This window comes from Colossoma macropomum, unplaced genomic scaffold (assembly GCF_904425465.1).
Source record: "Colossoma macropomum unplaced genomic scaffold, Colossoma_macropomum, whole genome shotgun sequence".
Classification (NCBI taxonomy): Eukaryota; Metazoa; Chordata; class Actinopteri; order Characiformes; family Serrasalmidae; genus Colossoma; species Colossoma macropomum.
In genome coordinates this window covers 43,242,796-43,301,991 of record NW_023494785.1, presented here as the reverse complement: position 1 = coordinate 43,301,991, position 59,196 = coordinate 43,242,796, and the positions used below count along the sequence as shown (strand labels likewise).

At 39.5% G+C, this 59,196-nt stretch overlaps 3 protein-coding genes across 3 annotated transcripts; 1 reads left to right on the top strand and 2 right to left on the bottom strand.

Moving 5' to 3' along the window:
• The first annotated feature begins 9,579 nt into the window (after window positions 1-9,579).
• On the top strand, window positions 9,580-19,303 carry cdc42ep5 (CDC42 effector protein (Rho GTPase binding) 5). Its single transcript, XM_036595892.1, has 2 exons — window positions 9,580-9,764; window positions 14,926-19,303. The coding sequence occupies exon 2, from the start codon at window positions 14,931-14,933 to the stop codon at window positions 15,813-15,815; it is 885 nt and encodes a 294-aa protein (XP_036451785.1). The 5' UTR covers window positions 9,580-9,764; window positions 14,926-14,930; the 3' UTR covers window positions 15,816-19,303.
• Window positions 19,304-26,111: 6,808 nt separating this feature from the next.
• Window positions 26,112-32,369, bottom strand: grwd1 (glutamate-rich WD repeat containing 1). Its single transcript, XM_036595881.1, has 7 exons — window positions 32,116-32,369; window positions 31,173-31,290; window positions 30,885-31,047; window positions 29,486-29,696; window positions 28,269-28,414; window positions 27,649-27,840; window positions 26,112-26,676 (listed from the first exon to the last, which is right to left on the bottom strand). The coding sequence occupies exons 1-7, from the start codon at window positions 32,333-32,335 to the stop codon at window positions 26,368-26,370; spliced, it is 1,359 nt and encodes a 452-aa protein (XP_036451774.1). The 5' UTR covers window positions 32,336-32,369; the 3' UTR covers window positions 26,112-26,367.
• A 12,048-nt stretch (window positions 32,370-44,417) lies between these two features.
• On the bottom strand, window positions 44,418-56,223 carry zgc:174888 (uncharacterized protein LOC558116 homolog). Its single transcript, XM_036595869.1, has 5 exons — window positions 55,848-56,223; window positions 55,440-55,552; window positions 54,287-54,364; window positions 51,736-51,873; window positions 44,418-50,435 (listed from the first exon to the last, which is right to left on the bottom strand). The coding sequence occupies exons 1-5, from the start codon at window positions 55,858-55,860 to the stop codon at window positions 50,022-50,024; spliced, it is 756 nt and encodes a 251-aa protein (XP_036451762.1). The 5' UTR covers window positions 55,861-56,223; the 3' UTR covers window positions 44,418-50,021.
• Between the last annotated feature and the right edge of the window lie 2,973 nt (window positions 56,224-59,196).

Genomic DNA, 59,196 nt, shown 5'->3' with positions numbered 1-59,196 from the left:
ATGTAAACAGGACGGGTGAGTTGACGATATGTTGTTGTTATCATGAAAAGTGATGTCATAATGCTCTTTACTGAGTACAACCCCATTTCCAAAAAAGTTGGGACGCTGTGCAGGATGTAAATAAAAATAGGATGCAATGATGTGCAAATCATTTAAACCATTAAAGGAAAATACTACAAAGACAACATATCAAATGTTGAAACTGAGAAATTTTATTACTCTTTTAATATAGAGCCATGCTGCTGTAATACATGCAAAATGTGGTTTTACATACACCCTGAAAAAGACGTTGTCTGGATGGCAGCATATGTTGCCACAACAAGTATATATCATTCAGCATTAATGGTGCCTTCACAGATGTGCACATCACCCATGCCATGTGCACTAATGCCCCCCTATACCATCATGAATACTGGCTTTTGAGCTGTGCACTGATAACAAGCTGAGTGGTCTTTAGCCCGGGGGACACAGTGTCCATGATTTCCAAAATAAATTTCAAATGTTGATTCATCCACAGGACACTTTTCCACTTCCCCTCAGTCCATTTTAAATGAGCTCGGGCCGAGAGAAGGTGTCAGCGTTTCTGGATCGTGTTGATATACGGTTTCTTCATTGCATTTTAGAGTTTTAACTTGCATTTGTGGATGCAACGACAAACTGTTTTCACAGACAGTGGTTTTCAGAAGTGTTTCTGAGCCCATGCAGTGATTTCCACTACAGAATCATGTCTGTTTTTAATACAGTGCTGCCTGAGGGCCCAAAGATCACGGCCAGCAAATACTGGTTTTCAGCCTTGACCCTTACATACAGAGATTTCTCCAGATTCTCTGAATCTTTTAATGTTATTTTGTACTGTAGATGATCAAAAGCAAAATTTCTTTGTTATTTCATTTTGAGAAACGTTATTCTTGAATTGTTGCACTATTTGATGGTGCAGTCTTTCACAGAGTGGTGAACCCCTCCTCATCTTTACTTCTGAAAGACTCCGCCTCTCTGAGATGCTCTTTTATACCCAATCCTGACCTGTTGCTAATCAACCACAAGGTGTTTTTTTGCATTACACAACTTTACCAGCCTTTTGTTGCCTCCATCCAAACGTTTTTTGGAACGTGTTGTTGGCATCAAATTCAAAATGGGCAAATATTTTTCAAAAAACAATACAATTTCTCAGTTTCAACATTTGATATGTTGTCTTGGTACTATTTTCAATTAAATATAGTTTTTATTTACATTTTGCACAGTGTCCAAACTTTTTCTTGTACTTGGTGGGTGTGGTCAGTACTTCTAGAACACTGAACAACGGCATGGATCAAAAAAATATGCAGATTGAGATCAATATCTGCTCATTATGACATCAGCCCACTATGACATCAGCCCATTATGATGACAGCCCATTATGACATCAAGCCATTATGACATCAGCCCATTATGACAGCAGCTCATTACGACAGTCCTTTGTGACATCAGCTTCGCATGACATAATGTTATTTTATTAATTTATTATTGCTAATTAGTTCATTTTTCCTCTTGTAACTTGTTACACTGACTAAAATAAGTAAAAAACTTTTGTACTTCAAACGTAGTTTTTCATTTTTTTGCTTTGGTGCGTTTCATCCAATTCGAAAGATGAAATATTGTGATACATATTGCATATTGTGAAAATTTCTTTAGGTATTGCAGTGTAACATACAGTTTAGAACGTATGTTCCAAAACACACAGTGTCTTCTTTCCTTAGTTAAGGTGTTATAGCCAAAATATAACATCACGAAACTTGAAAACATTGTCACGATATATGTTACGTATCAAATATTTATTATTTGTGATATTTGTAAACACATTGGAACAGACAAAATCCACCAATAAAGTAGCAGCATTTATAAGAAGTGTATATGCTGTAGGTACTTTGGTTTCCGGTTTAGGGTCAGAATGTTGATATTCTTTGAAATAAATAAATAAATAAATAAATAAATAGAGCTGCTCGGGGCATGATGTCATCGGGGTCTGTGCGGAATTCCTCCTCCGTATGTTTTACCCTCCTTTTCCTGTGCAGCTCTTGAGCAGCACGAAGTTGCAGGATGTGTGAGTGTGTGTGTGTGTGTGTGTGTGTGTGTGTGCGCGTGTGTTTTTTCACAGAACCTTGAGCGTGCTGTACACACAGTGCTGAACACACACAGACCTCTCTCCTGAGGAACAAAGCGTTCATAAATAACTGCAGGAGAAAAGCACACAGATCACGTTGGGAGAGGCTGGAAAGACGACGTATTAAATGTGATTCAAATGTCAAATATCAAATGTGATTAACTGTCATTAAGTGCTGCAAAGCAAGCAAGCGTTTTTACACACACACACATTCTGATGATGTTCAGCTTTGTTCATATTAGAAATCAATGAATTAACCAATTATTAATCTAGTGATCATGAAAATAGGAAATGTAACCAGCTTCTAAGAGTGAACTTTGGAGGTGTGGCTCCATATATATAATATATATACACATTATTTAAAAAATGGGTCTTTATGGGCTCTTTAGAGAAGGGAACCATGAACACTCAAAGAACCATTTAAATGCTTAAATGGTTCTCTGCATTGAGAAATCGTTCTTCAGATTGATGGAGAAAGTGTTGTATATGGTTCTATGTAAAACCTTTTTAAAAATGGTTCTGGGTTCTACTATTGCTACAATGTCAAGCTTGTAACAATAGCAGAACCCTTTTTGGTGCTAAATAGAACCACTTTCAAAAGGTTCTATTAAGAACTACGTACAACACATTTTCCGTCACTCTGAAGAACCATTTCACCATGTGAATTCTTCAATATAGAGCCACTGTTTCTCTCTCTCTCTCTCTCTCTCTCTTTCTCTCGACCCAAAATGACTTGACTTACGTTGAAAGTGAACTAGGTTTTTTCCCCACAGAGCCCTGCTGGCGACATCCCATACAAATTAAAATAATGCATGGCCACAATTCAGTAAGGCATGGGGATGAGATCCTAATGCATGGCCACGACTTACTAAGGCGTGGGAATGATATAATTGGGGGCAGTCGTGGGCTGAAGGTTAGGGAACCAGCCTTGTGACCGGAAGGTTGCTGGTTCGATTCCCTGAGCCGACAGGACATGACTGAGGTGCCCCTGAGCAAGACACCCAACCCCCAACTGCTCCCTGGGCGCTGTGGATAAAACTAATTTAACCACCCGTCTCCGAAAAGTCACCTGAGCACTCTCCCTTCCCTCTCTTCTTTGTGTCTGAGGAGCGGCCTAAACCCACTACAGTAGCAGCGCTGCTACGTCACGGAAGCAGGAGTAAAAGTAGCCCAGCAAAAGCAACTCCAGCAAGTCCAAACACAGTGCTGAGTTCCTCTATAGAACTGTAGCGGAATGTCTTAGTCCATAAACCATCTATCGGTATAAAAACGGAGGTCTTGTAGACTCTGTTCTTCTGTTTTTGGATCTTTTTAGCCTAAAACGAAAGGCCAAGGCTCCAAAGTGAGAGGAGTGAACAGCAGCAAAGCAGTTCAGGAGCTGAGCCAACCCAGCAGAATGACATTAAACCCAATAAAGAGAATTAGGGACTAAATGTGAAGGACTAAAGTGGAACTGAGGAAAAAGTAGATGACTTATTAATAAACTTAGAAGTGATATCATTTACTGATATTCTAAAAAGTACAGTTTGTGTAATATTTCACTGAAGCACATGGAGCTGAGTGAACGGAGCTAACTAGCCGCCTCTGCTCTCATTAGTAACAGTACTAACAGTAACATCCCTCCTCTGCAACTCTCTTGGGTATGGTGGGTGATCTCATAGATACTCCACACTTCCAGGCTTTGACCATTGTGTCCTGCTTGCTAGCGTCAAACTCTCTGAATCAACTTCGGAAAGGAAGTGACCTCAAAGCGGCCGTTCGGCCTGTTCAGTGAGCTGTGAGTTTAAGTCTCACTCTTGTATTATTTCAATGTCCTCTTGGTTGGTGTAACATAGCACAGTTTTAAACAGATCACAGTGAGGGCTAGCCAGGCCAAAACACAGCCTCCATACAGAGGGGTTTAGCCAGTGGTGGACAGTAAAGAAGTAAATGTAGTTCGTTGCTGTACTTAAGTAGTTTTTTTCGTGTATCTGTACTGAAGTATTTCCATTTCTAGACTTTTTACTTTCACTCCACTACATTTCAAAGTCAAATATCTCACTTTTTACTCCACTACATTATGAGAAATCTGTCGCTCCTTTTGGTTTGTGTGTGAATAAAAACGTAACATCAAAATGAAAGAAGCGCGAAGGAAGAGCACCAATCAGGGCACAGCGGTCACTTTGTTTTGAGCTTGTTTTGACCTGCTGGTCATACCGATCCAGTGCAGCACACGGTTCAACATCAGTGCAGCAGTGTAAAACTTTAGGAGAGTCTATTCAACATAAATGATGAACTAACCTAACTTTGTGTAAATAGACCACAATATAGAAATATGTACTCATATGCAGTTGTGACTGACGGGTCTTTTTTCTGAATACAAACACTATTTCATTTTATAGTAAGTTGTTTTGGCTAGTTTATGTTTATGAACAGAGACCTACAGATGCAGTTTAGTAAAGGACACTCATTTGTGAATCTGAGTTTAAAGTTTGTACTTAAACTTAAACTTGTAACTAAGTTCAAATAAATCTTAAACTGAAACTTTGCTTGTTTGTAAAGTGATTTCAGAGCCACTCAGTTCTACCCTGATGGAAACTGTTTGCCTTCAGTGTTTTGTGCTTATGATAATTTTAATAGACATCAGCGTCACTAATTAATGACTCTATTAAAAGACTGGTTTACTAAGAGAGACACTGGAGTATTCTCACCTAAAATTAGTTAATGAAGCGAGTCTTGTTACAAAAATGATAATAGAACATTAGTCATAATTAATCTTTCAGTACTTTTACTTTCGATACTTAGGTACATTTGAAGGCAAATACTTTTGTACTTTTACTCAAGTGGAGGTCTAAAGGGAGGAACTTCTACTTTTACTGAAGTAATATTTTACCTTGGGTATCTTTACTTTAACTCAAGTACATGGTTTGTGTACTTCGTCCACCACTGGGTTTAACACACTCTTACAACTAAGACCCCCAAAGTAAACAATAAGGACATGGATCTTCATGTGTCTCAGAGGAAACTCATGCTTGTTTTTACTTTCCCAGCCTGCCGGCATCACCTGGCTCTGTTTCTTACTGTAAAACACCGAAGGAGAACAATCAAGTCATTGAGTCATTGAGTTTAATCGAGTAATCTTGGCAGATTATCATGATAATCTCCATCGAAGACTGATTAAACACTGGCAGAGACAAATTTAACCACCCGTCTCAGAAAAGTCAACTATGTATCTGAGCACTTTTCCTCAGAGGTGTGTCTGAGGAGCGGCCTAAACCCAGACTGCAGTAGCAGCGCTGCTACGTCAATGAAGCAGCAGTGAAAGTAGCCCAGCAAAAAGTGTTTAACACACTGTTACAACTAAAACCCCCTGAAGTAAACAATAAGGAACTCTGGAAAACTCCATTCAAAGCCGCAGATTCACACAGATTCATCAAAACATACTTTAATTTCATACAAATAAATGTCAAGCTTGAAACAACAGAAGAACACTTTTGGTGCTATAAAGAACCATCTACAGCACATTCTCCAACTGAAGAACACTTAGATGATGCAAAGAACTATTTAACCTTTTCCTTTACTAAAGAACCCTTGAAGAACCATCTTTTGTAAGTGTACACTGGTGGGAAAACGCTGAGTGGGCCGCCAGCTTTCCCATCAGTGGGCCAACAGCGACCCGCTCTCACTATCTGGGTTGATTTTCTGCTGATTTCTATGGACTGGTATGCTAGCGATACAATCTAGTACCAGTTGAGATGCTCTAATCTTCTCAGTTATCACATCAAACTCACTTTTTTACCTCCCAGACGACCGAAATCCAGGGACGAGGACGGGTGGTGACTCCAGGTAAGGGGTGGAATTGTGTACTGATCTGATTTTGAACTTTCTAAATTGAACTATCGCTTTAAAGTAAAGCAGAAAGTCAAACTTATCCTGAAATTTTCAAGATATAATCTGATCTAAGACCAACACCTCACTCAAAACAACAACACAGAGCAGGTTTACAGGCCCAACCTCAGCACACACGGTCAGATGGGCTATGAAGACAATGCTGAAAGGCTGGAAAGGCCAGAATGCTGTTGGAGTAGCTGCTGCAGATCACAGCCCTCAGGAGCCAGCAGGGCCAGAAAGGAGGCAGTGATTCACCTGCACAGGAATGAGGTTCTCAGACTGCCTCACCATTACAGTGATCACGGCCTCCAGCAGAGCAGGACACACACTGCAAAAACATGGTTCTCCAAGGGCTCTTTAGTAAAGGCATGTGTTCTGTCTATGTGTTGAATATGGTTCTTTAAAGAACCTTTCTGAAATTTGTTTTATGCAAATTTGTCATAGCACCAAAAAGGGTTCTGCTATTGTTAGCAGAACCCAGAACCATTTTCAAAAAAGTTCTACAGTTCTACTATTACAATGTCAAACTTGTAACAATAGAACAAATTTTGGTGCTACACTCTTAAAAAAGGCAATGGTTCTATCTAGTTCCATCAATAGTTCTATCTAGAATAATAAGTGCTACACTTATAAAAATGGTTCTTCAAGGGTTCTTTAGTAAAGGCATAAGTTCTATATATGTGTTGAATATGGTTCCTTAAAGAGCCTTTCTGAAATTTGTTTTACATAGAACCAAAAAAGGTTCTTCTATTGTTAGCAGAACCCAGAACCATTTTCAACAAAGTTCTACATTTCTACTATTACAATGTCAAGCTTGTAACAATAGAACAAATTTTGGTGCTACACTCTTAAAAAAGATGGTTCTTCAAGGGTACTTCAGGAAAGGTAATGATTCTATTTAGAACCATGAGTTCTATTTATGTGTAGTACATGGTTCTTTAAAGAACCTTTTTGAAAATGGTTCTGCATAGCACCAAAAAGGGTTCTTCTATTGTTACAAGCTTGGCATCATAACAACAGCAGAACCCAAAATCATTTTCAAAAAGACCTACATTTCTACAATTATGATGTCAAGCTTACAGTAAACAATAGAACACTTTTTGGTGCTACATAGAACCATTTTAAAAAGGACCATATACACCACATTCTCCATCAATCTGAAGAACCATTTCACCATGCACAGAACCATTTAAGTACAAAATTGTTCTACATAGAACTCATGGTTGTGTACAGAGCCATTCCTTTTACTAAAGAACACTTGAAGAACCATTTTGAAGAGTGTATAATTCATGGTTCTTAATAGAACCACTGCCTTTACTAAAGAACCATGCTTTTTAAGAGTGTAGACCAGTGCCTTTACTAAAGAACCCTTAAAGAACCCTGTTTTAGTAGTGTATAACTCATTGTTCTAGTTAGAACTACTGTTTTTACCAAAGAACCTTTGAAGATCCACCTTTTTTAAGAATGAAGAATTCATGGTTCTAAATAGAACCATTCCTTTTACTAAAGAACCATCTTTTTTAAGAGTGTTGAGCTCATGGTTTTAAATAGAACCATTGCCTTTTCTAAAAAAAAACTTGAAGAACCATCTTTGTTAGGAGTGTAGACCATTGCCTTCACTAAATAGCCCTTGAAGAACCACCTTTTTTAAGAATATACAACTCATGGTTCTAAACAGAATCACTTACTTTACTAAAGACCCCTAAAAGAATAATTTTTAAGAGTGTAGAATTCATTGTTCTAGACAGAACAACTGCCTTTTCTAAAGACACATTAAAGAACCCCTGAAGAACCATCTTTTTTAAGGGTAGACCTCATTGCTCTAAATAGAGCCATTGCCTTTACTAATGAACCCTTGAAGAACCATTTTTAAGAGTGTACAACTCATGGTTCTACAGAGAACCACTGCCTTTTACTAAAGAACCCTTGAAGAACCATGCTTTTTTAAGACTGTAGAACTCATAGCTCTAAATAGAACCATTCTTTTTACTAAAGAACCCTTAAAGAACCATTTTTAACAGTGTATAACTCATGGTTCTACAGAGAACCACTGCCTTTACTAAACAACCCTTGAAGAACCATCTTTTTTAAGAGTTTAGACCATTACCTTTTCTAAAGAACCCTTAAAGAATCATTTTAAGAGGGCAGACGAACGCCTTTACTACAGAACCCTTGAAGAACCATCTTTTTTAAGAGTGTAGAACTCATTGTTCTAGAAAGAACCATTTCCTTTTTTTTAGACTGTAGAATGCATGGCTGTAAATAGAACCATTCCTTTTACTAAAGAACCCTTGAAGAACCATTTTTAAGAGTGTATAACTCATGGTTCTAAATAAAACCATTGCCCTTTACTAATGAACCCTTGAGGAACCATTTTAAGAGTGTATAACTCATGGTTCTAAATAAAACCACTGCCCTTTACTAAAGAACCCTTGTAGAACCATCCTTTTTTAGACTGTAGAACTCATAGCTCTAAATAGAACCACTGCCCTTTACTAAAGAACCCTTGTAGAACCATCCTTTTTTTAGACTGTATAACTCATGGCTCTAAATAGAACCATTCCTTTTACTAAAGAACCCTTGAAGAACCATTTTAAGAGTGTATAACGCATGGTTCTAAATAAAACCACTGCCCTTTACTAAAGAACTCTTGAAGAACCATCTTTTTTAAGAGTGTAGACCATTGCCTTTACTAAAGAACGCTTGAAGAACCATTTATAAGAGTGTATAACTCATGGTTCTACAGAGAACCACTGCCTTTTACTAAAGAACCCTTGAAGATCCATCCTTTTTTAAGACTGTATAACTCATGGCTCTAAATAGAACCATTCCTTTTACTAAAGAACCCTTGAAGAACCATTTTTAAGAGTGTATAACTCATGGTTCTAAATAAAACCACTGCCCTTTACTAAAGAACCCTTGAAGAACCATTTTTAAGAGTGTATAACTCATGGTTCTAAATAAAACCACTGCCCTTTACTAAAGAACCTTTGAAGAACCATTTTTAAGAGTGTATAACTCATGGTTCTAAATAAAACCACTGCCCTTTACTAAAGAACCCTTGTAGAACCATTTTAAGATTGTATAACTCATGGTTCTAAATAAAACCACTGCCCTTTACTAAAGAACCCTTGAAGAACCATCCTTTTTTAAGACTGTATAACTCATGGTTCTAAATAAAACCACTGCCCTTTACTAAAGAACCCTTGAGGAACCATCCTTTTTTTAGACTGTAGAACTCATGGCTCTAAATAGAACCATTGCTTTTACTAAAGAACCCTTGAAGAACCATTTTTAAGAGTGTATAACTCATGGTTCTAAATAAAACCACTGCCCTTTACTAAAGAACCCTTGAAGAACCATTTTAAGAGTGTATAACTCATAGTTCTAAAGAAAACCACTGCCCTTTACTAAAGAACCCTTGCAGAACCGTCTTTCTGAGGCGGGTGTCTGTGAGGTCTCTGGAGTCCAGCGCGCTGCAGCGGCTGGACGGGAGAGCAGAAGCAGCTGGAGCTGAATCACTCGCTCTTTCTCCCTCTGCTCAATAGAAGCGCTCTCCCCAATAAAAGTGGCGTCACTTCCTTGCCCATCCCTGAGGGAGAAAACAGAAATATCCGAGAAGAGCGCCGCCAAGAAATTACGAGCGGAGGAATAAACAGCACGAACGAGGATTTACCGCGGATAAAAGCAGACTCCGGTCATAGGGGGGACACATTTGAGGACGAACGGGGCTAAAAAGTACACATTTATCGAAGTAAGTGCGTTTTTTCTGACCCCCTCTCTCCAATCCCTAAAGTCCACTCACTTTTCCAACTGCCCCCTCCCCTCTTTCCTCCTATTTCCATCGCTTTTCCAGACTGTGGGCTCTTAACAACTCGTTTTAACCCTTAAAACCTCGTTTTTGGTGGAGGTTAAGGTGGTAAGGAGGTCAAAACGTTGGCTTCTTTGAGAAACTTCACACGCGTAAACTTGCACGGAGCTTAAGTTGACTTCTTATTTGGAATTTTACCGTTCCACCTTAAATGCTGCCGCAGCCGCATTCTGGCGCCAGGCGCCAGAATGCGGCTGCGGCAGCATTTAAGGTGGAACGGCAGAATTCCAAATAAGAAGCCAACTTAAGCCTCGTTGAACTTAGACGTTATAAAATCCATGAATATGTTGTTTATGTAGGGTTATACCTTTGATCCAGCTGGGCTAAAGTTCATATACAGTCTTTTAAAAGTGATTTTGGGTGATTTTTCTTCCAGCTGTGCTGCTTCAGGTAACGAAAATGGCGATTTCACCCATGATCCTAACTATTCCCACCACGAATCCCCCCTCTGTATTTCACTAGGGTGGGCTGACTTTAAATGGGACTCAGTGTTGTATGGACAGAATGTTATAAGCTAATTATGGGACATTGTTTTATATGGTAATGTGGCTGTACATTATGGGACAGTGTTTATATAGATGTAGACATTGTCCCATATATATACTCATGGTTCTAAACAGAACCACTGCCTTTACTAAAGAACCCTTGAAGACCCATCTTTTTAAGAGTGTATAACTCATGGTTCTACAGAGAACCACTGCCTTTACTAAAGAACCCTTGAAGAACCATCTTTTTAAGTGTGTAGAACTCATGGTTCTAAACATTCTAGACATTGCTAAATGATGTCTGTCCTGATGGCTTTGATAGCTCAGTGTTAAGGATTGTAATGGTTTAACTGGTGTTCTGGGGCTCCTTTGATGGTTTCCTAATGGGATCTAAAGGAGTGCTACAGGAAACTAGTGGTCTAATGTTAACCATTAAGCCTGCTCTCATTAGAAAGCCAACCTTATGCTTCAAATGGTATTTTTTCAGTGGGGAAATATACATGAATACAGTAAATACAGTACATAACAGTTATTGTTTGATTTTTAATAAAGCTGAATTTAAATGTGTTGGATGGAGCTCCATCAGTCCAGAGATTGCAGGTCCACTTATATGACCGCTGGGGCTTAATGGTCATATAAGTCATCCTGATTCATAAAACCATTGTTTTATTCAATTTCCCACTAAAACACACTTCATACTGTAATGATCCCATTTACAGATTTAAAAATATATGTAAAAAATCACCTAAATCAAAGTAAATGTGGCATTCTAGCTCTGTTTACTGAGCTAAAGGAACACTGGACTTTTTCACTGGACCATACTTACCTGTGCTGTAGGGCTGGACGATTCAGGGAAAATTTCTAATTGCGATTTTTCTGGCAAATATTGTGACTGTGATTTAAATTGCGACTATTATCTACATATATTGAGGTCCAGGCCTGATTCTTTGGCCAAGAATATCAGTTTTTCTGGCTTGAGCTTTGAACGCTGAACATGGTGGGCCAGACTGCCAGTTAGTTGTGGTTGTGATGTCACAGAAACTGGGTGTTTGGTTGCTTCTGATTGGTCTAACTTGTCTACAGACAGTTCCAGGCTCTGTGTTATTGGGTGACACTTCCCCACTTAAAACTTAAGACCATGCTGTTGATAATAAAGGGTATGAATAAAAAAATTGCAGGTTTGAAAAGTGAAATTGTGATTCTCATTTAAAAACAATCTTTCAGCCTCACTGTGTTGAAAGCAGCTAAGCCACTAGTCGGGCTGCAGGTCTCAGGAATGGCTCTTTCCTTTCATTTGCATTCTGTTTTTCCTACCAATTGCCCAGTTTGAGTTGAGCTGCTTGTTGCTTTCTGGCCAATAGGCTGGCGTCAGTGTTGTATATTAGAAACGGCTACCCAAACAGAAATCTGATGGCCATAAATGCTGTGTGCATATATGTAAGTATAAAACATTGGACATGTATGCATAATATATGGATGGTATGTATTCATATATGTCTGTAACATGGTTGGATACATTGCAATCCAGTTATAATTGTTACTATGTCAGCTGTTTCCTTTTTAATGGGTTAAGGAACAATATTTTAATTTATTTAATGTTTTAATGGTTTTATCACATAGTGTGGATGTTTTTAGAGTTCAGTTATGTGGCTATTATATTAAATTTCACTTCATTTGGGGAGTAAGAAACAAAGCAGATGCATAAAAATCCTTAACATATAACATGGAGCTAGCATGTTGCTGTTGTTGAAAGAAAACCATCACCAAAATGGTAACTTTACAGGAGAAAGAAAAAACCTACTTTACTTTTAATGTAAGTCAATGGAACCAGACTTTTTTCCAAGTCATTTTGGGCCGTTTGTTTTAGTCCATTCATCATGAAATTTACACACAATGTAAAGGGCAAAAGACATTTTCAAATTGTGTCAAAAATTGAAAAACGACAGTTTTCTTCTGACAGCAGCCTTATATGAGTAATATATGCCTTCCATATATGAATGTTTTCCATCATATATTGTGTTACACATATATGTTGTATATGTTATGTGGCTGAAATATATGTCCCATATTTGGAAATAAGTTGGCATATACATCACACATATGTCCATATTTGACAGATGTAATTAGGATATAAGGGAAATATGCTAATGTATGTCATATATTTGACACCCATATATTGACATATATCAGATTTCCACATGGGTGGCTAAAGTCGCAGTGAATCAAGTGTTATATTTTGTGTGTGAAGTCAAAAATCATGAAACTTCACTGATATTTGTTCACTGGTTGCTGCTGAGCTTGGCTAGCTTGTCTAGTTCTGTCAGAAAAGCTTGCAGTCGATGAAAACAAACAGCCCCCAGCTAGCATTTAGCGACAGATTTCATGCTAATAGGTTGCTGTTAGCTCTTAGCCACATTAGCATTCCTGTAACTGCTTCCAGTGAAGAGTGTCTGACAGCCTAGTTAGTTTGTTTCTCAGAAGGACGTCCTCTCCGCTGGAAGGTTTCATAATGTCCATGTAAGACGTGTGTCTTGCTCAAGCCCTGAGGGAGGAATCTAAAAGTATGTGCTTGCGTTACGTGTCTCACCTACAAGTCTGAGCACGGCTCTGGCATCACATCTCAGTCAGCGTTTCTCACCCTCAGACTTCAGCTTTACTCCTCTACATCCTCCACGTTACCTCAGCCTAGCCGTGATATCTGACACTGGATATCAGGGGCATAAATCTGTGACCTCACATTGATTCAGCTTGATTACGATTCTGGAGGAACAAAACCTCGTATCTCCAAGACTTTGACTTTACAGGAGAAGGAAAAAACCTACTTTACTTTTAATGTAAGTCAATGGAACCAGACTTTTTTCCAAGTCATTTTGGGCCGTTTCTTTTTTGGTCCATTCATCATGAAATTTACACACAATGTAAAGGGCAAGAGGTACGTCCACACTGTGCCAAAACCTGGAAAACGACAAAAATGGAGTTTTCTTCCGACAGCAGCGAAATAATCTCACATTTCACCAAAGATTTTTTTTTATATATATGATTCAATGTTATTATTAAAAAATAAACTGAATACACAAACGTGACTGGAGGAGCTATTTAGGCAGCAGCGGAACATATTTTCAAGTCATAATTCCTTCTTCATTCTTACATGACCATTTCCCAACCTCTCTCTATCCCACAGGCTGTTTTTATTTCTGTCCCTTTAATACTGATATATGTAAATGAGCTCTATTCTGATTGGATGTGCCTCATTAAGAAAGCATTCCAGACTGAAACACTCCTTATAGCTTCAGTGTGAGTGGGCGGAGCTAAACTCATGTAGGCTGGATAGACAGACATTTCAAGAGTGCAATTTTCAAATGGCAAAAGGACGCATTTTTTTAAAAAATCATATCTTACATTATCAACAATGTTGTTTTAAGTTTAAGAGAGGAAATTAACGTAATAACACAGAGCTTGTGAACTGCGTATGGAGCAGTTAGACCAACCAGATCCAACCAAACCTCCATGTGTTGTGACATCACAACCACAACTTACTGGCACACTACGTTCAGGGGTCAAACCTCCAACCGGAAAAAGTGGATATTTTGGGCTTCTTGGACACAAAAAACAGGGCTCAATCTTCATTTAACTGCAATTTAAATCACAGTTGCAATATTAGTCAGAAAAATAAAAAAACAGCCCTGAATCACAATATGCCTTACAATGTATTACAAAATTGGCCAGCATTAGTTTTCTTTTGTTGCACCTTCATTCAGACCCAGTGAACATCTGTGATTGGTCAGCATACTTAGAGACCACATACAAATACATTGTCATTTTTTAGATGGATTGCGTACTGCAGTCTTTTATGTATCACAAAAGGTCAATGATATTGATCAGTAAATCATATAGTGCAGCCCTAGAAGTGTAGTATTTGCTGATAAAACTATAGTGATTAATCGCAACACAATAATGATTAAAATAATAATTATTATTATTATTATTATTAATATTTTTGGTACCGTTTTCACGGGTTGCAGTTCTCGAGCTAGAACCACAAACCTATGCATGACTGTAGAGCAACGGCCCAGGAACACCTTAGCAACCACCTGGGATACCACAGCAATAGCCTAGCAACACCTTAGCAACCTCTGTTGATACTATAGCAACTGCTTAGCAACCACCTGGGATATCAAAGCAATGGCCAAACAACATCTTAGCGTCCACCCGGGATACTACAGCAACGACCAAGCAACACCTTAGCTACCATGTGAGATACCATAGCAACCGTCTAGCAACACTTCAGCAACTGTCTGGGATACCGTAGCAATGGCTTAGCAACAGTGCATGTTGTTATATATGTATTAGTGGACAACAAAAGCTTTGTCAGAATGGATGTATTGATCACTTTCAATAATGCATATTGATATTTAATACTAGTTCAGTAACGTTCAGTAAGTACACATGAATGTGAACCTGTTGTTCATACAGCTGGGCTTCAGCCTGCACTACTGTGGATGGTCAAACTAGGAAACCAGCCCTATTAACTCGCTCTCTCTGATTTTTTCCCCCCTCAGTTCCAATGCCTCTCCACAAGTCGGGCCGGGCTCACCGCCTGGATCCCACCATGATCTCCGCCCCGCTGGGGGACTTCCGCCACACCATGCACATCGGCAGAGGCGGAGACGCCTTCGGAGACACATCCTTCCTGTCCAACTGCGGTCCCTCCAACCCAGAGTCTGTGAAGTCCACACCAGAGTCTTTAGACTCAGTCCCGTCGCCCACGGCAACCACCATCGACCCACCGGAGACAAGGCTGAGCCGTGATGGCGATGACATTGTGACTTCGGATGAGGCTCATCCGCAGCTCCGTCATTCCGAATCAGTCTCGTCCTTCGACCTGGACCTGGACTTGGGTCCGTCCATTTTGGGAGACGTTCTTGGAGTGATGGACGGACTCGGGCTGGGCAGCGACTGGACGACAGGCAAGCAAGGCGAGGAAGTTTTTGGCTCCACCGCAGACGGAGGAGTGTTGCCGATTGGCATGGCGGACGAGCTAAACGAAGTGAACGGGGTCAAGTCCAAAGGCCTGAGGCCCAAAGTGCGGTTCAGCGACAAAAAAGAGGAAATCATCGGCCGGCAGTTTGGAATTGGTGGCGGATCCGAGGTGGAAATTGAGAAGGAAAGAGAAACGAGCCCGGTTGGAGTTGCGGTTCAGATGAGGGTTGAAGAAACGATCAACAAAGAAATGGCTAACAAAGAAATGGCTAACAAAGCTGCGGCAGAATCGACCAATCACAGAGGAGATCACAGCCCAAGCCCCTCCTCCTCAATGAGCTCGGAATACGAAGGCGTCTCCCCGTTGGACAGAAGGAGGGAGGAGGAATCTGCTTCAGAGGAAGAGTGTGCGGCTGGGGAGCAGGGCTATACGTTCGAGGACGAGTCTGACGATGAGATCGGCCTTTAGGAGAAACGGATTGCAATTTGCGGGGACCAAGCACCGAAAAGTATGCGCGGAAGAATGCTTTTCTAATCAACATTCCATAAAAGGGAGAAATAACCAAAGCTAAAAACGTTCTGTCCAAGATGAAAAACTGGATTTTGATCATCAGTAGGTTATTAACGAGTTTACAAATATAAAGAGCCTCACAATTATGTTTCAATGCTGCAAGCTCCAATGGTAACCAGTGGTGTAGAAATGGTGTATGTAGGCTTGTGAACCAGTTTCTTACTAAGGTTAATGCTTCATCATATCATGGGGAAATGACACAGAATTTTATATTAGTACTTCTTTTAATCTTACTTTTAATATTTAATGTTGTAAAACAGCCTTGATAAGCAATTATTATACTTTTTTTCAGGTTCACATTTATCGTAAAAATATATATATATATATATATACATTGTTAAACTGGGAAACGTTGAACTCGTTATTTGGGAATTACTAAGGCTAAGTGGAAATGGAGCCATGGCTTACATTGTAGTCTTGTGAATAAATTCACTGTTCAATAAATCATCTCAGTACCAAAGTGGCTGGTTGAGACAAACAGTAGTGTGCCATAAATACAGTAAAAATGACTGGTAAAAATGTTTTAATGACCTTTTTTTAAAGAAATATTATGTTGATTTTTGCCTCTGAATAATATATAGTGTAGTGCTGAACAAAATTATGAACAGCTCATCGTTAACCCTTAGAAGTCACAGTTACCTTGTAAAAGCATCCTGTAATTTTAGATGAATTATTTCTCACTCGTAGCTTATTGCAAAAAGGTGAGAAATTTTTAGATTCTATACCAGGGGTCTCAAACTCAAATTACGTGGGGGGCACTAGGGAGTTGGTCTAGCCAACTTTCAGTTCTTTGTTATCTTCATCAATTATCATCATTATTATTATTATTATCATCATTATTATTATTATTATGCACTTTTTTGCAACCATTTTCACAGGTTGCAGTTTTCAAGCTAGAAACACAAACCTTTGCCTAGCAACACCTTAGCAGACACCTGGGATGCTACAGCAATAGCCTAGCAACACCTTAGCAACCTCTGTTCATGCCATAGCAACTGCTTAGCAACCACCTGAGATATCACAGCAATAGCCTATCAACACCTTAGCAACCTCTGTTCATGCCATAGCAACTGCTTAGCAATCACCTGGAATATCATAGCAATGGCCGAACAACACCCTAACGTCCACCTGGGTTGCTACAGCAATGGCCTAGCAACACCTTAGCTACCATGTGGGATACCATAACAACCATCTAGCAATATCTTGGTGACTGTCTGGGCAATGGCTTAGCAACACCTTAGCAACGACCTGGGATATTATAGAATCAGCCTAACAACACTTTAGTAACAACTTGGGATACGTAGCAACAGCTTTATCAAGCCAACGTAAAATTCATTCATGAACTTTTCCCTTCTAGTTAGTATTGTAGTAGTAAAAGGAGTAAAAATACAGAAAGTGTTCAATAAATATTTTCATTTTCAATTAAATCAAGTAAACTTACATTTAACAACAAAACTATATGGGGCTCTTATTGTGACAGCATTTCCAGCTGAACGCAAGTGAAGAGTTGGGAAAGTAGTTAAATCTGCATCCTCAGTGGATTCTTTGGAAAATTCCATTGATTACTTAATTCTGAATCTACTGCTGAGGCATGAATGAATCTACGAGGGCAGAATTAACTATCAATCTAAATTAGAATAACGTTAGAATAGCATCCTTTAGTTTCAGCTAAATTACAGTGTGCAGCATTTATGCTACATCAGGTTTTGTTTGAATGGTTCCTGTTGGATGCAGCACTTTATTTTGCCTGTAACATTGAAGCAAATAAACCCATCAGATATAAATATTTTGCTGCAGAAAAATACAAAAATAAGGATAAATTGCAAATACATGCCGTCGTTTGAGACCCCTGTTCTAAACCGTACTACCGGAAGAGTATTTTTAATATTATTTTTTTTTTTTATCTGATTTAAAGCGACTGTTTTGTTTGGCAGAAGGAAACATCATCCCTCACATTACTGCCATGATTTTTATCATTTTTCTTCTAAATCTACACAAAATTGTCTATTAAGTATGAATGTAACTCGTTATTTTACACTATAAATAATAGATAATTAACTGTGTAATTGCGTCATTTCAAAAGCAGAGCAAAGTGAAAGTAATAACTCTGGACCTCTAAGGGTTGGCGTCCCAGTTTCTGGCTCAGTTACAGCCACGTGCAAAAGTTTGCGCGCCCCTGGTCAAATTCCATTTTCTAAGTGAAAGTAAGTTGAAAGTCTTCATTTACAGAGAGAAAATACTTCTTTAACACACATTCAAAGCACCATTGCTGTTTATTTGCCTAATTTAACAACATAAAATGTGGCCTGTGCAAAAGTTATGGCACATTTTATATTCTGTTTTTTTCCAACGTGTTTCCAAATGAACAGAAACTGTGCACTAAAATAAGCAGAGGAATGTCGTATACATCCCTGTAGAACATGTTTTAACTAATTTTCACTCAGAAAATCAACAGACTTTTGCATATGACTGTATAGAGACTGTATATATGTGTATATCTGTCTCAGTGGTTTCAATTTAGATTGGCCGACGTTGAAGATAACAGTATTAGCGAGTATATTATGTCGTAATTTAAAAACATAGATTTGCAAGTGTTGTATAAAAAAGTCACAGGAGCCGATTGGCTGAGCTGGTGCTGGTGTTGACCGGGGCAGTGAGTCCTGTGGAATTTGGGCGTTCCTGTGTTAGTGACGAAAACAATGGGTGGAAAAAACAGCGGGTGGATGCCATGCGTATAGATGCTTATTTTTTTTGTTGTTGTTTTTTTCTTTTCCTCTTTCGAGCTCTGACTGACGGAGCTTTGTAGATAGAGCTCAGAGCATTTTACTGCTAGCGAAAGTATTTGTAATCTGATCTGCTGTTATTGGAGTTCAAGGTACACTGAGTGCAGATATGAGCTGTTAAATGCTTTTACATTGGCCTGTGTTGGTCCCCCCCCAGAAGTCTGAGGCCTCCGTTAATCAGGCGGCTGTAGTGGGTGATAAGATAAACATATTACGTCACTTGATATTTTCATAATACATGATATGCATCTTGATGTATGGTTTTTCTGAGGGATGTGAGCACATTGGAATGGACAGAATGTGACAGCACAACGTCCAAAAAGGGCTAAATAACTATCAGTAAAGCTATTATTACATATTCAATATTTGCAAATAAACTAGAGAAAAAGCAAACAACTGGTAAAAGTACTTGGCTAAAATATGATGATGTCATAATGGGCTGCCATCCAATCAGCTTCTTGTTGCTATGCAGTTTATACAGTTACTTTACACTGGTTGTTGTTTTCAGGCTCTAAAATTGGTCTAAATCTGTCTTTTTATGACCCTCGCAGTTGGTCAGTGTACTAGGAGTGCTGAACATACCCAATGAAGAGTTTTGTGACAGAACGTATCATGATAATTTATCCGGATTGTTGTATTTTCCACCCCTACTGGGCAAAACGTCAGAGGCCCTTTATTTATTTAATTTCCAGTGATTTAATTTCAGCGCAAACATTTTTTTTAAACAGAAAATTACACATTTATTGTGTCCACTCTTCACCTTTATTCCAGCTTCCCTTCTATTCAGGAGACTCACTTTCAGCTCCTCAAAGAATCTGCAGACACACCTCCAAAGTTCAGTCTTAGAAGCTGGTTGATCATTTTCTGAAGTAATCAAACACATTCAGTGGTGTTGAGGTCTGGACTCTGGGGTGGTCAGTCCATTGTTCAGCTTCTTTGTTTGGTGTGTCCGTCTCCTTTTCTCAGTGAGGTTCTTCTTGATCAGCTACACATCCTTTCAGACCCACAGCGCTGAGTCGTCTTCTCACAGTGGAAGGATGGACAGAAACACCTGTGGATGTTTTCAGATCTGAAGCAGCTTGATTTTCTCCTCTCTCTCAAAGATGAGAGCTTTAAGTGCTGTTTATCTGATGGGGGCAGTTTTGGGGTCGACCAGCTCTTCCAGGTGGTTGTTAGGAGCCCCATTTTCTCTGTAGCTTTTCAGTTTTTGCGAACAGTTTTGGATCATCTCACATCTCCTTAAGAACATCTCCTGAAAAATGATTAACCTGTACATAATGGCTGTTTTGACTGGAAATGAAATTAGCTTATAGATATGCTGAAAACACTCACCAGCTAAAAGGATCTTAAGTGTGATATATTTCTCATTCTGACATTGTTACAAAAATATTATAAAATAATCAACACAGTTATAGACGTTTTCACTGGATTTTAAAAAATGATCCATATTGGAAATAATGTAAGAAATTATGTTCAAAGGAAGTAAAATAGCCAATGCAGTGACATCATTTCATGCAATAAGCTAATTTTGTATATGTTAAAATGTCTAGAAATAGGTTGAAAAGTCTTATTCCTTATAATGAGAAATATTAGATATGCCTCATATTTATAGATGCCAGTACTTTTAAAATCTGAGTCATTTTAAAGGAAACAATTAATAGGATTTTAATTTTAATTGATGGCCAACAGATAATTGAAGCTTTACGGCCACAATCATACTTTAGTCGAGTAACATTACGGCTTGTTTTGACGCCAAGCACCAAAAGCTACTAGAGTGCTAATGGCACCCCCTTGTGGAGACCCTTCAGTGAATGAGTGAGTACAATCCAGGTCCACGAGGTGCTTCACGCCTAAAAAAGCTCAACTGTTGAAACATTCCAGCCACAGAACAAAGCTGAGAAATGTCGTTAAACTAGTAACTCGGTTATTTAGCTGCTGTTATCGTTCCAGTCTGTGGGCTAAATGTGACACAGGCCTGTAGGTTTGGGTCAAAACGTTAGATATGATTCTTCGCTGTGAATGAGTTTGGAGGAATTTACCCACAATTCCCCAGGCACTCTAAGCCTGGAGATGTCAGGCTACATAATCAAGCTTTAATTAATGTGATTTGGTCAAATCGGATAAAAGAAACAAAATTCACCATGAACGGTTGGAGAAGACGAGTGGAGTCAAAGCTTTTTTTTTCTTTTTTTTTGTATTTTTACACTTTATTTTCTATTATTTTTTCTTTTATTTAGTAAAATCTTTTAATCTGTGAGTCATAATGTTGATGAAACACCTTCCAGATACTCAATGGCTATTTTCATTTGTATTCATTTTATACGGATGACAACAGGTTATGAATAATAAACTGTTGAATGGCCAAATAAAAGTGGATTTTTATGGAAATAAGAAAGTGAAAACTTCATAACCACTGATAATCAGGGCTGGATTACCCAGAAATACATCAGAACAAATATGATTCTTAAAGGGGGAACTCCACCAGCTTTTTAAGCTGTAAAAAATGTCTTTCAGAGTGATTCAGAATTGTTCATAGTGGAGGTGATAGGAACCAGACGTCCACCTCTAAAGCTCCCTCACAGAAAGTTAGTACATGACATTGTTTTAGGATTTTTGGCCTAAAAAAGATTTTTTATTACATGGTTGAGGGGGGCGTTGTGAGGCAAAATAGTCCCCAAAGAACCTTTTTTTTATTATTTTAATTTATACACTATATTTCCGACGCCTGGTTCCTATCACCGCCACTGTAAATAAATCAAAGTCGGTAAGTTTTTCCACAATCAACCATTTCACACCAAACCACTCTGAATGACTGTTTACATCTCAACCACTGAATTATGCGGAAATTTTGAAAAGCTGGTGAAATTCCCCTTTAAATGGTAGAGCGAGCATCACACTGAACACTTTCTCTACCAGGTAAGATGATCTCAACACTATCATGATTAGGCCCAGTTTTTGAATGAAGTCAGAGTTGGAATATAAAAGTGAAATAAGGTGAACTTGGTGGAACCGGTTCTAGCTGTAATATCATGACTCATAACTGCATGGAGGAGTGCAGAAAAGTGCTCTTCATAACTGTAATGCCATTGTTGTTGTTGACGTTATCTTCCTGATCTCGATATCTGCAAGATAATAAAGGTATTTCTGTACTTTCTACTACTGAGGTACCTTTATTTTGATATTGTATTCATTTCATGCAGTTTTATCCGTTTGATTCACCCATTTTAGTCAGAGGTTCAAAATAAAAAACAAAAAAGGAGTGAAAATGAAGGAGGAAATGATATCAGTGCACTTTGCATCTGTAAAACTATACTAAAGGAAAGCAGCTGTGGACAAAGTACACAAAAGGTGCACTGATATCATTTCCTCCTGTTTATATATTTACTCCAGTTACACTACACTTGCTTGTAAATGTACATAAATGGCAAAAATCCATTGATTTTTTAAAACGTCTGCATAATTCACTCTTTAATTTCCTCTAGAATGGAACACTTCACATCAAACCACTCGGAATTACTTTGTTTACTCTTCATGCATTTAATTATGCAGAAATTTCGCTACACATACTTGTGTCATCAGCATAACTTTGGAAACTGACTCCATGTTCAGGGTTGTGCACCATTATATCCCATATATTCATATGGCCATATTAACAAATACTGTATATGCCAATTTGAATGGCTCAGAATGGGGCTAAACCTTAGGCTGAATGGGTGGGGCTAAACTGCTGTAGGCTGAATGGGTGGGGCTAAACTGCTGTAGGCTGAATGGGTGGGGCTAAACTGCTGTAGGCTAAATGGGCGGGACTAAACGGCTGTAGGCTGAATGGGCGGGGCTAAACGGCTGTAGCTGAATGGGTAAGACTAAACTGCTGTATCTGAATGGGTGGGACTAAACTGCTGTAGCTGAATGGGCGGGGCTAAACGGCTGTAGGCTGAATGGGCGGGGCTAAACGGCTGTAGCTGAATGGGTAAGACTAAACTGCTGTAGGCTGAATGGGTGGGGCTACACTGCTGTAGGCTGAATGTGCGGGGCTAAACTGCTGTAGGCTGAATGGGTGGGGCTAAACTGCTGTAGGCTGAATGGTGGGGCTGAACTTCTGCAGGCTGAATGGGCGGGGCTAAACTGCTGTAGGCTGAATGGGAGGGGCTTAACTGCTGTAGGCTGAATGGGTGGAGCCAAACTGCTGTAGGCTGAATGGGCGGGGCTAAACTTCTGTAGGCTGAATGGGTGTTTATATGTAAATATGTTCAGGGTTGTGACATCACAGTCATGTTTAATTCAGAACAGACTCTTTTTATGGCTTATTTTTCATGTACGGACTGTGGAGTGAAGGGTATATCCAGTGTTTATGCACTACATCAAACTCCTGCTTTAAAAAAGGGCCCCTTCACTTTTTATGAGACCACGAATAACAGAACGGCGCTCGACAGAAGGGAGGTGTTAAACCGGTTCCAAGAGTTTTCAAATGCAGTCAAACGCAGCAGAACAAAATCTATAATTTGATGACCCAGAATCAAAATCATATGTAATTATGTGACTTGACTGAGATTGTGGGAGTAAGTCAGTTCAGGGCCAGGAAACATAACAGCCACAGCTCCATAGTTTCCCTTTCCGCAAACTCTAAACATTCACTAGAGCAGATAAACTGCCCTGAATCCAGTAGAGAGAATATAGAGATTCTACTGTTAGACTGGAATTATGACACGCCTTTCAATCTATTAAAATCACTCTGACGAACATTCCAGGAAATACAACTACATATCTGACTGAATGATTCAGAAATAATTCCCTATTTTTGGATTACATGAACATCTTGATTCTTCAGAACCCATAGAAGCTCATCTGGAGCTGTGATTGGTCAGGATTGATTGGAGGCTCATTTGCATTTTGCTACACCAGTATTGCACAAACAATGCGCAGAAGAAATGAAAAATACATAAATTGGACTGTGAGTGGAAAATGAGTGATGATATGTGGAATTTTGTCTATTACTCTGTGTAACCACTGGTGGGCCGCCCAGAAAACACTGAGCAAAACACCAGTGTACCGCCAGCTTTGCCATCAGTGGGCCGACAGTGATCCACTATCCTCCTGCTATCAGGGCATTTCCTTTATTTTGGCAGTAACTGGTGTGGAAATGGTGGTTAAATTGCTCTAAACTATCACGGCTCAGTTAGCGATCACATATTAAACTATGGTGTTGGTATGAGCTGCTCTTTTATTTGCAACCTTTGACAAATTATGAAATGTTAGCATAGCATTAAGCAGATACGTAGAGGTATGTAGCACCGCTTTACCTACTGCACAGTAAGCAATGTGGGAAATTATGCTAGTTAGTGTCCACATTCATTTCACTTCAGTTTTCGTTTTTCTCCCCAATTTGATTGAGGCTAATCCCCCCCGCTAGCTAGGCCTCCCTCTTTTACACAATGCTAGCACCACATAACGCAACATCAGCGTGTTGGAGCAGAATATGCTTGAAGGAAAATGCTAACTGCTAATTCTGTTACGTCAGCTAACAGACTTTGAGATAAGCTCCACCACACCTTTTCAAACTGATACTAACGCAACATCAACATGTTGGAGCTCAACATGCTTGAAAGATTATGCTAACTGCTAGATTTTAAATGTATGTTTCCTTTTTCTACAGCAAACGGGTTTTGGGCAGCAGGACGCAAACATTACTGTTACTGAGTACTGATTGGTTAGCATTACTGCTACCGAGTGTTGATTGGTTAGCATTACTGCCTCCGAGTGCTGATTGGTTAGCATTACTGCTACTAAGTGCTGATTGGTTAGCATTACTGCTACCGAGTGCTGATTGGTTGGCGAGCGGAGCAGCTCATTGGCTGTTTGCCCTCACTGACGTCATGAACGTACATGAGGCACTGTTTTAAACTCCTATAACTCGAGTTTAAAAGCTCTTAAAAATATAACAGCAGTGTTAAAATGTTTTATGCTGCTCTGTGTTCAGGAATTGATTGTATTCTTATACATTAAAAAATTTTAAGCATTAATAAACTATGATTTTGCTCAAATCCTCTATATCAACCCATTAATTTTGGACTCGCCCGGGAGCGCCCTCTAGCGTTTGAGAAACCCAGAAGACATTGCAGAGCGGTAATTCTCTCTACAAGTTCTCGGACTTTACGTCAGTTTGGCTCCTTTTCTCTGGCTGAAAGGGAACAAATCTCTCTAGTTGTCCCTTTTTTGTTGAATAAAGACAGAGTCATAGTTTTCTTTATGGTTTTATTTGTCGACTGAGGTAAAAGTGTTAGCTAATGTTAGCTTGGCTGTATTTATTAGCACATAGCTCAGAGGCTAGGCTAGCAGTCAGCTGGCTGACACCACAGGGATTCCAAAAGGGATGTATTTGTGTGGTGCATCATGGGTATTGTAGTGACAACTCTGACCACGGAAAGGAAATATATAAATGACAAAAAATAGTGAATTCTGTCTGATCAACACTGCATAGCATGACAAATAACATTAAACTCTGTTTTTCTGCACTAATTTCAGAGATTTCACAAGGTTTTATGACCACTATGAAAATATCACTGCTGTCGGCACAAAACCTCTTATCTCCATTTTTGTTGTTTTGTTGTTTCAGTTTTTGACATAATTTGAAAATGCCTGCTGTCTTTTACATTGTGTGTACATTTCATGATGAATGGACCAAAACAAACGACCCAAAATTACTTGGAAAAAAGTCTGGTTCCATTGACTTACATTAAAAAAAAAGTGTTTTTCCTTCTCCTGTAAGGTTTTCATTTTGGAGATATGAGGTTTTGTTCTGACAGCAGCGCTATCCAGTATATTGTTGCTGACCAAAGAAAAACGCATCTCCAAAACGGTAACTTGACAGGAGAGAACAATGTTAGCCTGGTTGTATTTATTAGTGTGCAGCTCAGTGGCTAGGCTAGCAGTCAGGATGGCTGACACCACAGGGATTCCAAATGGGATGTATTTGTGTAGTGCATCGTGGGTATTGTAGTGAGACAACTCTGACCAATCTGCAATCTACAAACTCTTACCAATGCTGCACATCATGACAAATAACATAAAACTCTGGTTTTATGTCCCAATTTTAGAGACACAAAGTTTTATGACTACTATGAATATATATAGTATATTGTTGATGACCAAAGAAAAACATGTATCTCTAACTTTACAGGAGAGAGCAAAACGTTCTTAACTTCTAGTGTACGTTAATGTAAAGATTTCGATTTTGGAGCATTTCTCTTGGTCCATTCATCATGAAATTCTCATGCAATGTAAAGGACATTTGTTCTGTTCAAATGATGTAGGAAAATTAAAATCGATAAAAATAAGAGATACTTTTTATGGACAGTGACAATATATAGGTTCATATATGGTTAAAACAAACAAAAACATGGAATAACCAGTGTGGAGTTCCTTTTTTTTAATCAGTTAACATATGCTGATGAGGACACAGGGAGCCAATGAAACGGCGATCTGTGAACCTGCCAGTCTCGATGAGTGTGGAGGAGGAGGAGGAGGAGGAAGAGCAGTCCCTGGCAATGCAGTGCTGTGAATGCGTATCAGTATATACAAGAGGTACACACGCTGACTGCTGGAATAGAACCCTGAACAGTCCATTTTCATCATACTACAGTAAAAAAGCTCAGACACACATTGGTTTTTCACACTGAGATAGTTCTGAAGACGTTGAAGCCTGACAGCGCGGTGGAGATGAGTATCCCGGGTAACTGCGGGTGCCAGTGGAGCTCCTTCACCTCCTTCTGGCCTTGATGGAGGAACAGCAGCTGCGGCGGGAGGTCCTTCAACCCATCTGCCCGCTCGCCCACGTCACATGACTCTACCGACAGATCCCACTGGCTGACGACGTCGTCCGCTCCGGAGGCGGCGAACACGCTGGAGTCCACCGGGTTCCACTCCACGGAGGTGATGGGGGCACTGTGCTGCTTAAAGCTGGCCACCGCTCGGCCGGACTGAGGGAGGAGAACGATGTAAGAGAGTTAAATTTCTATTAATATTCATTAGGTGGCAATTTTTGTAATGATGACCTACAAGGCGTGTTAAAAAAACTACTGGTAGCCAACATTAACGTTTAGCTCTTCTGCCACGTGCAACTCCCATTTGTACATCATGTCTTGTTTTCAGTAAGTTAGCAGCTTTAAGGGAGATTTTCATTTCAGGACTGAGTTTCAGTGTTAATTTAATACTTACCTTTCCAACATCTCACCTACAGATTTTCACATACGGTGGTAATAATGGTCAAATATGTCAATCTCCGATGCATCGTTTAAGTGAGTATAGGCAAGTCCTAGTGGATACTTGTTAAACTGAATAAATCTAATGGTCTACAGCCGCTGTCCGATTATTCTTTAATATTTCACTGAGAAACCAAACACACAGCTTTTTAAACGCCGGCTTCTGGCTGACCGACACAACAGCAGCCTCAGTTTAGTCGCCTGGGCTTCTGAGCCTCACTGAGCTGGAGCTGTAGGTGTTTAGCTTCATGCTTGGAGTTTAAAATAGTAAAATCACAGCGTATAGCGTTTAGGGTTTTAGCTTAGTTAACAAAAAAAGTCATGTTTTTGGTCTTTTTTGTGTTTTCTTTGTTGTTTCTGATGGTTTCTCCAACACCTACACCTGCTGAGGGGGGGTGTAAAGATTTAGTAAATACTAAGCTCAACGTTAAAACAAGTTTTTGGTGCAGCTCGTTCTGTTTTACTAATGCATAAACCTGAAGTTAGTAAACACTCACGTTACAACTAGCCTGTTTAAACTTACACACAGCTGGTGCAACCAGTCACAGGTGGACATTACTACTGGACAATCCTCACATTGGGCTTAACTCATCCAGCTGAATGAGGACTCTTGCTTTATAAAATGCTGCCCAGATAAAGCAAACAGTGCCTGTGTTTAGCTAATGTGGCTTTTCAGAAGAAAATGCTCACCTGGAACTGCCTCAAGTCCCACACCTTCAGAAGTCCATCATCACCTCCAGACAGCAGGAACGGTTCCGCTCTGTTCCAGCTGATGACGTTGACGTCCGCTGAGTGAGCCTCATTGGCTGAAAGCATGGAATTTGGTGGAGCTCTGATATCCCAAATACGAATGGACTGATCCACCGAACAGGAGGCGAAAACCTGAAAACACCAGCATTCACGACAACCATAACTACAGAATAGAGGCGCAAATCTCTGACCTTTGACTGGGAAACAATGACGCATCATGAAATCTAAAGTTTTAATATAATTTTATTGATATACTCACACAAACTTAACTTGAGAAACTATTTTTTAGTTATATATAGAGAATAGAAAAAAGCAGACCCTGACTGTGATGTTGGAAAACAGACCTCGAATGACATTCTGGCCCAAAAAACACCACTAAATATAGTTATCATCAATTATAGTGACATTCAGTGGTTAATTTTGGGCCAGACTGCCAGCATAGGGCCGTTTTCTAAAGGCAAAATCATGGTCTGTTGAAGCGTCCAGTTCAGACTGATGCATCAACAAATTTCAAAGAAATCATGCAGGTTTCTCCACTCCTCTTGCTGCTAATGACTTACTGTAGCTTCGGTGGGTGACCACTGGAGGTCCTCCACAGACTTCGTGTGTGAGCTGAAAGGCCGCTGGTCAATCTGCCAGGATGCTCCGCCCTCCCTCGGCTCCCACACATGAATGTTCTTCTTACAGTCTCCGCTCACCAGACGGCCTTAGAGACAAACACAACGGACAATGGACAAAGGATTACTAGAGAGTAACACTTACTCTCACCAAGAGTGTAACTGTCTGTTGCTCTGTGAATAGATGGACCTTGTACACAGATAATACACTGTGCAAAAGTCAGAGACCACCTTTCATTTATTTAATTTACACTTAAAAGACATTAAGGCCCAATTTGAGATTATCCACTGCTGGTGTTCAGAAAAATGTACTGACCACGCCGGGTCTCAACGTCACAGAATGTGTTTGGGATCGTGAGAAGCAGAAAATGCTAAACCAACTTCTAAGACTGAACTTCTGAAAAGCCCCCTGAAAAGAATGGAAGGCGTGATAAAGGTAAAGAATGAACATATTCAACAATGAAACATCTATTATACTTAGTTGTTGAGGATTCTGCGTAATTTTTTGTTGAACATGTTTTTTTTGACACTGTGCTTTTTTTGGCCTTTTTGACCCGAAATTAACTGAAGGGTGGTCTTTGCATTTTACGTCCGAAAGCATCCAGACAACTGCTCCTCTAGCGTTTCTTCTGAAATGAAGGGTACTAATAGGGAGTTTGTCCCTCTTTGCTGCAGTAACAGCCTCTAATCCTCTGGGAAGGCTTTACACTAGATGTTAAACGTTGCTGTGAGGATTTGATTGCGCACTGATGAGGTCAGGGACTGATGTTGGATGGTCAGTTCTGAATCACTCCAACTCATCTGGATGGAGCTCCATCACTCCAGAGAACACCGTTCCACTGCTGCACAGCCTAATGCTGGGGGGGCCTTATACCCCTCTAGCCCAAGTTTGGCATTGAGCATGGTGACCTTAGGCTCATGGGAGGCTTCTTCAGACAGTCTCATTCTATTGGTCAGTGCTTTTCTATGGAGATTATACAATCTGAGCACAACTGAACACCCATATCAGCAAAGAGTGACCTTAAAGTAGCTGAATTCACCCATTAAAGAGCCGTCTGGAAGCCTTTGGACTGTGTATTTTCTATTTTATTTGCATCTTACTGCTGTCTCATGTTATATGCTGCAGCATAACACAATAAATCTCCACTGCATCTACTAACCTGGCACTTTGTGAGACCAGTCAATGGCGAAGCCTTCTGCCATGTGACCTGAAAAGCTATATAAGGGCGTGGCCTCCTTGTTCTGCTTTATGAACGCTGCCATGGCCGTGGAACTGTGAACTGCCTCCAGCTGCGACCGAAGATCAAAAATCTCCACCTGACCTTTCTCTGACCAAACGGCAGCCAATGACTGCTCACCTCGCTTGGTCACCTGGTTTAGAAGGAGAAGAGAGCAGAAACAAATCCTTAAGGAAAAACAACATGAAAACGTTAGAAGAAATCACATTATCATAGAAGTTCTGGCTGCAACAAAAGATTATTTCTCTAAGGAATCAATTTGTAGACTATTTTTTAGATTTGAATCCATTAATTGAGCCATGTGCTGTTTCCTCTCACTGTAGCCCACAGTGCCACTATCATTTAGGCTCCATCTGTGCAATAAGCAACTTTTTTTAATGGTGCATATCGCCCCCTACACTTCCTGTAATGTATTACAGTCTGTCAGAATGACTGTGTGGATCATATGAACATTATAGAGCTTTTTAAATGAAACAGTAGAAGCCATATCGCCCCCTACACTTCCTGTAGTGTATTACAGTCTGTCAGAGTGACTGTGTGGATCATATGAACATTATAGAGGCTTTTTAAAAGAAACAGTAGAAGCCATATCGCCCCCCACACTTCCTGTAGTGTATTACAGTCTGTCAGAGTGACTGTGTGGATCATATGAACATTACAGAGCTTTTTAAATGAAACAGTAGAAGCCATATCGCCCCCTACACTTCCTGTAGTGTATTACAGTCTGTCAGAATGACTGTGTGGATCATATGAACATTATAGAGCTTTTTAAATGAAACAGTAGAAGCCATATCGCCCCCTACACTTCCTGTAGTGTATTACAGTCTGTCAGAGTGACTGTGTGGATCATAGGAACATTATAGAGGCTTTTTAAAAGAAACAGTAGAAGCCATATCGCCCCCCACACTTCCTGTAGTGTATTACAGTCTGTCAGAGTGACTGTGTGGATCATATGAACATTATAAAGCTTTTTAAATGAAACAGTAGAAGCCATATCGCCCCCTACACTTCCTGTAGTGTATTACAGTCTGTCAGAGTGACTGTGTGGATCATATGAACATTATAGAGCACTTTTGTTTGTATTTCAAAAGAATATTTTTCATAATAGTTGATGATTGATTGACTATCAACTAAACACTGCAGTCCAACATGCAATAACAGTGAAAAATACTGTTATAATTTAATCTAAAAATCTGGCCCCGTCCAACTTTTTCAAGGATTAGTAACAGATCATTATTATTTAATTATTCATTGTAATTAATTAACTCACTAAATGTAACTAAACCGTCCAAAAGAATCAGAGACAGAGCCGTTCACTCACTCTGACTCTGTTCACTCCTCCATAGTGGGGCACCATGGCCAGCTCCATCTGAGGCTTCTTCTCAACATCCTCATCTTCATCACTCTCACTATCACTGCTCTCCTCCTCTTCCTCGTTGTCTTTCTCAGTGCCGTGGAGGTTGTGCATGCGCATGACAATGAGCCTGGAGAGAGAGAGGGCGACTCATTTCTTCTGGACTTGATTAATCATTTTACTGCTTCTGAAGACTGAAGTCTCAGAAGTTTCTAAGTGGGATCAGTTTAATGCGTGAAGCTTTGACTGACTGACCTGTTGCTAAGTGCTGTGTCCGCCTGGGTTCCGGCACACAGCAGCATGGAGAGAGGAAACGTCTCTCTACCTTCTCCATCACCATCACGCAGCACATCGAAGCTCAAACATGGAGCACCTGAAGAGGACATTCAGAAGGTTTACTGGGAGAATTTTACTGACATTTTAAACTCACGTTAACTTAATCAGCAACAAACTTTTTTTTTGTCAGTGACTGAACAACTGTACATTTATACTGTCAGTGACTGAACAACTGTACATTTATATTGTCAGTGACTGAGCAACTGTACATTTATACTGTCAGTGACTGAGCAACTGTACATTTATACTGTCAGTGACTGAACAACTGTAAATTTCAATTGAAAGTGACTGAAGAACTGTACATTTCTATCATCAGTGACTCAAAAATATATACAATTCTTTTGTCAATGACTAAAAATACATATTTCCATTGTCAGTGACTGAACAACTGTAAATTTATACTGTCAGTGATTGAACAACTGTACATTTATACTGTCAGTAACTGAGCAACTGTACATTTATACTGTCAGTGACTGAGCAACTATACATTTATAGTTTCAGTGACTAAACAACTGTAAATGAGTGTGTGGAGGTGTGGTTATACCTGTCTGACACTAGTGGTACAGTATAGGTGAGTGTGTGGAGGTGTGGATATACCTGTCTGACACTGGTGGTGCAGTATAGGTGAGTGTGTGGAGGTGTGGATATACCTGTCTGACACTGGTGGTGCAGTATAGGTGAGTGTGTGGAGGTGTGGATATACCTGTCTGACACTGGTGGTGCAGTATAGGTGAGTGTGTGGAGGTGTGGATATACCTGTCTGACACTGGTGGTGCAGTATAGGTGAGTGTGTGGAGGTGTGGATATACCTGTCTGACACTGGTGGTGCAGTATAGGTGAGTGTGTGGAGGTGTGGATATACCTGTCTGACACTGGTGGTAGAGCCGGTAAGCGGAGCGCTCCATCTCCAGCTCCTCTCCGGGCTCCAGCGGCTGCAGACCGGGCACGTACACTCTGCTCTCGCCGCCTCCGTCCTTCTCCTCCTCCATGTCTCCTTCATCGCTGCCTCCTTCCTCCATCTGCTCCATCTCCTCCACTTCTTCACCTCCTGCAGAACACGTGCCTTCCCCGCGCGCGGCCATTTCGAGAAGAAGCTCGAGGAGAAAAACACAGCGCCACGCGTTTCCGGCTACGTCATTTGCGTCTTTTGAAGCAGCAGCCTTTTAAACATTTAATTTCTTTCTTTTTATTTTTTAAACGTTTATATACAGACCAATTCATGCATATCATAAAATTTAATCCTTTGTTTTTAGATTTTAAATCAGATTTTTTTTCTTTAATCAACAAACATTTTCTTTTTTTCTTTCTCTTTTTGTTTTTCAAATTAGGCTAACATAATCTATACGTCTTATAAGTGTTTATAAAGGTTAAATTCAGTCCAGTTTGAAATATTTATTTTATTTAACTTAGTACATTTTTATTATTTTTAAATGAGCATTTATATATATCCATCGATCAGAGTTCGACGTCAAATATTACAAAATAAAAGTCATTTTACAGTCTGGCCAAAAAAAATAAATAAATAATCCAAAATACCTATCTGTCTGTCTGTATATATGCAGAAACGTAATTGCTTATTAAAATGTAATTATTTCTTATTTCTTGAAAACAGAAACAAGTGTACCTTAAATTAACCTCACGTTAAATTAAATTACATACTCCATGTTAACTTTCATGCACTATGTTAAAGATTGAAAAACACTTAGAAGGAGATTCACATTACAACAGACAATTGCATCTTGAAGGGAGGGAACATTACAAACCTGTTCACACCGTCACACAAAATGGATAGAGAAAACTTTTATTAATGCATTTTATTCTGCATGATGTAATTAATAGTTAAAAACTATTAGAAGGTCTAACCTGTTCAGTCTGAAATATTCCAGCCTGTCACAGGTCCTACGTGATCCTGAGTGTTATTTGGCTCATAAGCATGGGCAGTATTAGTTAGCTTTTTGGCTAGCATTCAGGCCTGCCAGTCAGCATGTGTGCAGCACCTGCCCGTTTCAGTCTCACCGCTGCTAACCGTTTGGACATTGTGTATCAAGTGAAAAGCTGTTCCAGCATTAAAGCACTGATAGAAGATATTGGGGGAACATTCCCCTCCAAAAGCTTCAGAGTTTAAGCTGTGAGTGCGCTGACAGAAATAAGCCTTTTTAAAGGAGACTAATATTAATATCAGTCTCATTATACATGCAATACAGTGTGGTTGTTTAAGTAAGACTATTCAGGCAACCCAATTCATTTAGACTTGTTTTTCTATGCCTCATTCACAGTGTGAGCGAATGTGACGGGGCAAAGAAACTCAGCTAGTCATCTTCGCAATGGGAATGAATCAGAGTCCTCCAACTCATTTGTAAGGGGCTTTTCCTACAAGCAGGAACACCACATAATATATTCACTATTTATTACTTTAACCTCTTATGCTCATGGGTATACATGCCCAAATCTTAAGGTAATTTATTCAGTAATTGCATGAAATACATGTACATTTTTGTCTTTTACTGCTGAAAGCCAAACATCTTAGATGCTCTTTGTACAATTTTATAAAACTAATTTTTACAGAGCAGATCACTGAAGCGACGCCATCTGTTTATAGTTTATAGCCCAATAAGATTTGTGGAAAAATGGGTCGACTTTCAGAAAAAAAAATTGTGAGTTCAGCTTCTTTTATTATAAGGGTTTAAAATTACATCACCCCTCTATTTGACCTGAAAGAAGACAGTTACAGCTCTCATATGACCCCCACCTTTAGAATGTAGCTTATGAAGTATGAAAGTTTTGAAGAATATGACGAAGTGTGTTTTGATACCACCGGTTGTTCCACAGAGTTAAAAAATTGTAAATAATCTCATTTAGATTTACATGATGGTTAATGTTAGATGCTATAGTGGCTATATTTGCACTCATTCAGAGCATTCCTTTTGCGAGTAATAAGCAAATTACATTGTCAATTTTGTATTTAAACCTTCTGGCTGAGGGGCCCATTCGTGTTTTTGCACCGGGGTCCATAAGATCCAATCTGATCCACCAAGGCCTGGTGTGGCTGCAGATATTCATTCCAAATGAGCAGGAGCTTTGTTGGAGTGAAAACCTAAAGCCACACTGGCCCTTTGTGGATAATTTTAGACACCCCTGGTCATATAGCGGATGCAACAGACTGGTGGTTAGTGTTCTCCTCCGAGCGTGTTCGGCTGTCCAATGATGTTGTGTGGGTGGCAGTTCGAAAAGATACGGTGGCGTTTCACAGGTCTCGGAGGAAGCCTGTGTTGGCCTTCGCCCTCCTAGTGCTGTGGTATCATGTAATTGTTGGAGTCTTAACTAGTGAGTGGAATTGGACATGACTAAATTGTGGAGAAAATTAGGGGAAAATCCCAAAAAAAGACACCCCTGATGTAGACTGCTCTCTAGATGTCTCAAACTGGTCCTCAATAGTCTCAGAGTTTCTTGTATAGTCTCGAATAGACTAAATGGTCTCAAATAGACTCAAATGGGCACAATGGTCTCCATTATCCTCAGATGGTCTCAAACAGTTTTAAATTCTCTAAGAATCTCAAATGGGCTTAAATTGTCTTGAATAATCTCAAATTATCCCATATAGTATTAACAGGTCAAATGTCTTGAATGTTCCTGAATGGCCATGGATAGTCCTGAATGATCTGATATAGACTCCAGCAGCCTCAAATGGCCTTGAATGGTTTTGAATTCTCTAAGAATCTCAACTGATCTAGAACTGTCTTGAATAGTCTCAAATGGTATGGTCTCAAATAGAAATCTTGAATTTGTTCTTGCAAAACATTCCCATGTCTCAATTAGTCCCAAATGGACACAATGGTCTCCAGTAGCCGTAAAGAGCCTTGAATGGTTTTGAATTTTTGAAAAATCTCCTCATATAGCCCCAAATAGACTCAAGTGGTCTCAAATAGTCTCCAAAGGTCTGGAATGGCTTTAAAATGTCTTGAATGGGCTCAAAAAGTCTTAGATAGTCTCAACCCAGTAAGGTGGAAAGATGGGCTGACCAGCTTTTAGCAGCTCTTATGTATGTCACTGTGATCTTCTCGGGTGTAGTCACCCTCCAGAGCACCATGGTGTTCTGAAAACAGAAGAGAAGAGAAACACCTGCATGCACAAACACATACATACCACAGACCTCACAGAGACAGAGAACCAAAAAAATACACTGCTGTTCAACAGTTTGGAACCGCTTATGTCTAAATAGTGTTGTTATTTTATTCAATAATAGCTTAAATACTGCAGATAAAAATACGATAAACTAAATACCAAAGTGTACTTATAGATATTTTATTTACTATTTCAAGTTTGTGGGGTAACAATAAGTTTATATGTTCTGCAATTATCTGTTAACTTCTAAACAGATGTTAATTACTCTGGATGTTAATTTTATTAGAGATGTTTTATAGCTTTGTCAGTCAGTTTAGAAGTTTCTGCTTAATTCAGTGTGTGAGATGTAAACAGAGAGATTCAGAGTGGTTTGGTGTGAAATGGTTCAGATGTCTTTACAGTGGTGGTGATGAGAACCAGGGGTCGCCATGACTACAACACAAATATAGACATTTTGTTTACGATCCAAAACCACCAGTGAAACTGCACGAGTCTTCTGAGTTTATATGGAAAGTTGATGAAGGAAAAACTGAAAAAATATGGGGTTTTTTTGGCAACTAGTTTTCTTCACCCTGCATGAAATATGTTTAAGGCCAAAATCGTCTCAAAACTACTGTAAAACTGCAATTAATATGTCTTATCAGGCAGTGAATTCATAACCATTTCATGTAGTAACTTTCTGCGAGGGAGCGTTTTAGAGGTGGACGTCTGGTTCCTATCACCACCACTGGGAACAGTTCTGACTCTGTAAGTTTCTCTAGAACAGAGCGTTTCACACCAAACCACTCTGAACAACTTTGTTTACATCTCAACTATTTAATTATGCAGAAATTTGGAAAAATCAGTGGAGTTCCCCTTCAAACACTATATTCCATAGTCACAAATTACCATCAGCATATTAACCCTTACATTATTGCACATATATCCATATTTATCTACCTGCCTTATTCAAGATATAAGTTAGTATATGTATTACTATTTGGAGTTTGGAATCTGGGGCCGTATTACAGAAACTTCTTAGGTCTGAAATCTTATCTTATCCGCTTAGTCACCATGACAACTTTAGTACGGACAGAATTTTGGACAGTATCTATTACAGAATAACAGTTCCTAACTTCATAATCTCATCATGAACTCCAGATAAGAAAACAGCATCACACAAACATCCTAACTGGACTAAACCTCCTAAATCCTGTCCTAACTTTAGGATGAACCCCAACAGGGTCCTCACTTCTGTTTAAGGTCCGTTTCTATGGTTTTTAGGCAGCTGAGTCAGCAGCATAGTTCACTACCAGCATAATGAGCTCCATTTGTTTCTACTGTAAAACGCTGCTTTCACTGTGAGATGATTTTCTTTTCTAACTCTGCGTTTTAAAGATCTCAGACGCTGCAGACTCGATCTCCACCGCCCCTCTGATCACCTTCGTGTGTTAATGTTGATGATGAAATATTACAGTGATGGTGGTGAATAATGAGGAGACGGAGCTGAACATGTGTCTGTTTATTAGGAGGAGTAACGTTCGGCTAAAGCGTTTGGGAAATGGAGACTGAAACTGGGGAGCGGCGACGCTCTGATAACCAGCAGGGGGCGCTTTTACAGTATTCATAACTCACAGTTTATCACGCTTTAGTTTTGTTTGACCTTTTTTACATCAGTAAGGGCAGCTAGCTGCCTGGCTAACTAGCTAGATTACGTTTTTACGTTTCAGCTGTGCGCGTATGGTCGGTTACTAGGTAATAGATATGACAGTTGATTGTCGACTTCAATCGAGTGAGTTAAGATTTCTTAACTTGAGATAAGATGCTGTAAGATAAGATAAGAGTCCTAAATCAAGATAAGCTTTATTTCTGTAATATGAATTTGTGAAAAATTTTATCTTGACCTGTCAGATCTTAAGTTGAGACAAAAAGATAGGAAGTTTCTGTAATACGGCTCCTGGTTCCAACTAAATATTGGCATATAAAAACTGGCTTTATGATGCTGAAAACATTGATTAAATGTCAGTCTTGAGTAGGTCAGGTAAATAGACATGTACAGTAATATAAGGCCTAATAAACTGACAATAGTATATACAGTATATATAGACTATAGTGCTCATGATACTTAACTACAAGTGCAGAGTACTGAGCGGTAGTTTTCACTGGCTTCAAGGTGAACGGACATGACTGTAGGCCTCAGAGAAAGGAAATGCGGTTTGTTCAGATGTGGTGTCCTCTCACTTCCTTTAACACACTTCTGCAGACACGCACAGCTCAAACATACACTTCACCTGTAACTGTGTGTAACACAGAAGTTCCTGTGGGACGCTTCACTCTACTTATAGCTGACTGAATAGAATGAATGTTGTTCTTGTTCTTTCTGTTCTTCGCAGACTTTAGACAGAGTGATTTAACAATGCACTAGTCACTGTAGTATAACAGGGCACAGCTAAATGTTCCGTGATTGAAGCAAGACCTCCATTGAGAGTGACTAATACTGGGAAAATCCATCGTTTTTCAACAAGTACTGCATAATTAAATGGTTAAGATGCCAACAAAATCATTCCGAGTGGTTTGGCATGGTTTGGCTTTCTAGACAAACTCACAAAGTCAGAATTGTTCTCAGTGCTGGTGATAGGAACCAGATGTCTGAAGATGCAGTTAATGGTTAAGATGCAAACAAAGTCATACAAAGACTTGATATTCAAAGGTTTGATATGAAACGCTGCGTTCTAGAGTCGGAACTGTTCACAGCGGTGGTGATAGGAACCAGGGGTCACCATGACTACAACACAAATATAGACATTTTTTTACGATCCAAAACCACCAGTGAACCTACACGAGTCTTCTGAGTTTATATGGAATAAGTTTTGTTTGAGGACTATTTTGCCGCACAACACCCTGCATATTATGTATCCCTCCACCACAAATGGATTTTAAGGCCAAAATCTTCTCAAAACTGTCCTACAACAATGTCTCAGATATCAGGCAGTGAATTCATAACCATTTCATGTAGTAACTTTCTGTCAGGGAGCTTTTAGAGGTGGACGTCTGGTTCCTATCACCACCACTGTGAACAGTTCTGACTCTAGAACGCAGCGTTTCATATCAAACCTTTGAATATCAAGTCTTTGTATGACTTTGTTTGCATCTTAACCATTGAATTATGCAGAAGTGTTTGAAAAGCAGTGAAATTCTCCTGAATGTCTGTAGGTTTAGGAAGCAAAACAATGTCTACTCTAACTACAGTATGCTAACAAGCTAGAAATAAATTAGGGGAGCGTTTCTCCCTACCGTTGTTTTTCTATGCAGTTAGCTGAAGGAAGGCACTGTGGGAACAAAAGCATTCTGTTAAGCTGGTGTTGTTTGTGCCAACATCTGCCCGCCCCTGTCCAGCCGAGGCCAGTCACACTGGTCCTTTCACACTTACCGCAAATAAACAAAAGCACAGTAAACAGTTCCAGGCTCCACTCTTCTGTGAGGCCTTTCCACAAGAAGTTGGAGAGAGTCTGTGGGAATTTGTGTCCATTCAGTCAAAAGAGCATTTGTGAGGGCAGACACTGATGTTGGACGAGAGGGCCTGGCTCACAATCTCCATTCCAGTTCATCCCAAAGGGGTTGAGTGGGGTTGAGGTCAGGACTCTGGAGTTCCTCCACACCAAACTTGTCAAAAGATGTCTTTATGGAGCTTTATTGTGCACATGGGATCAGTCATGCTGGAACAGGAACGGCTTTTCCCCAAATTGCTAAAATGTCTTTGTGAGCTGTAGCTTTAACATCACCCTTCACTGGAACTAAGGGGCCCAAACCCTGAAAAACAGCCCCAGCTCATTATCCCTCCTCCACCAAACTTTATTGTTGGCACTCATGTAGGTAACGTTCTCCTGGCGTCCACCAAACCCAGATTCATCATCAGACTAACAGACAGAGAAGCTGATTGATCACTCCGGAGAACACGTTTCCACTGATCCAGAGTCCAGAGTGCTTTACACCACTCCAGCCGACGCTTGGCATTGCACATAGTGATCTTAGGCTTGTGTGCAGCTGCTCGGCCATGGAAACCCATTTCATGAAGTGCCTGACGATCTTGTGCTGACGTTGCTTCCAGAGGCAGTTTGGAACAGAGGATGCAACAGAGGATGGATGATTTATGCACCTCCATTTCACAATAATAGCACTTACAGTTGACTGGGGCAGACTTAACACAGCAGAAATTTTACAAAATGTAAAGGTGGCATCTAATAAAAGTGATGCTTATAGTCACTGAGCTCTTCAGTATGACCCATTCCACTGCCAGTGTTTGTCTTTGGAGACTGCATGGCTTTGTGCTTGATTTTATACACCTGTTAGCAATGGGTGTGGCTGAAACACCTGAACTCAGTAGAGAATGTCTCAAACAGGTTGATGCTATCAAGGCCACTACACCCACTAGGATCTAATGCTAACCTAAATCTTTACATTAGACTACTTGTTTAAGATTTTAGAGTTATAAATAATGAATATATCATGATGCAAGTAGTAAAGGATTCATTTGAATGTAAAACAGTCAGAAAGCATTTCCAGCCAAAACACTCATTAAGTATTAGTTTTTTTTTTTTCAGCATCAGAAAAAAATGAAAACATATTTAACAGAAAATTACACAGAAGCATCAACAACTAAAAGTAACTTTTCATTTTTCAGTGTTCAGTGAGTCACTCTTTCCCTTTATTCCAGCTTCCATTCTTTTCAGGAGACTCACTTTCAGTTCCTCAAAGAATCTGCAGACACACCTCCAAAGTTCAGTCTTAGAAGCTGGTTGATCATTTTCTGAAGTAATCAAACACATTCAGTGGTGTTGAGGTCTGGACTCTGGGGTGGTCAATCCATTGTTCAGCTTCTTTGTTTGATGTGTCCGTCTCCTTTTCTCAGTGAGGTTCTTCTTGATCAGCTACACATCCTTTCAGACCCACAGCGCTGAGTCGTCTTCTCACAGTGGAAGGATGGACAGCTTGATTTTCTCCTCTCTCTCAGAGATGAAAGCTTTAAGTGCTGTTTATCTGATGGGGTCAGTTTTGGGGTCTAACAGCTCTTCCAGGTGGTTGTTAGGAGCCACATTTTCTTTGGAACTTTTAATTTTTATTTTTTTTTGGAAACTTGTTTTTTTCTCCTTCCTTTACTCAAAAGTCTTTTCTGTTCAGAAATATCTCCTGAAAAACTGAAGAATTCATTCCTATTGGCTGTTTTGACTGCAAATTAAATGAAAGAGTGGTCTCAAAGCTCATCAGGGTTCAATTCAGTTATTCTGGTCTGATTCTGAATTATGTTTAAAATTACACAGAATAAACAAATGTAACTACAGGAAACATAAACACATTAGTGGAATATTGGAATTAGTCATATTTCAAACATTCCAAACTTATTGCAGCTGGATCACCACTTTCGAAATGATGGCAGGCTGAGGAGCTGAGCTGGATGGAATTTGGGTGGAGGGACTGTTGTTTGCTCAGTGTCCGTGACCAGTTTGCTTCAGGAGCTTTCGTTTTAGTGTTTATATACTTGCTTGCTGGGGCTTCAATAAGCACATTATTGCTGTTTCCCCACAACCTCGCCAAAAAGACACCATGTTTCTTTGAAAGTAAACACAGATACTCTGCACCAAGCTTGAAAAACTACACACTGCCTATACCAGGTGTCGGCAACCCAAATGTTAAGAAGAACCATTTTGTCCTTTCAACCAAAACCAAACGACCTTGGGAGCCACAACATTTTATGTCCATTTTATCATCTTGGCTGTAAATATGTCTCAGTATGTGTAAATGTACCAGTACAGGCTAAAAATATAATATAAACAAAAACTCAGACTTACTTTGCTCTGCTTTAATCTTTAGCTCAGCTGTAGCATCTTTTTGCGCATCTCCAGCAGGAAACTTTCCCTCAAAAGTGGAACAGTTTCTTGTAAAATGTCTCTTAACGTCCAACTTTTTTTGAGGCTGAAGTTGCTTCTCATTCGCCAGCTTCTTGTTCGAATTTTCCCGTTCCAGCTTAAATGGTGCCTGAGGTGCCAGAATGTAACTGCTGCGCCATTTAAGGAGGAACAGGAACATTTGAATGAGAAGCTGGCGAAGGAGAAGCTGATTTCAGCCTTGCAGCTTTTTAATGTTTGAGTTTCTCGCTGCAGATTAAACGTATCAGGAAACCAGCTGGAGTGATTATAGACGCAAATCAGTCCATTCGTCTCCAAATTATGGATGTTTGTCTTAAATCTCTTTCTTTGCCTTTTTTTTAGCTACTAGCTAGGCGAGACTGTTGTCTCTGTTGCTATGGTGACCAGCAGTCTGCGCTGATCTTCAGGGTTAAAGGGTGAATTAGCAGTTCTACATTAACTCCAGAGTTTAAGACCATTTATTGTTAAACTGTGTTGAACGATCAGCAGAGCTTTATTTTACTGTAAAGGAGGATTATTTTATTTTTACCTACAAATCTGATTCAGCTGTAGAGCCACAACAGGACAGTAAAAGAGCCGGAGCCATATGCTGCCGATCCCTGGCCTATACCATCCAATTTAAAAGGGCCATATTGTCAACATTTTTTTCGCACTTAAACCATTAAAGTCCCAGACTTTTTATTAAGTAACTAAAGGGACTTCAGAGCGAACAGGCTGAGCTATTCTTCTATTTAAGGGGTTAATATAAAAGTATAAATTACTTCTTAATCCAAATAGTCCATATTGGTGTGATGTCTGGGCTGTCGAAATGCCATCCTTAGTGCCAACTTTAATATTACCGATCACAGTATATTAGCGTATAATAGCTTAAACACTGCAGGTTAAAATACTATAAACTAAGCAGCATAATGCACTTAAACATATTTTATTTACTATTTCAAGTTCGTGGGGTCAACAATAAGTTATTGAATGACAAATTATGTGCTGTAATTATCTGTTAACTTCTAAACAGATGTTGATTACTCTGGATGTTAATTTTATTAGAGATGTTTTATAGCTTTGTCAGTCAGTTTATAATCATCTACAGCTCTGTTTATCATTCTAGACACATCTAACATTATTTTAAAGAGAAATTCCAAAGTTTCTGCATTTCTCAGTGGTTGAGATGTAAACAGAGTGATTCAGAGTGGTTTGGTGTGAAATGGTTCAGATGTCTTTACAGTGGTGTTGATAGGAACCAGGGGTCGCCATGACTACAACACAGATATAGACATTTTATTTACTATCCAGAACCACCAGTGAACCTGCATGAGTCTTCTGAATGTTTGTTGAGATGCTTATTATTCTGGGATGTTTTAAAAACTAAAGTAATCCTGAAATATTTTACAGTCACAAGATTAATAAATAAATGTATAGATAAACCTACCTTGTAATATTGCTTTCTGGCAAAAAAGGAGCAAAATATTTACATCTACTCACGTCTGAATCTCCACAAAGCTGAAGTTTTTATTTGGAATCTCTTTGCTTGATTTTTCCATTCCACATTAAATTGAGCAGCAGTTATAGTCTTCAGCTTCGTTAAATTTCTTAAGTAATTGGTCTTATACTTGTCTCATACACTGCCCTCACGCCTGGGAGACACTGCTGGACTTTGGAAAAAATTAGTCATTCAGGGCGGACAAGGCCAGATATCCATCTGGTGAAGTTGACTGAGTCGGGCCTGGTGTCCAGGTCAGGCTAGACTAACCCCAAAGCACAGGCTGTCCCTTCCTGTCTGCTGCCTTGAAAACAAAGTGGACTACTTCGGATGAAGTGGAGTAGACAGCGGGAGGTGATCAAAGGTCTGCCATGTTTTCATTTTCATTTGAAATGTGACCAAAACATCCCTGACTCCCATAGCCATTCAGCTAAACGGACTAACGTTAGCATGGTCTGCATTGTTTGTACGTCACGTTCTATACCTCATACCTGAGAAAGAATTCCAACCAGTATACTCGACCACCCGCTACTGATTTAGTATCCAATTTAAACACTTTGTTATCATCACTGTCTGTGTTTACACACAAAGACTTTTGTCAATCTGATTGAATACATTCCGATTATAGATTAAGACTGAGCTGTTTATTCTCACTCTACTCAACAATCTGATGAAGAATCTCTGTTTACATGCTCACTACAAGTAATCAGATCCAAAACAACACGCATGCGTAGAGCACCACTTGGTGTAGACGTTACCATGACAACCAGCATCACGTGAGTCCAGTCAGAGTGAGATGAGCAGCAGTGAGCAGTGCTTGTGTTTTTTATTTGCTTTAAAATGATGTCAGACTCAGGAAAGCGTGCTTCACATGTCCTTATTAAAGAAGGCCGAGAGGAAGACGCCGTGTTCTGAGACAGATCAGAGCATAAACTTCGTCTCCTCTGCAGACCAGTTTCTGCTCCGCCATGTCGAACGGTATAAGCTTTCTGCTAGGGAATGTAATCAGATACAGGCGTTTACACGGATATTATTCTTCTATTTAATGGATTATTTACAGGATTACCCACCTCGTTCAATCGGATAGAAACTGTATTCCGAATGGCCTCAAACGGACTCGTCTATTCCGACTGGGGTGTATACATGGACGTATTCTATTCCCATTGAGCTATCAGTTGGATAATTAACGGATTATAAGGCTGCATGTAAACGTGGCTAGTGAGCCAATAAGCATGCCAAAATCTAGTCGGTTGACTGGCTGTCTAAATTACATTCCGTATGGATTTCATTAATGTCAGTGCTAGTCTGCACTCTGTGTTCAGTACATATTCCCACTCCCAGCACCTCACTCATTTTTAGTTTAAGCCACGCCCATTTTGAGTATATAATTTTAAGTAGCACTATCAAAAAAGTAACGTTCAGAAATTAGTATTTGCCAGTCATAACTTTTGAATGACACCCAGCCCTAGTAATAACCACAACACATGTACATATGACCACCAAGAAGTTTAGCCACGCCCATTACTGCTGAAGCGATGTGGAGTGTTGTTTCTGCGGACAGTCTAATATCAGAGTGAATGATGATGCGCTGAAGGGTTCAGAAAAGAGGCCATTTACATATCTTAGTCTCAAAGACAGAATAAATGAATTCTAACGAATAAAGACAGGAAAATGTTGAAGGCATGTTTTTTTGGCACCCACACAAATGTTATCAGTGGATTTCAGGAGAAACAAATACAAGAAAATTGTAAAACATGGGCCCAACAACTGTGCAGCTCAGCTACACGAGGCTTACAGTGACACGGTTACATTGAAAAGTCGGTCGATGTAAAATTTGCTATAACACTTTATGCAGAATTTGTATATTAGATATACACGTTTTTCTGTACATTATACATAGAGGTTTCATTAAAACACATACACGAACACATACATTTTGAAAGGCGGGTTGACTGTGCTAATACAGTATAAGTAGCTTCATGATAGCTAGCGTCCAGGCTAACATTTCCAAACATGTAAACATTTTAACGCAAATGCAGAACCAATCCTGAAATACTGTCTGTAAGGACTGCTTTGAGTGCTAGCTGGCAAGTGTCATGTGGCTGTGTGCAAAAGTTTGCATGCTTCCAGTCAAATTACACACTTTATGAAAAACACGTGAACACATCCTCTACAGGGAGCTGAAACACGGCATTTTTCTCCAACAATTTCTTAAACACAGCATTTTCTGCAACAATTTGCAAATTTGTTGAGCTTAAAAGCTTCGGAAAACAAAATAAAACGCGAAATATAAAATGCATCAGAACCTTTGCGCACATTTGATGTCTATATTCTTTTTCCAATCTGTTCCATTCGGTAAATAAATGGTAGTTGTGCATTAAAATGTGCAGAACAGTGTTCCCTGTAGAGGATGTGCAAAAATCAGCAAAGGCCCAAACTTTTGCACAAAACAGCAAAGATAATACAGTCTTGTTTTTGGCATATTTTAGCACAATGTAGAAAAAAACCATGGTGATTGTTAATATAGTTAATACTGCGACCACGGAGAGAAAAAGGAGTTTTGTTTGTGCATTCCTGGAGTCTTTCTTTCTACATTCAGTGTTCGAGAATTATTCAGCCCACATCTGACGCCTTGCATAACACTAAAGGCACGTGATTCGACAGTCTCACCAGAGGCAAAGAGGGGATGAGAACGATCAGTGCAAAGAAATGATAGAAAAAGCAAACAACAGACAAAATCATGTAACAGTCCAGTCAGCAGAGCGTTTTAAAGAACAGTCACTATTCTCAGAAAGCTAATTTCTGACCGGCGGCTGCTGATTCTGAGGCGTTTTCTCTGGAGAGAAATGAGAACGGCTTTTAAAAACGCAGAAACATAGAACGTTACAGTGACAAACGGTACGATTATACAGCTGCAGCCAGAGATGGGACAGACTCACTTCCTATCATGATATTACTGACCAAAATGGTCAATATTACTGCAGCATTCCTCAAATATTCAAAAAATTCTTTTCAACATTTGTTGAAATGTAAATGGTTCACTGTAGCGAAACCTACCGATTGAGATGTCTTTACAGTGGTGGTGATAGGAACCAGGGGTCACCATGACTACAACACAAATATAGCCATTTTATTTACTATCCAGAACCACCAGTGAACCTACACGAGTCTTCTGAGTTTATATGGAATGTTGATGATGGAAAAATATTGGAAATATGAGATAGTAAGTTTTCTTTTGGGGACTATTTTGCCTCTGCATGTATCCCTCCACCATGAATGGATTCATTTTAGACCAAAATCGTCTCAAAACTATCCTAAAAGAAATGACATCAGGCATTCATAACCATGTTTAACCATTGTCTGGTTCCTATCAACACCAACTCCTGACTCTAGAATGGAGATTTCACATCAAGCTACTCTGAGTGACTTCGTTTACATTGGAACCTTTTAATTATGTAGAAAATTTGAACAGTTGGTGGACGTCTCCTTTAAAAAGCAATGAAACACACTAAATTCATTTCAGCACAGCTGTTGTATTGATAGACAGCTATTAAAAAGACAGCTATGCTTGGAAGAGTTGAAGACAGAAGAGGACGAGGACGACCAGCAACAAGATGGACGGACAAAAATCTGAAGAAATCATCGACAAGCCACAATACTTAATTCTCCATCAATCTGAAGAACTATTTCACCATGCAAAGAACCTTTTGATCATGCAAAGGGTTCTTTGAGTGGTCATGGTTCTGCATAGAACTATTTTCTTTACTAAAGAACCCTTGAAGAACCATCTTTTTAAAGTGTGTGGAGAAACATTATCCATATGGTTGGAGTGGACTTGACGGCACTTGTAAAAAAAATAATAATTACACTTATATATTAGGATTAAAACAGAATTTATTTATAATATCAAAGACTACACAATACTACAACTTAAATAAATATGAAATGTTTACTTGATCATATTTTAACCGTTCGGCTAGACGACACAACCATTTAAATGACGGCACTATCACTGGGATACTGTGAGTTTAATGCACAGTGACGCCACAGCCATCCGTAATCAGGAGTTCAAGAGAGCACAATTATCCCTCTCTCTCTCTCTCTCTCTCTCTCTAGGTGGGTAAGCATGCTGACCTCCAATGACGTTCAGTGTGTCCCAATTCAGGGGCTGGATCCTTCGAAGGGCGCGGTCTACGAAGGCGTGTCCTTCAAAGGCTGCTTAGACCCATGAAGGCTGAACTGAAATGAGACGGTCTGCCCTACAGCGGGTTTGCGTCACAGCACCGCTGTTCCCGCCCTTACCGCTGCGTCACCAAACACTGCTCCTACCAAGTTCTTTTAAAGTTCTATAAAGACGGAGCCAGAAACGTTTTATTTGTTTATTTTTTCATGTTTTTCATGTATTAGAGCTGGACATGCTTTACTGCCGGTTACTGATGAGATTGTTTTTGTTTGTTTGTTTTTTTAAAGTTGTATCGTTAGCCATCCGCCTCAGTTTAAACCTAACACTTATATTGAAAGTGTCTCCTCAGCTGCTGTTCGCTTCTCTGTTGATGCCGCCATGTTCATGTTCTCGAATCCTCGCCGGCACACAGTGAACCTCGGGATATGTTGGCTGGTGAAGGATCCACCCGTTGGATCCTTCATTGCCATGGAAAAGAAGGACACATTTCTTGGCCGCATATGAAGGAGCCTTCGAAATGGGACAGCCTAGTCGCGCCGTTGTGACGCAATCGGCCTTCAAATGCAGCCCCCGAAGGACGCAGCCCCTGACTTGAGACACACTGGTTGTCCTGTTGGAAGCTCATGCTAGCCTTCACCCTTCTAGCATGCTAGCATCGTGTGATAGACAGAGATCTAGCTAGCAAAAAAGAAAAATAATTTAAAAGCCTTAAAAAAATTAAAATAATGTTAAAAAAGATTTTAACTGTGTAAACATGTGCTGTCCTGGTGCGCGCTTTGAGGGAAGAATGTAACGGTAGAACTATTTGCTTCCACAGTCAATTTTTTAAAAGATGCTCATCAGGTTTTATACTGCAGTATATCATTAAACTGGTAATCGTCCCATCCTTGGCTGCAGCATGTAGTGTTAGCTACTAACTTAATAAACTCTGTGATATGGATTTCTAAAATAACGTGGAGAACTAGGTCAAAAACTTCATTTTGTGGAAGATTAACGGCCGGTCCAAAAGTCTTTCGCTACCCCTCAGTGTTAGCCTGGTAGCTATGACAGGTTATATGACACAAGTCTGGACAGCTTAGCAACAGCTAAATGCTATTTTTCTGACATTGAAGCCCCATGAAATGACTGAAACATGTGCTCGATCTGAGCAGGCACGCTTACACATGTTGCTTATTTGCATGGGATAAGACCAGGGGTTAAACTGGATCCTGGAATTTGGAACGGCGTTCCAGCCAGAGGTTTACAAATTAGGAACCTGGATGGCCAAAAAGGGTGTAACAATTCTGAAAACGACTAAGATGATAAGATGAATAAGGAGTGCCTGAAGATCTACCTTGAGCTAATAAACTATATTTTCAGAGCATTCAACAGATAAAACTACAATATGTAAGAGTTTAGAATGGAACAGTGATCCATTCAGACTGGATCCTTAGCAGCAGAGAAACGCTAAACAAAAACTGTGCTTTAAAATGCCCAGATTTAATGCTAGGCATGAGCTAATATGTTAGGTACACGCTAATGTATTAGCCATGAACTTTTTCTGGGTTTTCCTGCAGTGGGACTGAAGCTTTAGCTAGCTAGCTAACATAAGAGCACGGTATTCCGTACACTTCAGTATTCCATACACTTGCAACTTTTCCTGTTTGTGTAATAAAAAACACTTTCTTGACATTTGTCAACGATATTTTCATTTCATTTTTCCATCAAATCTGTTGGCAAAAATGCAGGGAAAACGCTGTACGGAAAACCACTCCTTCTGTGGAAGCTGGTTACGGAATACTGACAGCACAAACCGACACAGATGACGATTTTTTCTTATTTCTTTAAAAGTATTGGCCCAGATGTGACCAATCAAAAGGCAACTTGGTTGCTAGACAAATTTTGCAGAGTCCAACCAATCATTAAATCGTGTATGACTTTTTGTGTCTGGGTTTTTCCGCAATAACTACTGAAAAGTGCCGAAGTACTGTACGGAATGCAGCACTCTTACATTAGTCGGCTGGTTAATATCAAAGTTATGATACCTATGATGTACTTTTACTTCAGATATCAGAACGTCAGAATCAGATTAGCAAGCCCTAAGTTAGCCAAACGCTGGCCTACACCATACACAAATGAACCTAGCTAGCTTGCTGTGTTGAGCAGGTTAGGCTATGTGTAAGTCAGCTAGCCCCAAGTTAGCCTACAATATGCACATACAAAGTCAAATAGCTGTTTTTTTGTTCATAAGATCAACCTTTTTAGCTGTTTAAGTTAGCTAGCTTGCGGCTTTGAGATTAACTGTTTAAGCTAACCGTTATATGTTTTTTTGCCTATTACTTCATAGAATCACCACCTATTAAATTCCAATTTAACCCCTGGGCCAGACATTCTAATATTCCACAAGAAACAAGCTTTCAAAACAACACCTATTAAAAATCGGAGCCACTGCATGGGATACAGTCAGACGCTGAGGCAACGTATCAGCTTTTTTTGGTCAAAACGCAGGCTAATGCTAACTCTTTAATTTCCATTGATTAATTATAATGAAAAGCTACGAGAGCTGAGGGAGCGTTTTGTGCTTTTAGCTCAATTTGCCTGACTAAATCATTGGAAATACTTCTGAAATGTTTGTCGGGTGCAATTTTTACATTAATGACAGTTTAAATCAGCAGTTTGTGTGGTTTCAGGTCCTATGATGATTCCTATCGTTCTGACATTCAGTTACACAGCATGTTTCATTAGCTGCTTTAACTTCTATGACTGTTCTTAAACATAAGATCACAAAATATGCTGTTTTTTCCTATTATAATGGCAAAATTTGCATCCTACAAACACTATAGACGTCAGTGTACCTCCACCAATGCAGTGCCTCCGAAAGCTTTAAGAGTGATTATTTTTACATAGAATAAGCACAAAAACAGTCATGATAGGTTTAAGACAATATCCAACGAGCACCACGCACGGCTCCTTCATTACCTATGAATTCCTCCCAGACTGTTTGCTGTAGCAAGCTTGCTGCAGTAACCGAACGTCTTGGCTAACTGGCCAGGATTCCTCGGTATTACATTCATGACGAAGCTCCACGACTTTCTTCTCCCTCGTTAGAGCTCTCTCACAATCACGTCCATTACGATCCTCCGGAAAAAAAACGCACAGAGGAGAAGGCCCGGAGACGGAGATGACCCATAGTACTTGTTAGTTGGGATCACAGTGATCCATCTTTTTCCTCTTTCTCCTTCTTTCATGTATGGCGGGCCCTCGACTGTCCTTTCACCTGCAACGTTCCCTTCTTCCTCCTTTCCTGTTCCTCCTTCCAGGCTCCCTTCCTCCTTCTTCTCCTCCTCCTCCTCCTCTTCCTCTGTAGTACAAGGGGAATGAAAGCTGCAGGCATTTTCCCCCATAGGACAGTTCAGTTCCAGCCATCTGGAGAGGAGTGAAGAAGTTAAGGTGAGGAGTGCTCCAGGGGAGGAGTTCACAGACGGGAAAACGGAGGGATCCGGAGTTTCCTGGAAACACTGTTTACACAAGGATAAAGGAGAGACATTACCACAGAGCTTACTGTCAGGAATACAGAGCTGTTAGACTGGAGGAGAACAGACAAAGAACAGACACAGTAGCCTTCATTTTAAAGCAAAGGTTTGGAGAAAAAAAAAAAATGAATAAATAAATCTTCTCTTTACTCCAAATGCAGCTGAGTTTGGTCTCTGAATCTTTCTTCTTTAGTTTTAGCACTAGAGTGGCAAAGCTAATGCTGCCAACAAACAATGCAAGCTTATACCTCTACAATTAGCATATCTGCATGCCTGCATTATCATCATCATCACACATTTAAACTCCAGATCTTACAATCAGAACTTTGTTTCATAGAAGTTATTTTTGTAATTTCTAGTATTTACGTAATACTTTATACTAGCTTCTGAAAAATTCATAGTAGATACTGAATAATTTATAGTAGAATATTGAGTAATTTGTAGTAGTTACTGTGTACTCTATAGTACATAATATATGTAATATTAATATTGAATAATTTATAGTATTTGAGTTATTTGAGTTACTGTGTACTCTACAGTATCTGTTGAATAAATCCTAATAGATACAGAACAATTCTTAGTAAGTACTGAATAATAGATATTGAATAATTCTTAGTAGGCACAGAATAATTTATAGTAGATATTGAATAATTTATAATAGATATTGAATAATTCTTAGTGGATATTGAATAATTTATAGTAGATATTGAATAAATCACAATAGATACTGAATAATTCTTAGTTAATACTGATTAATATATGAATTTGTAATAGATATTGAATAATTTATAGTAGGTATTGAATAATTTACAGTAGCTACTAAATAATAAGACCAGAGTTTAATGGATTACAGGCACAAATCTCAAAATAAACTACATGAATAATTCATTTTAACTGAAACACCAATTCAAACTTCAATTCTCTGGAAAAGCATTCACAGATTGATTTCTGATTTCTGATAGAGTTTAGGCAAGTATAGATTTCAGGGGTACACCTAATTCCACTTGATTAATCAGTTCATTAATCAGTCTCAAACAGCTGATCAGGTTTGAATATGAAAAATATTTGATATATTATTCATTAAATTGGGTGAGTTCTGGCTGTGAGAGTGAGGCTATAAGACAACAGGTGACTCTAAACCTTAAAATACATGTAGATCTACATGAAGGTATTTCTCAACAGTGCACTAATGCACAGACCAGCCTGTCCTCACTATGACAAATTATGAGCCAGATAACGGCAGAAAGCCTCTCACTATGGAAGCAACAAAGGAATTCATGCATACCCATGCATCTTTTGAAATGTCATTAAGTTGCTGTATCAGTTCGTTGATGAAGTAGCGTTTGAGGTGAATTTTTTCAAGCTGCTGCAAGAGCTGCACCCAAGAATGCGACAGGAACGCGGCCTCGTTGAACACACAGCACTGCGGAGCGAAACAGAGAGAACATGGATGAGCTGTAAGACTGTATTTGAATAGTATATTATAAAGAACAGTATTGTAAACCCAAAATTTCTTCACTTCATGTATTCCTGCACATGGATTAACGGGGCATTCTGGCCTAAAGCTAGAGTTTAAGATGTTACTTGTTGCATTATGCAGTATTATGCAGCCATCAGCCTTCACAGTTCACAATTTTATACCGTTATTTCATGTTTTCATTCATCAGTGTTCTCTCACTACAATGGCCAGGGATGCATTATACAAACACACCACACAGTCAGTGGGCATCCCTGTGGTGCCAACCAATTCTGACTGCTAGCAACTGAGCTATAAGCTAGTAAACACGACCAAGCTAGCATTAGTGTAACTTTTTACCTCAGTTATTGAACAAAATTTACAACCGCATTATCAAAAAAGTTTGGACGCTGTGCAAAATGTAAATAAAAACAAAATGCAGCGATGTGCAAATCATTTAAACCCTACATTTCATTAAAAATAATACAAAGATAACATATCAAATGTCAAAACTAATACATTTTATTGTTTTGTTTTTTTTTATATTTGCCCATTTTGAATTTGATGCCAACAACGCGTTCCAAAAAAGTTGGGCCGGGGGCAACAAAAGGCTGGTAAAGCTGTGTAATGCTAAAAAACGCCTGGTGGTTAATTGGCAACAGGTCAGTAACATGACTGAGTCTTTCAGAAGTAAAGATGAGGAGGGGTTCACCACTCTGTGAAAGACTGCATGATCAAATAGTGCAACAATTCAAGAACAATGTTTCTCAACGTAAAATATAGTGAAGAACTTTTGTTTTTCATCACCTACGGTACATAATATCACAAAAAGATTCAAGCACAAGGCCAAAAAACAGTATTTGCTGGCTGTGATCTTTGGGCCCTCAGGTGACACTGCATTAAAAACAGACATGATTCTGCAGTGGAAATCACTGCATGGGCTCAGAAACACTTCTGAAAACCACCTTCTGTGAAAACAGTTAATCACTGCATCCACAAATGCAAGTTAAACGCAAAAAAGAAACTGTACATAAACAGGATCAAGAAACGCTGCCACCTTCTCTGGGTCTGAGCTCATTTAAAATGGACTGAGGGAAAGTGGAAAAGTGTCCTGTGGTCTGACGAATCAACACTTGAAATTTCTTTTTGGAAATCATGGACACTGTGTCCTCCAGGCTAAAGACAACTCAGCTTGTTATCAGTGCACAGTTCAAAAGCCAGTATTCATGATGGTATAGGGGGGACATTAGTGCACATGGCATGGGTGACGTGCACATCTGTGAAGGCAGCATTAATGCTGAACGATATATACATGTTTTGGCAACATATGCTGCCATCCAGACGACGTCTTTTTCAGGGAAGGCCTTGATTATTTCAGCAAGACAATGTAAAACCACATTCCGCATGCATTACAGCAGCATTGCTCCGTATTAAAAGAGTCCAGGTGCTGAACTGACCTGCCTGCGTCCAGACCTGTCACCAATGAGATCATTATGAAATGAAAAATATGAAAAAGGAGACTCTGAACTGTTGAGCAGCTGAAATCCTGTATCAAGCAAGAACAGGAAAACATTTAACTTTTAAAACTACTGCAGTGTCTCATCATCGAATTTTGTTTTTATTTACATTTTCGCACAGCGTCCCAACTTTTTTGGAAATGGGGTTGTAAAAGAAAAAGTGATTGTCTTTTTTCAGCAAAAAATGAACAACAGATGAGTTTTTTCTCCTTTTAGTCAGAGAAAAGAAGCCAAACTGAGGTTACATGTCTAGATAGCCTAGATCGTCTAGATTTAACTTTAGCTTTTTAAAGCTTGTTGTCTTCCTCATCTGTTGTTCTTCTCTCCACTGTAATGATGATTTGAAAGCAGTTACACAGCTACAACAAAATATTCAGCTTTCAGTAACATTACCTATCTGCCTTCCTTCTGCATTCACTAGCTAATGAAAAAAACATGTAAAAATAGCCTGTGCTCAAAAATGAACACCCTAGCAGTTGTAGTTTTTCAAAAGCTCCTACCACCTTCAAGATACATCATCAGAAGGGGGTTTTCCTGGCCTTAAATGGCCAGTGTCCACTTGCAGGCCCAAAGTTTTATTACACACTTCTATGACCTAATAATAGCTCAGCCTGTTTCCATTCACGTCACTGTAGTTAATGAATAATAAGCCTTAGTATGCAGTAAGTCTGGAATTTTAAGGGGTTAAATCAGCGGTCATTCAGAACTACTGCTCACTGCTGTAGGATGTGACTAAGCATGTTTACAACAGCTGTAGTGATAATTACTCTTTTTATTTTTCCCAGAGGGCCCCTTTGTGATCCATCACTGAAAAACTTCGTCGTGCAGACTGAAGCTGACTCACAGATGGAAATTTTTCTTACCATGGCGCTTTGGTCGTGACACTGCGTGCTGGGACTGTAATGGCGAGGCACGACATAATCTTTCGGGAACACCTCCGGCTGCAAACAGCGTCCAACATTAACATACTGTTATCACAGCACTTTAAAGCAGTGGCTCTGGTGGTTCCGACTTAAAGACGAAAAGAGGAACTAATTATGCGTAACTAATGTTTGATGTGCAATGCTCCGTTCTAGAGAAACCTACTGCAGTGGTGTTGATAGGAATCAGACATCCACCTCTAAAAGCTCCCTCACAGAAAGTTATTACATGGAATGCTGATGTCTGAGACACTGTTTTACAATAGTTTTGAGAAAAGTTTAGCACAAAACTTATATTCATGGTGGAGAGATACATGCAGGGTGTTTTCCAAAGTAAGTTTCTCTACAATTAACCATTTCACATCAAACCACTCTGAATGACTCTGCAGAAATGTTAAACAAATGACGGATTTCTTCTTTACTAGTAAGCTGATGAGTATGATCAGCTGTGTTAGGGCAGGAAATACTCAGTGTCGGAGTGGAGTACGCAAACATATATGAAAAGGCATTTAAAATACAATGAAATATATTGTAGAGATTGGAACAATATATATATATATATAGTGATTTTGCAGAAGAAAAACAAACTTTTTTCACTTTTAATGTATATAAATATATATACTTTTAATATATATAAAGACAGGGCGATTGATCGATTTTTAGGTTCAGTTATGATCTTGGCTTCCAGCATTTCTGAAAACAAAGTAACTGAGATAAAACAAGTATTGAACAATTATTGTGCTGCATTCTGTTTTGAAATGATGTCCTCGTTTTGTCTTGTTTTAAAAATCCAGCGCACCCCTTTCCTTTAATAGTTTTGTTTTCAGTTATATTTAAAGCTTTTTTAAATATTTTTTAGTATATTTTATATACTTTATATATTATATATATATATATATATAATATATATATATATATATATATATATATATATATATATATTCTCTCTCTCGCTCTCTCTCTCTCTCTCTCTCTCTATATATATATATATAAATGTGCATTTTCATAAACTCAGAACCACTGCTTTATATGACAAAACACATATGCAATACATCAACAAATGAACAATTAAAAACAAAAACACTTGTTCACTTACAAATCCAGTGTTGTTCTCATTGCTGATGTTGTTCTGTAAATTTCGGACAGTCGCTTTGTCCAAATCTTTACAGCCACTTCCTCGGACTGTAAATATTGACAGCAGCAGTAATACTGAAAAAAACCCATAAAAGCAAGACAGCATTGATTTTACTTCAAATCTGAACACGAAGCTCAAGTTGTCTTCCGTTCCACCTTAAACGGTGCAGCAGTTACGGCGCTGGGCTCCTGCACACGGTGAGTAGCTGCGCTGCTCCACTTAAGGTGGAACGGAAAATTCGAATAAGAAGCTGTCGAGTAACTGCGCAGTTCAAACTCCACCTAGTATTAGTTTACCAGGCTGGTCTCCGTTTCTCAGAAGCAGCAGAAAGAAGACGATTAAAGGCGGTTAATGGACGGTATACGGTACCTGTGGGTGTCATGCTTCTACCGGCCCATGTGGGTTATGTTATTCCCCATGTCTCTCTCTCTGTCTGTCGCCTCCCACGGTGCTGGGGCACAGCTGGTTACTAGCACATTCAAAGCTCCCCCTTTCTCCCCAGAATTCCCAGGTTGTTGACCCTCTGGTACTTTCCAAAATGCCTTCCAGATATCCCCACGTCCCTCTTTCTTTCGTTTTCCCTTTTCTTTCACTCACTCCACCTTTTTTCTCCCCCTACTCAAAGCTAGCCCCTGTGCTCTCTCTCTCTTTCTCTCTCTCTCTCTCAGCTAGGCTAACTACCCACAGCAGCTTTGAGCCTGAAAGTGAAAGTCCCTGCTAACTCAAGCCTCTAAAACCCCCGTCCTACCCCTCCTTCAGACCTCTCCACCCCCTTTTTTACTTCATTAGAGAGCACTCTCTCCCCTCCTCCCTTCTTTTCAGCTTTCACTCAAAAAAAGAGAAGGCCTAGCACAGGCTTAGGCATGCACTTTGGCCTCCTGTTTTTAATTTCAGCCCCCTCCTTCCTTCAGAAAGTGTCTCTCTCTGACTGAGGGGCTGTTTGTGCCTGATGTGCTGCTTAGTCACTCCTTTTGGCTTTTGCTACTCACATAAAAAACACAGATCTAGAACACATGCAGTCTTGCTAAGTCATGTGCTCCCTCTGAAAGTGACCCAGTTTAGTGACAGCCCTCGGTCATGCACCGGTCCATGATTTAAAGGGCCCATAGCAGGATTTTTTTTCTTGCTTGTTTTTTTCCAGTCCGTACAGCCCATATATGGGGCCCGTTTTGAATTCACTGGCTTTGTGACGTCACAACCGCCAACACTGTTACATGTTATATTCGCCTGTTCGGCCTATAGAAGTTACAAGGAGTGCATAAGACTTCCTGGACTGCTTTTTTATTGAGGTGCGACACAAGCCAGCCAATCAGAACAGAGCTCATTTACATATCGCTTTTAAAGGGCCTACATGTTTTATATTTTACATGTCTTTCTCCATTTATGTACTCATAATTAATACATCCTACCTCTCTTTATCCCCTGAACAGGATGCAATTTCAAGACTGATACATGTAAATGATCTCTATTCTGACTGGCTTGTGTATTGGGCCCCATTCAGAAAGCAGTCTGGGCTGAAACACTCTTTATAACAACAGTAATTTCTGCATAAATTAGTGACTGAATTATTCAGAGTGGTTTGGTGTGAAATGGTTCAGATGTCTTTACAGTGGTGGTGATAGGAACCAGGGGTCACCATGACTACAACACAGATATAGACATTTTATTTACTATCCAGAACCACCAGTGAACTTACACGAGTCTTCTGAGTTTATATGGGATGTTGATGGTAAAATAGTGGAAAATCTGAAATAATAAGTTTTGTTTGGGGACTATTTTGCCTCACAACACCCTGCATTGTGAGGGGTAAAGAGTTGCAAAAGTGTATGCAAACACACAAAACGCCATAAGTGGATCTCAGATACAAAAAGTAACACACAAGAATAATGTAAGATATGGGCTCTTTAATGCATCCCAACAGCGGATTACGCGTGCTGCACATGTGATACTGAGTAAAATGGTTGTGGTAAGCAAATGGGTGTACACGTTGTTTGTGCATGCCTGTGGGAGCTTCCTGGCAGTGACTTATGCCGTTACAGTAATGCTGTGACGTGTCCGAGTGTGAGGCAGAGAGGAATGTTCTGGCCGAGGCCCAAATGTTCTCGAGAAATAAGGGGAAGGGTAACTCAGTGGCCCAGCACTTATTTACTACTGCAACATTAGGCTAATATCACTCAGGACTACAGTTTACCTGTGGAACCTGTGGAAAAACTCCAGCAGCACTGCTGTGTCTGATCCACTCAGACCAGCACAACACACACTAACACACCACCACCACGTCAGTGTTACTGCAGTGCTGAGAATGATCCACCACCCAAATAGTACCTGTTCTGTGAGGGTCCATGGGGGTCCTGACCACTGAAAAACAGGGTAACAAAGTAACTGTAGAACTACAAAGTGCTCCTATATGGTCAGTGGAGCTGATAAAATGGACACTGAGTGTAGAAACAAGGAGGTGGTCATTTTGTTATGCCTGATCGGTGTATAACTTAGAAATGTATAAAGATGTTTTGGATGCAAACCTGCGGAAGAAACTGGCAGCAGTGTGTGAAAATGTTGACCTTGTATCTCAAAAAAGAAGTTGAAATAAAATAAGTCATAAAATGACTTATATTCTTAAAATATCGACTTATTATTTCAGAATAATGACATAATATAATACTTAGTCAATAATTTGAGAACATAAAATATTATTTCAAGATATTAGGTCAATTCTTTGAGAAAAATAGCAATTATTTAGAGATATTAAGTCAATATTTACCGCTTTTAAAAAAGCACAGACTGCACAAGTTGTTCTAAGCTGGTTTATGCTGGTCTGGTGCTGGTTTAACTGGTCACCCAGTATGGTCACGCTGGTTGACCAGCATACCAGCATCCGAAACACAACACATGCTGGTTTTTCTAGCAGGGTTTTGAGATGTCAAGTCAATATTTTAAGAACATAAATCATTATTTGGATATATTAGGTCAATACTTTGAGAAAAATAGTAATTAATTGAGATATTTTGAAATACTACAGACAGAAACAGAAAAAGGAAAAATTCTTGTACCTGTCGAGAACAGGTTTCCATAGTTTCTTAACACAATGAACTTAATAGAATTTTTAAGTATTGCACATACTCAAATGACCAAATGCTTTTTGGGGCCAGTGGGCTGGCTGGACCATATCAGGTTCCTGCTTCCAGGCATTTTATTATTCAGCCTAAAAAGTGGACAAAAATTATTTTTACTCCTTGTTTTGTACCAAATGTAGTTAATTCGCCCAGAAATGTTTGGTGTCTTAAGTGTTCTTATGTACAGAGGGCTACAAGTCTAATGTAGCTAACAAGTGCAAGGTGTCCAAGACGGCTGTTACTAGTGTTTTAGCTATGCTAATGTACTGTAGTCCATGTTTATAGATAACAGTGAGTCATAGACCTGGATCCTCTGAATTATGAGATCGTTAAAGAGTTGAAATATGAACATTGCTACATGTGAGCTAAAGCTACTGTGCACTGAATTCACGTCATTAGACTGGCAGCCTCCTTAAGCGGGTTTTGGCAGCGTACATTTCCATTTACAGACTGAGGGCAGATGAACAGAAGTCAGAACAAAATCAGCAGGTTTCCCTGCAGCTCTCTGTTCTTCATCTGATGCTCACTGAAACACCACAGATTGATCTGAAAAGATCTACAAACGTACAGCACTCAGGCTGATCCAGTACAGACTCAGCTTTACA

What these genes read in the sequence shown, in the direction of transcription:
- cdc42ep5 (XM_036595892.1), top strand. Translation starts at nt 14,931, where the DNA reads ATGCCTCTCCACAAGTCGGGCCGGGCTCACCGCCTGGATCCCACCATG.
- grwd1 (XM_036595881.1), bottom strand. Translation starts at nt 32,335, where the DNA reads ATGGCCGCGCGCGGGGAAGGCACGTGTTCTGCAGGAGGTGAAGAAGTG. An exon ending in GACACAGCACTTAGCAACAG is followed by an intron (nt 31,048 to 31,172) that starts GTCAGTCAGTCA and finishes CTCTCTCTCCAG; the next exon opens with GCTCATTGTCATGCGCATGC. An exon ending in GGGACTTGAGGCAGTTCCAG is followed by an intron (nt 26,677 to 27,648) that starts GTGAGCATTTTC and finishes CTCCTCCCTCAG; the next exon opens with TCCGGCCGAGCGGTGGCCAG.
- zgc:174888 (XM_036595869.1), bottom strand. An exon ending in ATGAGAACAACACTGGATTT is followed by an intron (nt 54,365 to 55,439) that starts GTAAGTGAACAA and finishes CGCTGTTTGCAG; the next exon opens with CCGGAGGTGTTCCCGAAAGA. An exon ending in GTCACGACCAAAGCGCCATG is followed by an intron (nt 51,874 to 54,286) that starts GTAAGAAAAATT and finishes TTCGCTCCGCAG; the next exon opens with TGCTGTGTGTTCAACGAGGC.